The sequence below is a fragment of the Medicago truncatula genome, chromosome 7 (assembly GCF_003473485.1).
Source record: "Medicago truncatula cultivar Jemalong A17 chromosome 7, MtrunA17r5.0-ANR, whole genome shotgun sequence".
Classification (NCBI taxonomy): Eukaryota; Viridiplantae; Streptophyta; class Magnoliopsida; order Fabales; family Fabaceae; genus Medicago; species Medicago truncatula.
In genome coordinates, this window is record NC_053048.1 from 4,253,190 (window position 1) to 4,325,278 (window position 72,089).

Genomic DNA, 72,089 nt, shown 5'->3' on the forward strand with positions numbered 1-72,089 from the left:
AGTCCTTAAGATTTTGCAAGAATTTGTTCCATTTCGCTTTTGACTCACTAAACCTTTTTCTTTTGGCGTGTAAAAACACCTGAAGAGTCCTAGTTTGTTCGTTGTTCTTTGATTGTTGCTCATAATTTTATATTAGGAACATTACACGAAATCATCAATCAACTATAGTTTTTGGTTTTGTTAATATGAATGATTAGTAGTTGTATTATTTTAATTAAAAAGGCAGACACGTCTATTCCAATCGTGATTGTGAAATTTCAATTCAAAATCCATCTAGAGGTATAATATATAACTTTAAACAGAGGACTTTTGTACCTAATTGCAGTTTAAGAGTGAACACATAAATTAGTCCTCAAAATTATAAGAATTGATCAAAATTGTTTTTACTTTTGTGATTAGTAAATACATTTTTAAAATTGTAAAATGTCAATCAAATAGTATTTTTTATTTTTTTTACTTTTTAAGAATATGTCCATATATACATTAAGTGAATGTGTTCTTTTATGTCGATGTCACATCTTATAAAACTTAGAGGTCTCATACACTAATACCTTGTAAGTAATTAGTCTATGCATTATAAAAACAACAATTACTAACAAATTTCTCAATGAGATAACCTAAATCTAATAAGCAATTTTTTTTTTTTTAACAAGAAATCTAATAAGCAAATTAATCTCTAGTGAAGTGGTATTGATCTAGAATGAACATGGAATTTGACATTTATCGACGTAGTCTCCAATGATAAAAGTTAATAAAGGAATCATAATGAATGACATTTTACTATTTTGATGAACTTGCTAATTTGTAAAAATGATTAACAATTTTGGCTAATGTTTTTTTTGTCAAGTAGTTTAGTAGCTAGAAATTCACTTTTAAGATGAAATAGTGGGGAATCCAAAGTTTAAACTCAAACCCTTGAATATGTTATGTAATATCTCTACCAACCGAGTTAAGTTTACATAGATATTTTGACTTATACTTACGTTTCTGATATGGACTTTTAGACCGACTCAAGCCCAATACTACCTAATTAAGGTAAGAGAGTTTGCAGGTACTCCCCCACCGTCGGGGCGTCACGACCTCCATCCATTCCGGCCAAAACCTCACAGTGATCCATCTTACCTGATATATCTGAGTTTTTAAACAGAACACTTTCATTTATTATCCATTCACTCTTAAAATTTTAGTTGTTGTATTTTCAAAGCTCTCTTAGGAGGTATTTTCAAAGCTCTCTTTATAACAAATGAGGAAAATATATAAGATGAGAAGAAAAACATTTTTTTTCTTCACAATTAAGAATAAACACTTGCTCTTTTTAACTCCACCAATCCCTCTAACTTGTTAATTTGTTACAATGAAAAATGGCATAAAACCCTGGTTCAGAACAACAATAATTAATGACAACATAAACTAATTAGCACCTATTAGAATTTTTCACTTGTTTCCTTCTTTCTTTCCTTTTTTCCACCTTTCCCAATTAAATTCCTCTTCTTGTTTTCCTATTTTAGGACTTTTGGAAGAGGCTTTCCTGCAAGGAATGATTTGAATAATTGAAGGGCTGCCCTAGGCTTGAATAGTGGGACTTCATGTCCTGCTCCTCTCACTGTGGCAAATGTTAGCCCTTCATACACCTCGGTCCAACCTCCAACCTTCACAAAAAAAGAAAAAGGAAATTAGCTTAGTGTGTCTATACATGTAAAACTCAAATGAATCAATTTATATACTTTTAAGATAAGATGTGAAATAATTATTCATTTATATAAATTCTAGAATTTAGATTGGACCTAACTCAATCCGTACAAAATCGGCCCGTAGAGCGATGTCTTCTAACCTATGAAGCACGAACACTTTTTAGATTAGGCGTGTTCCGTGTCAGACACACGTCGGTGTCCGACACCAACACGACACTTATGATTACACTAAATTATATCGTTTTCTCAAATTATTATCCGTGTCGGCGTGTCGGTGTCCGTGTCGTGTCCAGTGTCTGTGCTTCATAGCTTCCAACTTATTTTCAGACCTAACCTCACAAAATGTGATTAAATAGATTTTGTATAAACATGTGCTGGACCTAATTCAACCTCTACAAAACTGACTTGTAGAGTGAGAGACGACTCTAACTTAAAACTCATTTTCAGACTTATCTCATTCAATATAGGACTAAACAATAAATGATCATTTTTTATAGACAAGTGTTGATAAGTTAATGTTTATGTTAGTCTTTAGTGTAATCATGAACTTCTTGCTTAAAACTTTTTCGATGTCCTTTAATTAACCCACCTAGTTAACTACTTAGGACATATAAATGTTCACTTAAATCCACATCATGTGCTACACTTTCAATTAAATCCACATGCTAAATCAAGTTTCCAACACAATTGTTTTAATGACATACGAAGGTTGGATAACTCAACTGGTTTGAACTATGAATTTAATGAACTAAAGATCCCGGATTCAAGTTTAAGTGAAGGTGAAAAAGAACTAATATAACAACTAATTACTAACATTCACCGTTTCAAACAAAAAAAATTGTTTTAATTGCAGAATATGGTAGGGGTTAGGGGAAGAGCAATATTGAATTGAACTCACCTGCTTTTTGACATACCAAGGATACCATGGTATTTTAGTTGCCAACTTAAGCTGTGCAAGGGCATATCTTGTTGCTGTAACTGGAACCACTGAGTCTACATCCCCACTGAATCAACACAAACATAATTAATATGTATAAGCCAATGGAGTACAATTTTATTTATAATTTTTCACATACATTAGAGAAGTTGAATTTTGAACCGATTTTTTATTTTTTGACACACGTTAAAGACCTTCTAACATCTTAATGCCCTTACTTAGGTCACAAGCTTCTGTTACCAAGCTTGGAAATTTCGGGCCGAAATTAGAATTCGAAAAAAATGAAATTTGCAAATTTAATTTCAATTTTATATTTTTCTGTTGCTAATTAATTTTTTTTCTAGTGTAGAGTACTTAAAGACAAAAAGAAGAAATTTATATATGCATTTGAAAACCAACCTGAAAACCCAAACTCTTACACCATGAGCTATCAACTCTCTATATAGTGGAAGAACAGATACATCTGTATCATTCCAGTTTCTATTCAAAACTTCACTGCATCAAATGAAAAGAAACTTATGATTAATTATTAACCAATCTTTAAATTGTACAATAAATAATCACTCATATAACTTGAATATATGTGTCATGAAAAGTTCACCTGCAAGCAGTCCACTTATAAGGAATGCCTGTTGTGTTTGCATGAAGTGCTTTTTGAACATCTGGCCTATTGTAGTAAACTTCTGCATATTTTTCTGTACATGGATCATAACCAGCCATTTGTCTAAAAGCCTAAGAAAAACAAAATATATTTCCATCAGATAAATTAATCAATATAATAAGACAACCTTGTACAAAATTATGTGACATATATTACACATGATTTTATAATGTTCTATACTAAATATTGTGCTAATCATTTTTCTCGAGGTGTAACTCAGTGATATGAGTATTTATAAGGAGGTTTATGATTCGATCCATAATGATTACATCTATTTGTAAGGTAAAATAAAGTTTTGATTAAAAAGCCCTTATTGTAGTACTAATTAATATAAGGTAGTATATAAGGTAAATGTCATACAAATAAATAAAGGTAAAATCAAGGTATTCCTGCTTATAACGGCAGAGACTAATAGTTTGAAGTAATTGAGATTTATTTAAGGTATAGACTTCTTCCAACATATATTTTTTATTCTACTTCACCATGTCGCTCCATTCAATATCTTTGAACAATTTAGCATTTTATATTATTTTCGTAAAAAAAAAAAAATGAGAATCAATAAAACAATTAATGAAAAAATAAAGGGTGATACAAATATGCATCAGCTAAATGTTTCCTAATTCTATTGCAAAATCCTTCAACTACTACCAAAGTTTTGGAACAGAGAGTGACAAAAACTGCAATTATATTTTAAAACGACAAATAATTCGAGACAAACAAATATAAGAATCGACAAACATAACATAATATGAGACAGAGAAAGTATACCACATGAGGAAGGTGGGGCAACCGAAGCGTGTGGCGGGTACCGGACGAGCTGCCGTCAGAATTGTTACATGGAGGAGCATAGATATTATACTGATCAATGTTACCGAATTCTTGATCCATAGCATAGCTATATAAAGATTCACATTCATTGGATTCTTTCTGGTGGTGAAAATCACAAGTACTAATAAGTTGTTTGTATGTTTGATCAGATATCATAGCATGGCTCCACCAGTACGTCACTGTGCCCAAGTTATCATAATAGTTGTCTGTCACTGCATTTCCAACCTGCATTTATTAAATTAACATAAGGTACATGACCATCATTATTGTTTATTTTTGCCCAATTTATATAACAAAGATTCTTAATAGTAGCATATCATTTTTTTTTTGACACAATAGTAGTAGCATATCATGAATTCACATAACATGTGAAATTAGTTTATAAAAAGTGATGCTAATGACCTTACAAGATGATTTAACATAAGTTGAGTTAAGCTCAACTCAAATTCTACGATAATATTATAGTCTCAATTCAGGGTCACCTATTATTTATATTTTATTTTATTTAAAAAAAAAATAATAACATGTGATCTAGGGCATGTGTTAAAGATTGTTATTAATAAAAATTATGTATCGGAAATTATGTCAATTTATTTTTCAAAAGATTGAACAATTTTTCTCAATAAATTCTCCATATCAATGGAATCTTTAACGTATATTTTAAGGACATGTCATATGTTAGTATTACCTTATATTGTCGCACCAAACTCAGTAGTGTTGCACGATGTGGGAGAGTGTATAGAAATAATATATGTATGAAATTGGTTTAAAAGGAGTGACTCCTTCACTTTATTATAAATTGGTTTTGTAAGAGTTGATTAATTTAAGACCAACCAAATTCTAAGACACATTTTCAACACATTGATAATCGCCAAATTAAGACTATAACTTAGTGACTAAAGTGAGAAAGTTAAAAAGCGAAGTGATGATAAAGATGTAAAATGTTTGATCACCATCCTCATCATAAAAACGAACAATATTAATATTTGTCGTTTAAAAATAATTATCAGACGGTTCATATTTAAAGTTCAATATTTAGGATTATGAAGAAAAAAATTAAAACTAAATTTTGTGGATTGAAGTCTTCTGATCACCACCAATACACTGAATGAGTGAAAACAAAGATATTCTAATTGTCATAATCAATTTCCATTTATATATAGATCAATCAATGGTAAAATAAAAAGTAGAATGTATATATATTTACCATTATTCCCTTGAGATTGATGCGTTGCTTGGCTTTTATGTTATAGGTCATAATTTCCTTTGCTAATTGAGGGACATAATGTCCTGCATAACTCTCTCCTGTGATATAAAGTTCCCTATTTTTGTAACGTGGGAATCTTTCTAGCCACTGGATTACAAATTCTAGAGAGTCCTTGGCTGAATAAAAAGTTAACAAATCAACAATTCATATATGCAAAAAAATGAAGGATTTCAACCATATGTATGTAGTTAAATACACAATTAAATTATATAATCTCTTTCATCTTTATAAAATTAGAATCATTCAAGTTTAGTCTAAAGAAAAAATTCATTACTGAATAATGTTGATGAAAATTAGAGACATCAAATGAAATTGATATGTAGTTTTAGTTTTTTTAACATTTAGCAATGAAATCAAAGATGTATCCAATTTTTGTCTCTAGTTTTTTTTTGCTTATATGAAACCTTTTATCTATATATGAAACCTTTTTGCTTATGAAATTCAATACTGTAAGAAACAATTTTTTTTTGTTAGGAGGTCTAAAGTAACGGCTTTAGTAGCCTTATCTTTGAATTGGTCTTGCACTTTTCTATCTGCGACTTGAATTTTTTCCAATAAATTTAACAAGAAAAATCTTTTATATGATTTTGATGTTTTACTGAGAAACCAAGACAAATGGATGCAAACAAAATTTTACTCTAGGGATTATTTTTCATAAGAATCAAGTTTCAGTTATGATCTTTTCCCATTTTCTTTGGTACTGATGTGAGTGCTACAAGTACAATATGTGTGGCTAGTGTGCACTTGCAACCCATTACTCGTATAGGTCAATACATAAATTATTATGTCACATAAACTTTGGACCACCAAAGTAATGGTCCATCGTTGTCACTTGTCAATTTGCAATTATGTTTAGGACACACATAACTAATACTCATAATAGTGTTACAAGTAGTTATTAAAATCTATGAACCTAGTCCAGTGAGATATACTCTTTTTTCTTTTCTTTCTTTTCAATCATAACAATTTAAAAGCTCGTCTACTGCGTGTGTGTTTGGTTTTGCGGTGTCGAAAATTGAGTTTGATACAGTTGATTTTCAGTAAAAATAAGTCAATTTAAACTGATTTATGTTTGGAGACATTCAAGTAAAATCGATTCTTATCAGTTTATGAACCGTGGATGATGATAGTAATTAATGTGAAAGGGAGTGGTGGTGGATCCTACCAGTACGGCGGTCGCCGGTGTCAAGGAGGTCTGAAGACCGGTTGCTGTAGGAGAAGCCGACGCCGGCGGGAGCTTCCAAGAATAAAAGGTTGGCCACTGTGTTCCATGCAAACTTGTTAATGTAAAGGCCAGAAGCTGTTTTGTTTAATCTAAATGGACCAATCTCTTCAGATGCTCCATATGCCACTGATGAACAACCTGGACCTAATTATCCACAAAATCACACACAAGTGAGTAGGAAATACATAAGAAATAAGTTTAATTAACACATTTTTAAACAAAGATGCATCATTCTTATATGTTGGATAAATTACACCCTCCTCTTCATCAAAAAAAGTTTTGATTGATGGTCTAACATATAAGCAAAACTTAATTAATTTAATCATATTTAATGCTATTATTTTAAGGGAAATGCTAAATATGCCTTTAAGGCCACATGTTAAAGTAATTGAGATAGAAATTATATATTAGAAATTGTGCCAATATAATTCACAAAAGATTGAAATTTAATTTTCTTCAATAAATACTTGTTTTTTTATGAAAACTTTATCATGTATCTTAAGCGCACATGTCACTATGACCTTTATTTAAAAAAAAAATACCCGATTACATTTAAAAAAGTTTCGGTGATAAAAAAAACATTTAACAAAATTCCTACAATGGACAATTTGAAAAATATAATTTTCTTTATTATATATTTTGAAATAATTAAAAAAGATTAACATTTTTTAAAGGAGGTAGCAGTTTAGGTGAATACTATTTTTTTAAGGGAATTTTGTTGAATACTATTGTATCTCGAGTTTTGTTGGGTACATACCCATCCATCAAATGATTTAACAAGATATTCTCTCATCCCGTCTATTCTACCTTAATCAGAGTCATTTATCCATATTCTCTCGTAACGTTTTCTATTTCTTTGTTAGTCAATCAATAGTTGAATTAGAAAAAAGATATAGTTAAACACAAAGTGCAATAGATGAATAGGGTCCCAATATTATTTTTTGTTTATACTAGTACTAGTGTAGGAGTATACTCCATTTAATGTACAAATGTATGTATATTGCCATTGCCATTAAATGTGTAACACAACAACAACTTCTTACCTGTACATATTTAAAACCGATTTTAACGATACGGTATAAAAAAGGAAAGATAAAATAGGATTCCAAATCAAAGTTCAATTAAATGCATAGTTAAGTCGTAACCATTTTAATGCCACTAGCTATGCTCCTAAATATAGGGTTGCATTAATTGTTCACCAATGCATGCTAGTATCTGACAAGTTGCATAACAAAACCTCAACCTCAAATAATGGCCCTATGAAGCTGATTAATAATTAATGTGGCTGGTTTTTAGTTGCTTTCAAGCATTAATAAGTGCCATGCGTGTATATGTAGGGTAAGTGCTACTAAATAGTGCACAAATGAGTTAGGTGTTATGTTATCCACAAATTTGCTTCCATCGTTGAATCAATAAATTTTATTATCAGATCAAATGAGATACGATAAGATTTATTACTCGAAGAACAACTTATGTGCGATATAACTCATGAACACGGATTCGGACACGACATAGACACCGACACAACTAATAATTTAAAAAAATGACATAATTTAATATAATTATAAGTATCGGCGTCGTATCGATGTCGGATACGACACATATCCGATAATAGGACATGTCTAATCTGAAGAGTGTATTTGCTTCATATGATATGATTATATTTTACTTGTTCATCATAAAATTGGCATGAAAAAATGACCATGAGAGAGAAAACAAAGACAAGAACGTTCACTATGGCTTTGTGTGTGTAAGTTGAGTTGCTTTGTACCATTCATCATTCATTCATTGCTACAAGTTTGGTCATCATTTCAAGCTATCCATTGCCAATGACAACCAACTCATGTGGGCTCTACTAACACTTTCTTTTGTTTTGGTTATTTTTAAATTTCAATAGTACAAACTATTCAATGCACTTCTTCACTCAATTTAATTTTTCATTATTTTCTTCCTTCAACAATAATGGTGTAATGACCCTCTCCCTCTAAAAAGTTTTATGACATAACTCCCTTTCTTCCTCAACAAAATATAGTAAAATTAATCACTTACACTTTATTTAGATAATTAGTTATTTACACATTTATCTTGTTCATCTTACTTAAAAAGTCCAACTTAATTAAGCTAAATCTCCCTTAATTGCTTAAAAAGAAGAATAATTACTCATGAATGGCATTTTCGGTATTAATATAATTAAATATAGTCTATGATCCATATACTTTCTTCCTATCCCCTTTTATTATAGGCAAAAGGTGCTTACATATAAGAACGGAAGAAGTAGATTTAAAGAAGCTAGTTTTAAAAAGCCTATAGTAGTAACAATAGTAAAAAGGAGTAAGTTCTTTCAACAACAAAACAAATAGTAAAAAGAGTAAGTAACAAGTAAAAGAATAAATGTTCTTGTTCATGCTTGATACTTCAAATCAAAAAAGTGTTATAGAAGGTAATAAAATCAAAAACGTCTCATCAAGGTTTCACTGACCAATATTGAAAAAAGGTCAAAGAAAATATATATTTCCACATTTTGTTGACTTGTTATGTCGGTAGCAAACTAGTAACAAATTTAATGCCTGCATTTTTTTTTCACCGTTTATTAATTAATTAGCTTAAGGCAATATACTAAGGAAAAAAAATCAAGGTTTAATATCCCAAATGAGGAAAAATCATACCACTAATAATAAATAATCAATATAACAGTGACTTTATAATATAGTAGTACTTTTATACATACATAACATATCACTCAAAAATTTTTAAGAGAATTCATAAAGCAAGAATTATGAGTTTGCATCACACTTTAAACTTTTATGTTTTTAGTAACTTTTAACTTTCCTGTTCCCTATGTGAAGAAAGGGACTTGATAAATAAAACTTTCAATTTTTTGCATGACATTTTCTTTCACTTAAACACTATGAAATTCAAATTGCTAAAATAAATTTGGTGTGTGTAAGAGAGAAATAAAAGAAAAGGGAGGGGGGGGGGGGTGTATTTAGTAAACTAAATTCTAACCTCCATTAAGCCAAATGACAAGTGGTTTATTGAGAGGATTTTGTTCAGCTTCAGTTAACCAATAAAAGAGAGCTCTACCAGCAACATGATTAACAGTAACATAGCCAGAAAATTGCTTAAACAAAACTTTAGGTTGACCAGGAAGCTTGAAAATCCTATCTTTCTCTTCTTCTCCATTTGCTTCAACATTACTTCCTCTAAGAAGAACCATGGCCAAAAAAATAACTACATGAACAAAGATATTTTTTCTTTGATCCATGACTTTAGGTTAAAATATGAAGAAAATTGGAATCTTTTTAAAGAAAGAAAGTAGTTTAGGAGAGGAAGGAAAATGTTTCTAACACAAACTTGCTAGTTGTCTATGAGAGTGATAGGAAGTTAGGCGTGTCTGCCCTTTAGGAAGGATTAAATAGGAGAGAGAATTTGTGAGATAGGAGTTATGAGTGTCATAAACAATTTCGGTACTTCACCTACATGCTAAATTTTCATTCAAAATCCTATTTTGACCTATTTTGTATAGATATACTAATTTTGGTTTATGTAATACCAAAGAATGTTGATATATATACTGTAGAGGAAGAAATTTGTCTTATCAAAGAAAGAAAAATATACTGTTGTTAATGAAGAAAATTACTGTTTGTGAAAAAGTTAACTTTTTGAAATGTACCTTATGGTCGAGGTAGTCCAATCTTTTTTAAATAAATATCATCTGCGTGCAACGACATAAATTATTTTGATGAGTTGGATAAGATTATAATGAATGACAAAACTTAAAAAAAAAAATAATCAGAAAATGGACCCGTGGTGATTCGAAGTCTTCACTTTTATGGTTGAATTCAAACATATGACTTCTAATTAAGTTGAAAGAGATCAATTATCATCTTATTCATATAATTTAAGGTATGACTTTATTTGAATTATTTTCATCCAATTAATTTTTTCCTTGCATTCTTTAGAACAAAACAAGTGTATTTGAGTAGTAAGTTTGTCAAAAAAAAGGTATTTCACTTAAAGATTAATAGAAATTGTTATGCAATGTCCTTTTCGCAGCAAAGTGGTTAGTTCTTCTTATATCGAGTTGAAGTATTTCTTATACTCCGTTAATTTCATTTTGCTTATTAGGAAAACAACATGAATGAACGAGAGTCGACTTCCTTAATTTAAGTCCTTTGCTCGTCAGTAGCTCAGTGGTAGAGTGGTCGACTATTAACTGATCGCTTGTAGGTTCAAATCTTACTTGAAGACAATAAGTAAAGAAAAACATGTAAAGAAAAACATATACCAAACTCACCTTTGTAATTTCAATTCCATATTACATGCATGCATGTTAGGAATTTGAATAGGTAAGTCTAAAATCTAATTAGTATAGGTATTCTTGTGGCAAAAGAATAGAGACATTATCAATAAATTGAACATGTGTTTTTGTTAAAAGTTGAAATTAAATAAGTAACTTTTTGATTAGGTAATTCACACTCATCCAAGAAGGTGATGATATTAAATGGCAACAAATTCAGGCGAGGATGATTTTGATGGGTGTCTTAAATTAAATCTGTATGCAATGCAACTGGCTCACATGGTCTTTGCATGACCATACAAACCTGTCACTTTGATCAACCATTAATTAAGCACAAGAACTTTGACTCACTTATTAATTTTTTATTTGACTATATCCATCACTGTTACTACTATACTTCCTCCGTTTCTAAATATAAGCAAAATTGAGTTTTTAGATTCATTCATTTAATGATGTATGTTGTCTATATTATGAATCATATACATCATTAAATGAATGAACCTAAAAATTCAATTTTGCTTATATTTAAAAACGGATGGAGTATATAAATGTATCAACATGATTTTCTATTTAGATCAACTAGAAATATCTAATTTGTCTTGTTCACTATAATGAAGAAATTATGACTTCTTTTTTTGTCATATTGTGTCATAGTAGTAGTATACAAACTTAATATAGTTTGAGATTATCTGGATTTCATAGTTTTGGTGTCTCGTCAACTAGAATCATAATTTTATAAAATAAAATAAAAAACAGAATCATTATTAAAAAATAAAATCAGCAAGAGATATTAGTGCAAGAAAAAATTATTTTCTTCGTAAGTTTCTTCTCATAGTAGTGACAAAATTAGAGAAGATCTCTTGAACAAAAAAAATTTAGAGAAGATTTGATGTTTTTTCTTTCAACTTTTTCTCTCTAATTTATGTTGTAGTAATAGTGAAAGTAAGAAAAATTTAGTTAAGAAAAATGTAAAATTTATTTCAATTTTCTCATTAGATTTTGTGGTAATAGAAGTAGCGTTTTCGGATACACGAATTAGTGTGTATTTAAAATACCAAAATTAAACCACGATAAAAAAATCACGTTGAACCAACAACTATACATTAAAGTTTCTAAAAAGTATTATAATGTTGTTTGATTCATATATGTGATTCTAATCAGTGGGATAAAACTTAATTGTTGTCAAAACCTATAATTTTTTTATTAATTTTATTTTTTGCAAGTTAAATCAAGAATTATCGATACATGTTATATACTACTTTTTTTTTTTTTTTTTTGGCAAAGTAGTCCTCTATCTCTTTTCTCTTTCCATCACAACTTTTCTTCTTCAAAATCTATCAAAGAGATGTGATTTAGGGTTAATTTTGACCCAAAATCACCCCGACTTATTTTTCTTTCTCTTTTAGTTAAATAAGTGATTTTTCATATATTTTAAGTTTTCTTTCATTGTTTTTGTGATTTTGTCATCTAACACGATTTCGTTTACTTTGATTTTCCGTCTTTGTGCGGTATGTTTTTTTATTTCTCATCTTATTGCTGTGTTTATTTGATTCAAGTTGAAAGATTAACTTTGATAAAGTGCAGCAATGACCTTGTTCAAAAAAAAAAAGTGCAGCAATGACTTTTGCGTTGTCAACGTTTACAAATCTAAAAACATAAATATTTTAGTGGCTTTAATATGTTATTAACATAGATATTGTGAGATTGTTTGCAAATTAATCCTTTTTATTTTTAACTATTTTAAATTTATATTGTATCAATATACTTTATTAATTTGAATAAATGAATACCGTTCATTCTCGTAAAATAAAAATAATGGCAAATATCATAAAAAAAAAAATTGGCAAAGACTCACTTATTATCGGATTTAAATGCCTTTACACTATTCTGCCTAGAACCTGTGTTGTGCTCAGAGGCCAGAACTGATGTAAAAGAACGTGATGTCATTTACAGTTTCTGAAATGAAAAGTGACTTCTCATTTTACCATTTTCATCAAACACCAACGTGATTCAGTGATTTTGAAAATTTAATGGATCTAATTCTATGGTCAAAATTAGATATTCATCAAACACTCATCATCAATTATTAGTTTGATTCTTGGTGGTAATGATCATTTCAAAGTGTGATTAAACATATTTATATTTTGTTTCATTCTTGAAGAGATTGACATTGATTAATTAATTAAATAATGGCTTTATCAAAGAACAAATATTCATCATGCAAACCCCTCGTGCATATTGTTGTGATTAAAATAAAATAAAAAACATCATTAATTAATAATATGCCATTTACTTTTAGAGTGATTTGATCAAAGATATTCTTTTGGGTGAACATTTAATCAAGGTTAGTATCTTTCTTCTTCAGTGTGTGCGTGTGTAATATCTTGCACTTTTGGTGTATATATTGTCTGTTCTGTTGAGTGTGAAAGTTAACTCCATGTACGTAAACAAAAATGTACTTTGCATGTGAAGAAGTGTATCAAGGCTTTTTGGAAAAGAAAAAAGTACCTCAATTATATTAAGCTTAAGTTTTTGTCCTTTTTTTTTTTTTTTTTTTTAAGAAACTAAATTATTTCGCCAAAATTGACATCACCATGAATCGAATATAAGATATTGAGAATGTGCATACTCTAACGTAAATATAATTATTCTTCTTTATCAAAAAAATTCAAAAACTCCAAAAAAAATCATCAAAAACTAAACAAACTCATAAACATATTCAAATCTTCATCATACAAACTTAAAAACTCACATTTCGTTGAAAAAATCTCATAAAAATGAAAAGATATTTGATGAGTCAATAATTAGTTATTTTAGTATAATATTTGGTTTCGTTTTATTTAAATTTAAGTTTATTTTATTTAAATATTATTTCCTTTTAGAGCCATTTTACTTCAATTGCATATTATTATATTTCAGGAAAGAATGTTTGATAGATTGAGTCTTGGAGCAAAAGGAAGAGGATTAGGAGCTGATTCGAGTGAAAAATACGAAGATTGAAGACGAAAATATATCCTCACCAAGTCAGAAGCTTGGCACGGCCAATGCGACCAGTTGGCACGACCGTGCCACCTCCCAGGGCCTCTTTTGCTGCTTTTGCTTCATGATCTAGCTGCCTGTTTTGATCGAAAAGTTCGTGGTTTCTTGTGGAACATTCTAGTGAATAGTTGCTTAGGTTTTAAGTCGACAATAAGACTATAAATAGAGTAGCTAGCTATCATTAACATTCATCTTTTGTTCTTGGAAATAATAAGTGACATTCATCTGTTCTTCTTCTTCTTCTTCTTCTTCTCTTCTATGTCTACAATGAACGTTAGTGAGTAGACTCTTCTTGTCTTGGGATTGTTGGATAAGTCTAGTGACATAATCCTAATCAAACCAAGCTTTAAACCCTAATTTTATGTAACCCTAATTTCTAATCTAAATTCATCGTTTTAACATGAATTAACCATTATCAAACTGTAGAAGCGAAAGTGGAGGGTTTGATAATTGTTCATCCATCATCTCAAATATCAATTCATAAAACGAAAGTGGAGTTTTGATATTCGAACAAGTGAATTTAGACAAGGATTGCAAAGGCAGCGAAATAGTCTTTGCAATCCTTGAGACATATAAGTTTCGAACTTCAAGGATTCTAATAGTAATCAAGTCACCAAAATAGGCTTGGTTGCTAAAGGAACCAAAATCTAATAGTAATCAAGTCAGCGAAATAGGCTTGATTTCTAGAGGAACATAAGAGAAACTTGTCTTTAGAAGTTAGGTCTAACATAAGGTTCTAGGTTTAATAGTTTGGTTTGTGAAGGGTTTGTCACCATGACGGACAATAATCTCATGGCTCTCTTTTATTATTATTTTCAACCGTTAAAACATCAAATCTTTTCCCATTCAAACCTTTTCTAATCATCAATTAAAGTTAATTGAATTGAACAACTCTCTTTCGGAACGATACGTTTTATTACTACATCGATAGAAACCGTGCACTTGGGATTTTATCCCATCAATATTGATATTTTATAACATAAAGGACTAAATGGAAACAAAAAAGATAAAGAACGAAAGGGTTACCTAAAATCAAATTAAAAGACAAATTGTGTAATTTTGTCAAACCACAGTTATGAGCTAACTTGAGTTGTCGTTATAACTATGTCCCGTGTTTTCATATAGTCATAACAACCGGTTTAAAAAATCAAAATGATTGTACCAATTTGAGTGAGGATTATGATGAAATTTAAATATTCTAATTACTATGCCCGTATTTTGATTTTGGGATATTAAGGTAGCAGCGGACGACTGCACATAAGCTTTGATTTTGGGATATGAGATTTGCTAAGCCTATGTGGTGTTGGAACAAAATTGGATTTGTATATATAATATCTCTAAAATTTTGATGATAATAAAGTATTAAAGAATAATTAGATGTGTTAATATATGTTCAAGTGTGCATGATCATATATTAAAATTTAACAAGGTTCAACCAGAAGTCAACACTTTGGATCAGAAAAAAAGAAGTCACCAGACGCGAGTGAATACCATACTGTAGACAATCAGTCTCTGAGTCACTCATACTCTGTAGCATCCAGACTATGAGGGATCCGGAAGTCTAGTCATCTTTGTCTTCTTCTGAGAAGGGTCACTTCAAGACAGTACAATTTATCTTCTTCTGAATCACGTGTTTAGTCAAATTCAAGGACAAAATGAATGAAACAAATAATTTTATTTGCAGCAATGGATTTCGAATGTCTCTTCAAAAGACATTAACCATATTGGACAACATTCCAAAGTCTTTAATTTGAAGCTTCTCAATGACTTTTAATCAATTAGCACTCTCTAACGTCTCTCAAATTTTTGCCTATATAATGTGCTGAAGACTTGAAGAATGACAACAAAACTCTGCAATTTTAACTTTGCTCTTACCCTATCAAATTCAGAAGCACATATAGCACTTAAGAATTTCTTACTAAGTTCATATCTTACAAATTCTAAGTCTTTAAAGTATATTCTATTTTGTAATTGTTTACACCTCTAATTGTATATCAAGTGTAAGAAAACACTTATATTTGTAAATTTTTAAAAGTCCCTTTCAATTGTGATTAAACATTTAGAAGTTTCTTGTTTGTGTGCTTGAGCATAAGAAGTCTTGTAATAAGTTATGATTATAGTGAATTTTTTTTGAAAGTGCAAGACGACTGGACTACTCTGAATTGTAGGAGGAACTAGTATATTTGCTCTGTGTCTGCTTTCTCTCGCTATCTTTATCTTTGTGCTTGATTTTATCTGCTGCACTCAGACCCTGAATTGCACTCAGACTATGAACTCCACTCAAACTCTGATTTGTGAAACACTTTGAAAAAATCAACATAATTCAACCTTCTTGTATTTTTTTTTTCACCTTCATGTGGAGCCCAAGCATACAACTAAATCAAATTAATCTCGGTATATGGTTGAATTCATGGTGACTTTGATGGAGAACCATCATGCACACTGTACATGTTTCTCGTCTGGTTATTAGTCATTTAAATACACAAAATGTTTAAACAACACGAAATTTTTCTCCTCCCATTTTCATGAAATCGAAGAATCAAGACTAACAAGATAAACAAGAAAAAGAAAAGGGTTATAACTTATACATTTGTCTTTACGTGCACACAAGATGCCATCTGAGAATATAAATGTTGTAGCATGGTGATGGCTAGCTCTTTGAACTTGTATGGTTAAGTAAGATGCCTGCAGGTTGTAAATGAGATTCACAAAATGGGCTACACACTTGAATCACTGACTTTTAATAAGTGCAAAGCTTACTTAGCACTTTTTTAGTAATGACATCACTTTCGAGTACCATGTACTCTAATGTACTCGTTTTTAATAATCTATTGCTTTTAAAAAATAGCATTTTATCTACTAATAAGAAATAATTTTGTGTATTAGTAGGTTTTCTAGTTTTAAAATAGAAAAAAAATAAATTTAATTAATAATAAATGTTTGCCTTTTTAGAGATTTTTTTTAGGGGTGAGATTGTTTTATTTGTTATTAATAAATATCTTTTCATATATAATATTAATAAATAACACTCAACTATCGATAAGAATATGTTTTTGTGTGATTAGTTTAAATAACAAAATGGAATTTAAAATTTTAAAAGATATGTTGAAAAATATATCAGTAAATATTATAAAGATCATACATACATAGTAAAGGGCTTATGTTCTCATATGTTGAAAGATATGTTCTTATCATCAAAACTTAAAAGCTTATGTTCTTTAATCAACTTTGCTTTAACATAGTAAAGGGCGGAAATTATAAGAGTTAGTTGACTATGTCACCGAAATGACCTCAAGAAGACAAGAATCTACTTGAAGGTGGAGGATATGCAACAATTCTTGACATTGGTAAAGGAAGTTATGATTAAAGTTTACTTACGTAGTAATTAGTACATGGTACTACAAAATGATGTCATTATACTAGAAAAGTGTTATTCTCTCCGTCCCTTATTAGATGATCTAGTTGACTCTGACACACATATCAATGCATATTTTTTATCTTTAATATATTTAATTATCTATTTAAAAAAATTATGAAAATTTAGTATTTTGAAAATATTCATCAAGACGAATCCAACATCTTATATAATATTATTTATCTTTGTATATTAGTATAAAAATACGGTCAAAGTACGTCAGGTCAAATATATACATTGTCAAACATGTCGTCTAATAAGGGACGGAATGAGTATAAAATAGTAACATATACCATGATATAGCATAACACCAAACCTGATGTGCTCTCCAAGCTACCCAACCTAGTGGATAATTGCATGTTTAAATCCGTCCAGAAACATATCAAATGTCTTTGCAACATTTTATTATTTAAGATGTACTTCAGTGACATGTAATTGTGTTTCTCTATCAATGGAATTTAGGCACCTATATATCAGATCTTTTTGTAACCTTTTATCATTTGAGATATTACGTGACACATAATTGTGTTTTTTTTATTAATGGTTAGAAAAACACAATTATATGTCACCGAAGTATAGGACCCAAAAATTCGTATGAGCTCAATCTTGCCTTTTGATTTGGGGAGGTCCTCTAGGAATCTTCAAAATTGGCCTTATATTTTTCAAACTATGGTACTTTTTTTTTTTTTTTTTGAAGGAATGGTACTTTGTTTCTTGTTCTTTTTATTTAAAACAAAACCGTTGTGTTCCAGAAAGAAAAACCCGTGTTTGTAGTTGTTTTCTTTAGAAATAAGAAAGATGTTAAAGAGTATATGAAAGATATGAATATTGCTCTTCACCTAGCAGATTTCCCTCGCACCTTGCAGCCATGTTCAAAATACCCCTACGCTAGTTAACTAGTGTAAGTGTAAACTTGTGTGCAAGTTAAGTAGCGTTGCGCATGTTAAGTGGCGCAAGTGTAAACTAGTGCGAACGTTAAGTGGCGCTTTGCGCCTACTTTTTATTTATTTATTTAATATGATTCAATAAATTATTTTAATTACTTTATTCAATATGGCACAAAGTCTAAAATATTTTATTTATTCTATATGATTCAATAAATTATTTTATTTAGTCAATATGGCGCAAAGTCTAAACATAAATTCTATTTTATTTATTTTATTCTAAATTATTTGGTCACTTTATTCTAATTTATTTATGCACTTAAAATAAATTCGATTTTATACTAATTCAATTTTCATCTAATTTATTTATTCATTAAATACAAAATTAAAAAATAAATTCCATTTTATTTATTCAATATTTATTTATTCAATACATAAGCATAAACATAAAATAAATGCAAAAATAAAAATTAATAAATATAACTCTCATTTTATTAATATGATTCAAACATTATAATATATAATACATATATTTTACCCTCTTCTGTATATGCCAATAGCTCTTGGGGAATATAGTGATCCGTCCTGTTGGGGAAAACGACATCAAGACCCTTTGAGTTAAATTTAAATTTAGTTCCTTTTATACCCCTTGATGATTCTTTTTACCCACGGTAAAAAGATTTTGGGAGTAAAAGGAAGCAAACCTAATTTTACCTCAAGGGATGATGTCTTTTACCCCAATCTAACGGACCACTACTTCCCCCAAAAGCCACCGGTATTTACCTAAAGGGACCCTAGAGACTACAGAAACAAAGAAGAAGAAAAAGAGAGTGGGGGAGAGAGTGGGAGGAGAAAATGTGAGGAAAAGAAGAAGTATGTGAGAGTTTTTATAGGTGGTATGTGGTATATGGCACTTAATGAGGTCCAAAAACGTGTGAAAAACTTAAGAAAAACGTGTAAAATCCAATCAAAACCATTGACTACCGTCTAAGAAACATTTGTGCTTCAGTTTTTACCACCGGCCAACTTGCGCAAGTTAACTCGCGCATAGGCTCAGTGGTGCGTGACTTAAGTCACGCAGGGATTGTGAGGTGCATGAGTTAAGTCTCGCTGCGTGACTTAACTCACGCAGGGTTATATTTGAAAAAAGTGTAGGGCGCGAGCAAAATGTGCAGGGTGAAGAGCAGAATTCGAAAGATATTGGTTAAACGACCAAAACAAATTTGTTTGGTTTAGCTTCTTGTTAGTCTAGAAGCAGTTATACACCCTCAAAAGTGAAAAAAAAGCAATTTCACACATGTTTGTTTTGGCTTTTTAAAAGCAATTCTCTTGTCCAAAAGCAATTTTCTTTGAAGCTAGGAATCCTAACTTTTGAGTTTGGTAGAATCAATTCTACAATTAATTTTATACTTTGGTTATTAGAGCTCATTACTTTTCAACATTGTCCTTCATCAATTCTTATTTCCTTCTTTTGCCTTTTACAAATTTTGTATTGCCCAACATGAATTTTTGATGTGTCTATAATTTTTGTTGGGCAGCCGTGTTGAATAAAACGAGTCGTATAGTCTAGCAGTATGAACACTAATTTTCTTGTGATTTTTTTTTCTTCTGGCCATTATTTAACCAGTGGTTTAATGATCATATTTATTATTTTTTAAATTAATATATAAAAAATTATTTATTAAACTAAATAATATATCCACATTACATTTAACTATGTCCATTTATTTATATTTAGCTATGTCTATTTTAGTAATTATACATTCAAAAGCAATTTTGATTAAAACTATCCAAACAACATTTAGTTTGTTTAATCAATTCTACATTATTGTATCCAAACATAAATCAATTCTCTCAAAATCAATTACGTTAGAATCAATTCTATCCAAAGTTGAACCAAACACACACTAAGTTTTTTTTTTTTTTTTAAATGGTGTAATTATTATTTGATCAAGAGTAAAAATTTATATTTTCAAGTTTTTTTAATGCTTCCCTTAACCAATACATTTGGGAGACGAGTTAGCGAGATTCCATAATTAGAGAAATAATTAATTGGACACAATTCTAAATCAATAGTATTTGGACACATATGAATTATAAAATTTAAAAAGGAAATAATTTAATCACATCATATCATTTCTCTTTTAAATTTTAAAAAAAATGCTAACAAGTGTCCTTAGAGTACTTGATATGAAGTTTAAAGTAAAAAAATTTATTTTGAGAGGTATGTATTCAACACATTCAAATATTAAAAAATATTTTTTTCTTCTTCTATTTGAAAGTTATAATTGTTTTTCATTTTTATAATTTATGTGTATATGTCTAATGAATCTTATTTAAGATTGTGACTATGTAAGTATTGTTCCCATGATTATACTTACTTTACGCTTATTTATATATATATTACAAATTTGGTCCCTAAAAAATATAACAAATTTGGTAGAAACAAAAATTTACCCTAGCTAGATCGAACTATTAACCTAAATTCAAAGGCATTGATTAAAAGACTAAGAAAGGTATTTGTCATTGTCACATCTGATTGGTCAATGGTCATCTTCTTCCTCAAGACCCGCATGAACAATCCTATTTCCAATTTATAAAATTCCATAATCCATATAATGATAACAATAATGTTTAAATAGATATAGTATCCTATGTCCCCTACGTGACATTATTGCATTGACATTTATCTTCAAATTATGACTTACTAATGCAAGAGAAATTCATAAGAACTCGTGAATACTATCTAAATTTCAGATATTTTTAGATTATTCACGTAGCTATAAATTCTCACTGAAATCATGCTGTTTATGTATATATTTGCATCACATATACTTTTTCTTGCTTCCTACGTTTTCTTTGAATGTTACTTTACCGAGTATCCACTCCAAATCCAAAGTGAGCAGTGAGTGAGGTAGTTCGATCTTGAAGAATTATTAGATTAATTGTCAGATCAACAGGTGCTACACGCATGCGTCCTTTTATTAAATTCATTCGTCATGTTGTACTTAGGCTTATAGGAGTAGATTGTTCACTCAATATGCAATTTAAAAAAAACATGTTCGGTCAAAACTCACATACGCACTCAAAAGCGTTTTGAGGAGATGACACAAATCTTTTCTAATTTAATCAAGGTTTTGAATTCGAATTTGCCCTTTAAGATGCAGCAACGTTAAAACTATCAAAAATATTTAGCACCCATTTTAGTCATACAAGACTCGAGGGATTAGTCTCTGCAAATTGCGGACGAATGATACCAAATTTACGTAAAAAAACTCATATACGTCAGATATATATCAAAAAGATTAAATGCGATTTAAAAAATCAAAACTCACATACATTAGATATCGAAAATATTAAAATTGCATGTTAGAATATGCATTCTAATATATTAAATGTCTATTTTGTCTTTCACTATTTAAACGTACTTGTGGGATAGGTGCAATTTTTTATTTTAAACAATGAAGAGAAATAAGGGTAAGAATAATCATAGTCGTTGTAATAAGATAAACTCCTCAACGTTTGCAGTGTTTTTTAAAAAAAAAAATGTTAATGAATGCTATAAAAACAACGTTAAATACATCTATGAAGTAATATATCATTGGAAGTTGTTTTCTTAATTATTATATTGAAAATAGTTATAATATTTAGGTCTTAATATCCGGGGTCTTAAGAGTATTGATTAAAGAATATATAAATAGAAGTTTTGTTTTAAAAATATAAGTCGTAACTTTTGACCAATTAATAATCACATTATTTTTTATAAAAACAAGAGCTTATTTGTTTTAGTTGATTAATCAATGTTCTTAGAACACTGTTTAATATTCTCTTTAATCTTTCTTTCAAAAAAAAAAAAAATTTCTCTTCAATCTTTTCAATGAATAACTATCTTATTTCTTTTTTCCAAACATAATCTTATTCAAGATGTGTCTGACACAAAAATGTTGATCTCTCTCTCAAATTTTAATTTCTTAATGATAGACAACACTTGATAGGCATAACTTTGTTTTGAAAAAAGTCTAACAAATACCCTTCCAACTTGGACCATCTCCTCCCATTTTCTCTAATTCCCTCTCTTTCTTGATTATGCTTTTATTTTATTTTTTAACGAAGAAAGAGCGTTAAATTAAGAGAAAGACAGGAGAGTTAGGAGAGGGAATGAGATAAAAGAGAATGGGAGAATCTATATCCATATCCATATCCAGGGGCGGATCTCTGTAGAGACCCACATGTGCCACTGCACCCACCAAATTTTATATAAATAGGCATGATATTTCATGTTAATGCTGTAGCGGTTACGTAGCCTCTAATCAATTGAAGGTCGCGTGTTCGATCCCACAAGTTAAAATCATGCAACTGCACCACTACACCAATTTACAATATCCTATATTGTTTGAAACTTTATAATATATATTCCAGAAATATCTGGCGCCCCCGAGAAATAAACTCAAGATCCGCCACTGTCCATACCCATTTTGTTAAGAAATCAAACGTAATAATAATAGTTTATTTGAAGTTTGTAGTTAATATTTTAAAGAAAAATGCTAACAACTGCCCCTAAAACAAAAAAACAAAATATAGTAAATTTATCTGAAAACTTATAATCAACCTTTTAAAAGTATAAAAAATGTTCTATTCAATAAAAAAAAAACAGTGAATACAATAATACTCACGAACTTCCGCTAGGTTAGTTTCCTTCATTCAATTATTTAATGTTAGTCATATTTTTATATTAATTCATTTTAATATAAATTCAAATGTTAAATAAATTTTTTCTATAGAGTATTGGCACCCCATTAAACTTCAAGGTACATAAAAAATTACTATAATCGTTTTTTAGTTTCTTTAACATGTTTCCCAAAAACATTAGTTAGCATGACTCTATTTTAAAAGTTTAAACAAGACTCATTTTATTTTAACTTCAAATTTCATTTTTTTAGTTCCTTAACAAATCCCTAACTCATTAGCATGACCCTTGTGTTTTTATGCTTTAGGAGTAGCTGTCATTAAATTCACTATGTTATACATGCTTGCAGGAGTAGCTTGTACGCTCAATGCAATTTATGCCATTTTTTCCTTAAGAATATGCACAACAAGCAACAATTATCTTACCTATGATGATGCGATGATTGTTCAATAGACTCTTCAAATAACTTATATTATTTTAAAAATTCAATTGAAAGTCAAGACTGATCGGAGTTTCCACACACAAGAAATTGATCAAAATTTCGATTCAATTACTTGAGGGGTTTGTGAGCAATTCAATAGGCTTATTGAGCAACCATCCAATAATACAACACAATGAAAGACCTATAAACAGCCCAAATTTTTTTTTTTGTGATTGAAGGCCCAAAAATTAGAGTCAAGTGTTGGTTCCTTTTTTTTTTTACATCATTGATGAGTTCATAAATGACTAAATATTTTTTTTACACCACAATAGTGCATGACGTAATTATGTAGTTCTTGACAAACTTGTAATAAACCTTAATTTTCTTCATAATTTCTTTTCTACCTTTGTTTAGAGATACCTTAAATTAGTTATCAAAAAATGAAAAGACTAAATACAAAAGAAAATGTATATCATGACCATATTTGCCAATTGAAAGCCCGTTTACAAAATGCAGCAAAAATTACCCAAAAATAAATTGTACTATTATTTTTTATAATTTCGTTTTCCATCTTCCATGCTTTCTGTGTGCCCTCCACATTTTTAATTTTACCTCTATACGGAGTTTATAATATGAAATATCTTATTGTAAAATCCAAAAACACCCAAAATGTAAGACACAACAGAAAATGCAAATGTAACAGAGGTATAATTATGCGAGTTTAACTGATATTCATAAAATGCAGGATTTGACTAATAAAAACATAGATAATTATATTAAAATATCAGTATATAATGTGTTTTGTTCCCTAATCATATACATTTGAATTAATCTTTGACAAGGTCTATGAATATCATTTTCGACACTTCAATACTTTAACAACATCTTCGACCTTCTTATTAGTTCAAACCTTCTTCCTTCTCAAGATTTTCGATTATTATCACATCATCATCTCTAGTTATCACATTACCCTTAACACAATTAAGTTCATCATAACAAACCATCCTATGCAAATATCTAGGCTACTAAAGCATACGAATAAGTTTGCTATTAAATAATGAAATATTATAAAAATCTAGTCACACAAATACACATGCTACTAAATAATTAAATAATATGAAGGCTTGGGTTTATAATTTTTTATTATAAAAATATCAATAATGAAATAAATATTATACATAAAAAGCTTAATAGGCTGAACCGACGGATTTAATAGATTTGTTTGTAAACATTTACCTCGCATATTCGATTAAATAAACTTTATAAAAAGTTTGAGCCTAACCTTCTTATCAAATGATGAGCTGGACCAAACTAGCTTTAAATCTTAACATTAAGGCAGTGTTTGGTTCAATGGAAAGAAACTGAGTGGATGGATCCACTTTTCACAGTTTGGAACCACCAACAAGAGGAGAGGAAATAATGTTTTGGACTGGGACCCACAACTAAAATCTTTCCTCGTTGGATTGGACGGAAAGGTGGAGAAGAGACCAATTTTGTCTGAAATGACACAAATAACCCTTTGAATCAACATGAATAATATTATGAGAAATATTAACTTGTGCCCTGAAGACACAAGTTAAGAAACTAAATAGTATAAAAACATTTTGTTGGAAATTGTGCATTCAATCAATATTCTAGAATTTTAAAATATTATCTTTTCAAGACAAAATTTATGATTTACTCCCTCCGTCTCTGAATAAGTGACCTATTTGTAAAAAATATTTGTCCCACAATACTTGACCTTCTCAGATTTCTAAGCAAAATTTGACGGATTTACCCCTTATAAATACTTGTTGTGGTCCCCATGTTAAAGTTTGTAGTGGAACAAAGAAAGTAATCATTACTTAAAAGTGAAAAAGTTTCAAAATAATGACAAGGACAACTCAGTAAAAGTATCACTCCCTTTCTTTCATCTTTACACTTTTCTTAATCTGTGTGAAATGGTCAAATATGTCACTTATTAAGGGACGGAGGGAGTAATTCCATTTTTAGATTCTTAACTTGTACCCCAAGAGTACAAGTTAACACTACCCTAATATTATATTATATTGTTTTTTTTTTACGATAATATATATTAAATAGTAGGCTGCCTAAACAGTATACCTATATGACATATCTACCATTAAAGATTAATTTTCATGTATATATTAACATATCAATTTTTATTTTCTAATATGTAAATATGAATATATTATATTAAATAAATAATAAATTCATAACTCATTTTACCATAAGGATAATTATGTCATTTTTTAAATATACATCTTTCTTTCCTTTCACTTTTTCACTTATTTCAAACAACTTAAAAATCATCTTACTTTCCCTTTACTTTCTATTCACTTTCATTCTTTAATCAATCTTTTCTTTACTTTCTTTCCTCTCACTATCCAAACATAAACATAGCTTAAAGTACTTGTTAGCAAGGGAAAAAAAAAAAAAAAAAGAAGCCAAGGGGTATGGATTGGATCTAGGCATGTGACTTGAGGATCATAAAGTATTGAGAGAATCTTTTATCCAACGTTCAAAAAGAAATGGCATCTTTTTTTTTTGACAAAAAAGGAAATTGCATCATGTCGACTAAGGAAATAAAGCAAAGTCAAAGAAGAACCAACGGGCAGAAACAAGAAATCACACATTGCGGAGGGGAAAATTTGAGTTCTATGAGAAAAAAAAATCTATGTTAACATTTAAAAAATAAATAAATAAATAAATAAAATATATATATATATAGTATCGATGACATTGTTCAATCATATGTTGTCATAAAAATATTATTATAGTCTATTTTAGAAAATAATAAACTCCAATATCAGTGCAATTTGGTTTAATATAGTAAAAAAATCCTTTATAAAATCCATACCTTGTTTAACTAGGAAATGCCAAAACTATTATCCCTTCAACCCAAAATATACTACCTTTTTCGTTAAATTTTGGGTTTCATTTTATAAAATCTCTAAAATTATCTTTTTTGTTTTTTGTCAGGTAGTCTAGCGACTAGAATTCACCTTATAAAATGAATAAGTTGGGTGTCCGAAGTTCGAACTCCGACCCCTGCATATAATAATGCATTATCCCACCAATTTATTTTATAAATGATAGTGGGACAAGTTTCAACTGGTAGAAAGAGATTAGAAGGTCTTATGGAATCAAAAAGAACATCACCGAATTAGTTACTTTTATGTGGATGTGCAGTGAGATTGCTCGGAGGCAACTCAAATTTGGCTCAAGTTAATCCATTCAAATCAAATTTCAAATTTATTTTCTTTGAATTGTTGGGACTGTATTTTCAAGAATATCAACTAACTACTTCACGGAACTCAAAATAAGGAGGGGAACTCAATTTTCCCGGTTGCATGCCAGCACTAGTAAGTTGTTTTTGATGAAGACTTTCATTGATCAATTGACATATTGTTCTAAAAATGACTAAAAACATTGATGTTAGACTAACAACCGTTTGATTTTGTCGGTGTTGGTTGAAAAATATACATGTCGAAAAAATATCACATTGCTTAGAATTATAAAGGAAGAGGTAGTACAAAATAATGAAGATTGTTTCTTGAAGTGTAAGATAAACAAGATAGTTCCTTCACTTGTTTACTTTGTTTGTCAATTTTTGTAGGCCACAAGGATGTTTCTTGAAGTGCAAGACAAGCAGAGCAATGTATACATGTATGCTCTATTTCTTTGTTGCAAGATGCACAAGTCAAAAACACTTTAAATTTATATTTGACTCTTTTCTTTTTTTTCTTATACTATTGTCTAAGAGTGTTGTGAGATGTAGTTAGGCATGCGTTTGGAGGGTATGAATGTATTGGGGGCCGGTGGGTGTTTGAAAGTAATTTATATGCTGTAACAATATTTACATGGTGTTATTCTCTGGTCGTTAGACAATGGTTGTGGTTTTTCTCTAGTTTTGGAGTTTCCATGTTATATTTTTGGGTTCCTTTATTTCTATATGTTAGTTTTTCCCAACGACTTTTTCATTAGTGAGAGACGATTTTGATTGATTGTAAAAGACTTCCAGAGGGTTGGACTAAGCTTAACTGTGATGGAGCTTTTTAGAAAAGACAATGGATTTGTCAAGTTGTGGTGGTCTAATGCGGAACTCAAATGGGATATATTTAATAAGATTTTTGTGCAAAGTTGTGACGTGCTTCATGCTAAAATGTGATGAACGAACTTGGATATGGAGTTGGTTTGGAGATAGACATAGATTCAAAAGTCTTCAGGTTGAGAGCTTTTCCAAAACTCTAATTGACTTGGTAACAAGGACCAATAAAATCAATAGAAATCCGTTCATCTTAATGCACGAGATACATAAGCTTTTATATTTGAATTGATTGACGCAATTCAACCATACATGGTAGGACTGCACTAAAAGCACAGATTGACTCACCAATTTTAGTTTTTCTTTGAGTTCTTTCCATATACATGTTCACAAAACTCTTTTTAGTGAGCTTATAAGTCTCATTTTTTATGACATATCCACATAACTTTGTAGTCCTTTTTCTTTTTGGATCTTAGCTCTCTTCTATTATCAAAAAACATAGTTTAGATCCTTTTTAATTTAGTAAAACGTGAAATTAATTTAGTCTTTTTCTTTTCAAGAGAAATACAGTTCGTTGATGTCCCATGATTTCTTTAGATATCTATAATTTTGAAGAAGGCTCCAATGAAAAGGTCCATCGGATCTAAAAGTCCTAAAAATACATGTATTTCCATCGTACATCCATAGTTAGAGTGTTTCTTTCATAAGCCTTCAATCTTCTATCACACTCTATCCAAATTATAAAATCAAAAAAATAGAGAATTTTGAGATAATTTTAAGGTGTGTTACGCTTTTTATGTTATATAATATGAAATTAGAAAGGAAAACATACACTCCCATATTTATTGCAATTTTTACCTTGGAAGAAATGAAGCAAGTTTTGGACCCAAAGAAAAAAACAAATGAAGCAGGTAAGGCTTCTTTCTTTAGAAGGGTTTTGCTTCTGTGAAAATAATTTATATCTAAATTATCATTCTCTTCTTTTTGATAAGGTTAAATTATCATTTTTTTTTTTTGAAAAAATAAGGTTAAATTATCATTCTCTCTTATATTTTACGAGTTTCTAATTATTATAATATTTTATTTGGTACAAACCGTAAAAAAACAAAAAAGAACAAAGTCCCTCAACTAGTTTTTAGTTCACCAAATTTGTATTTTTTTTTGTTTTAAAAAAGGAAGAAATAATTACCATAGTTGAGGACTAACATGTTATACAGAAAATAATTTTTTGTTCTCGCAAGCTTATCTCAATTTGTAGTGAAAACAACAATTTTTTATCCTCGTGAACTAACTCAGTTGATAGATACAATACATAATACATGCAAGATATGCAGTTTAAACCCCGACTACCAAAAAAAAAAAAACAGTTTTTTTTTTCTTTAAGAGGACTACTAGTTAGCGACTACTAGTATATTTATTTCTATAGTTTTTTGACAGGTATTTATTTCTATAGTTAATGACCAGTAAACACCAAATTAACGTTAATTCAAATTTTTATCGTTATATGTCTCGTGAGTTGTGATTTGGAGTATATGTATGTCACATGACTTAGGCTTTGCTTTTGAGGCCTCTTTGACCAAAAAGTACCCAAAGCATTATTTGAAATTTGAGAATTTCATTGGCTCATTTTTGTGTGTGAATTTGACATGTTCAAGATGCCAATGAGGAGCCTTCAAGCAGCCTATTTTTGAAATTCAATGATTGAAAAGAATGACAATTGGGTCATAACTATATGTCAATGCATTATATTTTACACCATCACCATGATCACAAAATCTTCTAGTACAAATGGAAAGTAGTATGGTAAACTTCAATTCCATCAAATCAATAAAAAAATGTCTCAATAATCAATTTTACACCATCACCATGATCACAAAATCTTATATTTTTCCTTTTTTAAATTAATTTTTGGAGCATGGTGGCAGAGGATGGAGGTGATTTTGGGGTATCAACCTAGTTGAAATGTCTTGTTCTTTTCTGATGTTTTCCATTGCTCGTGCTCGTGATTCAGCAAAAAAACAAAATCTTATATCAAATATAGAATTTCATAAACTACAATAAATGAAAAATATTGATAAATGATCAAATTGAAACATCAAATTGCAAATCTTTTATTGATTATTAAATTTTGCACAATTGCTCTTATACATCATTCTTCACCTACTATGAATCCACCATAACAAATTACTAAAAGAGTTTCCATCATCAAAACCTTTCAACATTCTAATATTCTTCAATGCATTCTTCTTATCATAAACACCTTGCAAAGCATAGGTAAACCCTTTCCAACCTTCAATATTAGTTTTGTTCTTGAAAGAAGGCACTGTCCATTCCACAAGCTCCTTAGCATAAACACCATCGTTGAACAAAGACTCAGTTATAGGCAACAAAGGCAAAACTTGTATACTAAGCCTACACTCTCTACATTCAGATGAAGCCCACCATAGTGCACTATCTCTTTTATTAGCCCACAAAATTCCCACTATTCTATTCTCTTTCGCAAAATCTCCACCATACAAATTATTTTCAGCTTTCACATGCCACCAAGTTTGCACGGCATTGACTTCCAACGCTAAAAGCGTTGATCCAGTGGCGACAAGATCTTTGTCGCCATATGCTAAACCAACCAATGCTACTGAATAGTACGCATTCACAGCTTCACTAGAACTTTCTTGATTTCTTCCATGTTCAAATTCGGTCAAACCCGAAGCCCAAGAATGCAACTTGTATGGATCAAAACACCTTAAAGTTGGATAATTTTTGTTATCCCTTTGGCCCAAGTTCATAAAATCTTTCACAAGTGAATAAACTTGTGGTTTATACTTTTGTCCCCAAGAAGGATCAATTTTTGCAAGAACTCCAATTCCATAAAGAAAATAACCTAAATGATAATGATGATCATTATACATTCCAAAACCAAAATCAGCACTTGAATCATTAATCCCTTGTTGAGTAACTAATCCACCCCAACTTTTTTCATAGAAAAAACCATTCCCTTTGAAATTTCCATCCAACCATGGCTCAATAGTTTCCTTCAAAAAATTCTTGATAATTGGAATCACTTTAGGGTAAGAAACTTCTTCAGCTATTAAAGCAAACCTTGCAGCTCTTCCAACAATCTTACCATAAAAATAAGATGAATTTGTTGTTATCGACGAAAAGTTTAGCTTCTTCACATCATTAACAAGAGCAGAAACAATTTCAGCATTTGATTCTTTTGCAACACCTTTATTTGAATGCCATGTTACATTAACAGAATCAGTTTTCAAATTCCATGAATTTCCAACAACACCAACAAGATCACCATCAACACTTTTATACTTAAAATCATTAAGAACAGTAACACCATGATTGTTACTTTTTGATAAAAGCTTAACATGAAGAGGGTGTGCTAGCATGAGTAAATCACCAGAATTTTTTCTTTGCCATTTATATACCAAACCAAATTTCTTCTTGATGTTTGCATCACCAGAGATAGGGTAACAAGAGCTAAATTTATCAAGAATTTTCTCACCATTGGAATCAGGAACAACCGCGATACGAATAATACCGGAAAATGGACCGGATTTAACCTCGGAACCATCATGGTTGAAGTTGATTGGTGAAGAAGTGTATATGATCCATGTCTGATTGTTATTGAGTTGAAGGGTATATTTGGTTTTTTTCTTATCAAATGGAGACAAAGAAATTATACTATGAATTGTTGTGATTGAAAGAGGTATTGGTTTTGTAACTGAAGCAGTTAAAAAAGGGCTTCCTCTAACCAAAAAGAATCTTAGGTTTGAAGAGGGAATATCAAGAGTCACACCAAGATCACTATAAGATGAAATAACATGGTTTTTTGGTATATTTGTGTGAGTTTTTTGTGAGGAAGATATTGTAAGATCTGGTGAAAAAACTTGGTACAACATTGCTGTTGAAAAGAGGAGAAGAGGGTATGAAACAGATAGGGAAGAGTTTGAGGATTTGACAAGGTAAGGGTGAATGTATTCATGTTGATCACCATTTTGTAGAACAAAATTTTGGAAGAATGAGTTTGTAGGGAGAGGTGTGGATAGTAAGTTTTGTGAGAAGAAATTTGAAGGGTTTGGAAGGACAGTTGAATGAGTTTGAGGAAATAGGAAAGGAACAGAAGACATTGTGATTTGGTTGATAAGAGTTGTTACAATGTTTGTGATGTGTGTGGTGTTTGTTTTTCCTTTGCTTTTATAAATAATAATTAGTATGAACTTAGGTGAGATTGTTGAGAATATGATCAAAGTTGACTTTAAAACAAAAGATATTTTTAAAATCATTGAGATATTAGTCTATAACTTATATCCGTTACGTTTGATGAAGTATATTGTTAGAATTTAAATTAGAGTCTTCCTCACAAGTTACTCTTTTAAATAATTTAATTTCTTAATGTGTAATAATTTAATTTCTTAATGTGTTTTAATATAATATTAAATGTTTATTAGTTAGTCCTCGTGAGCTTAGCTCAGTTGATAGGATAATGCATAATATATGCAAGGTTCAGGGTTTAAACCGCAGTAAAAAAAAAGTTTAATAATTTAATTTTTTTTACAACTTATAAGTTTGCTTTGAGAAAAACAAATTATAAGCAACTTTTTTTTTCTTTTCATATTTATTAAATAATTGATGTATTTGAACTATATTATAATTCAGATACATCTAATGTTTAATGAATCTGAAAAAGAAAAAATTGTTTATAAATGTAACAGAAGGAAGTAAGTCGTTTACGATATTAATAAAGTGTTAATATTAATTTTTTTTCTATAATACCCCATAACTATTTATTATTGTCTTTTCATTCAATTCTTCGTTTTATTTTTCCCATGCCATTAATGAGGAATAGTTTTGTAAAGGCTAAATTATAGAAGATGTTTTTAAGTTTGAGGTTTGTAATAGACTAATTCTTTAAGTTATTTTGGTCACACATAAGTTCTTTAAGTCTGAGGTTTGTAACATATTGGTCCTTTAAGTTATAATGGTCACATATAAATCCTTGAAGTTTGTAAACGTTTTCAATTTAGTCATTTTGTTAACCAAACATTACAAAAATGATGATGTGGTAGAAAGACTAAATCGAAAATGTTTACAAACTTAAAGGACTTATGTGTAACCAAAATAACTTAAATGATCAATCTGTTACAAATCTTAAACCTAAAAGATTTATGTGTCACCAAAATAACTTAAAAACCAATTTATTGCAAACTTCAATTTTAAAGACTAATTTATTGCAAATTTCAAACTTAAAAGACCTCTATTTCATAGTATTGTTTCCCCATTTACTAGTATTTTATTTTATTTCATTTGATATGTAAGACGACGTATTTGTGTTTTAAATTTACATTCTTTTTAGAGGTAAATTTACATTTTAAAGATGATTAAAATCATTTTAGAAAATACTTATTAAATAATAAATACTCTTATCATTCTAAAATACATGTCGTAGTCAACCATTATACACATAATATTAGACAACTTTGACCATTAATATCTTTAATTTTTCTTAATAAAAAATTGATATTTTGAAAACATTCATTGAAATAAATCAAACAACAACTTACAAGCTAGCATTTGTATTTATATATTAGTTAAAAAATATAGTAAAGTAAATTATTTGAATAATACATATTCTAAAATTACGATATATATTTTAAACGGAAGAAGTACCGTATGTATGAAGCGTTCAAATAGCCGTTGGAAAAGTGTTATAATCAACGATTGTTTTGCTTATGATATTTCCGATTTAGTCAACAATTGGTTGCTTTGCATAGTTTAGCTATAATATTTTTGATTTAGTTCTATCAAAAAAATATTATTCTGGATATCGAGAGATTGGGTTATATTTTTTTATAGATAATTTATTTTATTAAAAAGCATCTTATGCCAGGAAACCAGAGAGAGGCCATCGGTCCTATCTTAATCCAGATCGCATATGAAAAATTAACAAGTAGGACAAAATAGTTTTCCTAACATTCTGTTTGTCGTGTGAGTCATGAACAATGATGAAGAATTAAAATCAGGGTTATGCTAAGTGTTTGAGAAATATTTGACTGAGTTTTAAATCAAAAATATTTTTTTTTTTTACAAATATTTTTTTAATTTTAAAAAGTTGACTGCACAACTTCCAACACAATAATATTATATTTACTTATTTAACCGGTACTTCGAAAGCATAAGTTAACATTCCCCTTATATTTTTTTAATTGCAATACATTTTCATACTCTAAAAAAATTGCAATACTTATCGTAATAATAAATAATTCGTCATCTCTAAAAAAAAAAAAATCGTCAATTGCTCCAAAATGGAGTGCTAATGTATAATGTTTTTTCTTTTACAAAACTAATATTTAACATTAAAAGTTATAGTTTTTAATTTAGGTTTAACAGCAGTTTTAGCCCACTAACTTTTCTAAAGTTGCGATTTTGGCCCCTTAAGAAAAAAAAAACTACAAAACCGTTCCCTAAGTCTTTGCATCTGTGGCAGTTTTGACCCTCAAGGCCAATTTTGACTCGATCTACGCTGACGTGGCACCCTAAGTGAGGTGCCACGTGTTTTTTTTTTTTTTTTTTTTTTTTACCAAAAATTGGCCTTGGGGGGCCAAAACTGCTACAGTTGCAAACCTTAGGGGGCGGTTTTGTAGTTTTTTTCTTAGGGGGCCAAAATCACAACTTCGTGAAAGTTAAGGGGCGAAAACTGCTATTAAGCCTTTAATTTATAATAAATCATATTTTTCCCCAAAAAAATAATAATATAAATCATGTTTTATTTTAAAAATATTTTAAGCTTCTTTTTTTATATGAAATATATTCTTGGCATATTAATTAATGAAATCATATCAATGCACTATTTTTGTAAAGCATTTCAATGAGATGGTAAAAGATTTCTTTCTGCATAACCAGATCTCTTGGATTCAAATCCATCTTTGAAAATGCAATAATGTTAAATCTTGAAGATGATAGAAGATCTCTCAGCTTAACTAGATTTCTTTCACTAGTTCCTAGGAGGAGTCAATCAATATGATGGCATCAAAGTTGTACAACTATGAAGTCCTTGGGTGTTATGATTTATGTGAGAGCAAGGGAATCTTTAAGAGACGCATAAGCACACTTTGGAGTTGAAGAAGTTATGATAAAAACTTGTGGTAAAAGAGGTAAAAGAGGAAAAATTGTGAGACAACAAATGTAGTTGGAGGGAAGGGCAAATAGTAAGATGGTTGATGATTAAATTGACATCACCATCAGTTTAAAGTCTTCTGGGAAGTGTGCTGCTACCTGTTGTGTGAGGCATGGGGTATAGCTGCGAGAGGAAGTTCGTCTGGTATTGATGGGGTTGCGCAATTGCATACAAGAGGCCCATGTGCGCATCCAAATCTATAAATAGATAGTTTCAATACATTGTTTAATGAGAGGTGTGAAACAAACTATGGGTTATGAAATGGGAGAATTCTATGGAATTTACAGGCTAGGAATTCGGTACTTTTTGGGGTTATATTCTAGGGTTTGAAAACAATATAAACACATTAGCATGCGAAACCATTTTGTCTCATATACAAGGGTGATTTTTAGTTGTTATTGTTAAATGATAATTTCTTGTAATTTTTATATCTCATTGTTATAGTTTTTTTATAATCAATTGGAGAATTGCTATCTCCTTCAAACGTAGGTCAAATTGGACCAAAAGGGATATGCAAATATCATTGTGTTTTTTTTTTTCTCATTTATTATTTATTCTTTTTTATCACTTTGGTTGGTTGTTGTTAATTTTGCTCCACACATCAAATTATTGGAATGAGTTTTGTCTTGTTGAACCAAAATAGTATTGGTTGGTTGTTGTTAATTATAGTTAGAGGTCACGTGACAAAAGAAAGAGAGGAAATATGAGCTTAACTGATTGAAATATACTGATGGCCACATGAACAAGTTTTTTACTTTTGGGCCTTTATGTTGATGTTAATTCGTAAGAAAGAAACGAGGGAATTAGGTCTTCATGACTTCTCACACATAAAAGAGGCGGACACATGAGAACAAAGTAGATGCTACAACATCACATATTAACAAGACATATCAAAACAAATTAGTATTATAAAGTCGTGGAATGGCCACACGATCGCTGGAAGAGGAAACACAAAAATGTTAAAAGATGATATCGCAACTTGCAAGCATTTAATTGCTTTTGGATTTGGAATAAAATCATAAATCAAATTCAACTTTGACCTAAGAGAATAAAATTCAGCTTGAAATAAAGTTAGATTCATGTTAATGTATGCTCTTCTGATAAAAGTTACAGATCTAAAAATATAACTAAAATATAAGTTTTGAATGGAAAAATAAATTTTTAGACTTCAAAGATAATGAATGTACAAATTCTAAGATTATGTTTTTACATTTGAGTTCTTAACTTAGGATACAAGTTATCATTTTTCATAAAGTAATCAATCAAATTCAACTAAAATTCAATGATTGATGAAGTGAGATAAGCAAACACGACATAAAATTCAAATGCTGATTAAATACTCCCTCTAATATTATATATAACCAAAAGTTGAGTCAACAAAAGACGATGTATCTCATTGGATATATGTTAGAATTTCTATTAGGTTAGCCTTTTGAACCAGAACTGAGATATATTAGTTACTATGGTAGTTTTCCGAGAGATCGAGAATTCACCTTGGATTAACTTTCATAACGCACCTTAACATTTGTGAGAATATATGTCTACTACTAACTCTGAAGCAAATATTGCACGAAGGGGCCTTGAACCCTAACTAGAATAGATCTTACTTTGTTAGGTGTCATGAACATAAACATCAAATAGTAATTGGACCAAGAGCATATTCTACCTAACAAGGAGACAGAGGGATTCGAAAATCCTCATTACGTTCATCATTATGTTTCATGTTACTTTTATTTTCTATGAAAAACAACAACTTTTGAGAAATCCCGCCAATTTACCCTTTTTCATTAAGTTTAGGTAAATTGTCGAAACAAAAACAACAACTCTTATGAAGAAGAAAATTAGTACTTTATTATTTTGAAACAATTTGGCGCCTTTGTCGAATTCTTTGTCAAACACCAAATCCAGGGTCATAGATAATAGTTCAACATTTGTATCGTTTAAGGAGTAATGAATGTTAGATAGGTCAAAAAAGCATTAATGGTGGCCATAACAGTGATGGATCCGAATTTTATATTTTGTAAAAGAACATACCTAATATAGACAAAGAATCTACGGACGACAAAAATATGACTGAATCTAATTTTGAGTCAATGATTACACATGAGAATATGGCTATGAAGACAACAGGGATATGAACATGTGAGATTTGTTATACTATGTTTAGTTATCTTCATAAAGTATTATGACATGGAACTGCAAAGGCGTTGTTAATGCAACTGTTATACCCTGATTTTGGACCTAAAAATACTCGTCCAAATTTCTTTTCTAACACTGATATTTGTTAATTCGCTGTTGTTTTACTCTAAATCTTTACTCTCTTTTCATCTGCATATTTTACTGTCTCTGTCTCAGAGTACGTTCAAGCTCGATTTTCTTGCATAAAACTATTCAAAGTGTCTTTTCTTGCATTATAAGTCATTTAAGAACTCTCTGAAACACCACATTACTTTTCTTGCATTTTATTTCAAAAAATCATACAAAAGGGTATTTTGGTCATTTCCTGCAGTGGAACCCATTTTAGTCCCTGTGTTTGTCTCTGAGTCTTTTAAACTTGTCTGTACAAATCATTGTTGAATCTCTGTTTAAAATCATTTCAAAAATTGCATTTGAGTCAGTTTAGTCCCTAGGGGCATTTTGGTCTTTTCCTGTCAAAATTTCGACAGGGAGGTATTTTAAAATACCTCATGTCAGTATCTGGTTCGTTTTAGTCCTTTTGTTGATTTTATTTTTAGTTTCACTTTACTATTTGTCAAATTTACTTTTTTAGTCCAATTTTATTTTTAATTACATTTTAGCCCAAAACATTTAAAAATTTCATTTCAGTCCATTTTTTATTGCAGTCAAGTCCTTCAAGTTTATTATTTTGCAGAAAGATCCCAAGTGCTTTTTAGTTCAAAAATTCGATCCAATCCAGTCCAGAACAGGTGTCATTATTTCATTGGTCCCAAATACACATGGCAGGCTATAAATAACACACAGTGTCAGAAATTCCACACGGATCCATACATTTCAAGACACATCACCACAAACAGATTTTCAGTTTCTCTCTCCATTCAGTTACAGATCAAAACAGAAAATCACAGAAAAAATCACCAAGAACATTCATAGAACCCTAACTTTTCCAGAACCAGAATTCAACAATTTTCCTTTGATTTCTTTACAGTTCTCAGTGATTCATCACTGAATCATCATCATTGAACCATTTTCCTTCGCAATTCCAGTGCGAATTCATCACCATCAGTGACGAACTCAAGCACGATCACGAAGGATCTGAGAAGAGAAAACGGGAGAAGAAGAAATCAAACCGGTGAAGAAGAAGAACCGATTTATTTTCGGATTCACGCAGCAAAATCCACAAACAGAATCAAATCGAAGTTTTCTGAAGAACTCATTCGAAATCTCCAACCGAAAATCACAGGTAAAACTCAAACTTCATCTTTCTTTTCTCAAGAACATCAACAAAGACGAATCAAGTGTAGATCTATGAAATTCTAAAAGATTCCATTCGAAAAAGTAAAAAAAAACTTGAAAAAGTTCCTTTCAAAACCGCGAACAAGAAGCGTAGATCTACGTTGATTCGAGCTTTGCATGCAAAATCTAGTGCCGGATTCATGTTTAGAACGAAAAAGGATGTTTAAAAGTGTAAAAAAAATTTGAATCGGAGCAATTTTTTTTTCCAGCGGCGGCGTCGCCACCTTGAGGTGGTCGGCCACCGCGCCAGAAAACTTTTGCTCGCCGGAGAAGATGACCGGAATTCTAGAGAGAAGTGAGAGCTTCTCTCACTAGGATGAGAGAAGAGAGAGAAGGAAGAGGAAGAAATGAAAAAACCGGTCCATAAGCCTTTTTATAAACAACTGAACCGGTTCGGTTTATTTCTGGTTCTTTCCCTTCATTCTGAACCTTTAGATCTAGGGTTTGGCTTTCTGGATCAATCCAACGGTTCCTGTGCATCCAGATCCATGGGTTTTGGGCTTGGGTTTCTGTTTGTGGTTTTCTTTATTTTTTTTTCCTTATTTCCTGCTATTTGCACCCTGTTGCTTGCTATCTGAACCCCACGCTTGCTCAAATTTTCTCATAAAAATTCCTAAAAATTTCTGTGTTTCTTGATATGTTTCTGATACTTTTGTGATGTTTTTACATGTTAAAAAATAATAAAAATATAGGTGTTATTTTCTTGATTAATTTGTTCTTTTTGGCTTAATTTTGTGAATTTCTTGCCATATTTTTCTTCATAAATTTTGGCATATATTGTGAGTGATTGATATGCAATTTCATGTTGAATAAGCCTCTGATCATATGTGTATTTTGCTGTTTGTGGATGTGAATTTTCTTTTCTTTTTCTTGTTTGATAAATAATGTGTGTTTTTATCAAGAAATAAAGTGTAAAATATCTCTATGAATGTGTTATAATGCTTTGCTTGTGTGTGTTCTTGTGATCCTCACATTGTAGCTTAAAATCAAACCTCTTTTAAAAATGGCTATGATGAGGGAATTATAGGTCATGTGCATGTCCAAGTGTTATACCAAATTCTAAGTATATTTTGTCATTTTTAGTTCATTTCATTGTTCTTTTCTTTTTGCTATCCTATTTCAATATTGCTTTCTTTTTTCTTGCCATTTGATGCCTTATGATACTAATCATTTCATTTCATATTTCATCCATCTCATAGTTTAGGTATTATTTTTCTATTCATTTCTACATCAAATGGGTTTGTAATAATTTTAGGTAGATTAGCTTTCTTTTAATTACTCGCAAGACCATAGCATGTAAACTAGGGCAAAGTGTAAAGGACAATGGACTCTAATGATGTACACCGACACAAGCACCGACACGCACACACGTTGCATGTTTACCGTTTAGATGTATGCTTAGGAAACGCGATCTTTAGACAAATGCCAATTTTCCAAAAAATAAGCAAATTCCATCACTTGAAAATTTTTCCAAACAAACTTTGGAGTCAAAACTCCATTGATTTTTTCCCTTTATTTTCTTAATCAAACTCAAATGAACTCTAACTTCTACTTAGACATTTTCTTTTAAAAATCGAACCAACTCTTCACTACTCTTTTTTCTCATGCCTTTACGGCTTCTTTCTCTTCTTCAAAACCATTTTCCAACAAAAAACTAAAATCAACCAAACACACAAAAAAACATTTTTTGAAAGAGAACTACATGGAGTTTGATCCCTTAAATGGGTATGTAGGCATGAGGTCAAAACCTCTCCAAGTCCACTAAAATAAAACCTCAAACACTTTCTCCCCGCATTCTTAACATAAATAAATTTCTTTTTCCATAAATAGCATTAAAAATAAAGCGTACACATAAAACTAAGAAAACGGCTCCTATAGAGTACTATAGTCATCGCGGGTGCCTAACACCTTCCCGTAGTGAAAACGACCCCCGAACTTAGAATTTCTAAGGGTTTTCTCAATTTTACCCTTCCCAAGAAAAAATAAAAAATATCAAAGATTGAAAGGTTCAAGCCTAATTAATGACTTAATACCCCAAAATCGTGATAACAGCAACTTTTTAAAAAATTTTAAAACAATTTGTGAATTTGTAATCTACTCATCTGATGGTGATTACATAAACCATTACATATCCTACCAAGTTCTTATGTCTTGGTAAACATTCGAAGGGATTTTCAATTTGTTCATCTGAGACTAAGTCTGAATAGAAAATGCCATTTTTTTTAAAGTAGTTTACTAAACTCCTAAAGAGAATATGAAGATTAAGTGTTGGCTAGATATTTATTGTATTTCTAATAGCATGCAACAATACAAGCTTTTTGCATAAGATTTTTGTGGAATTTATATGTAAAATGAGAAAAGAAGGTCAAGAACGGTGAATCATAGGTGCACGTTATATTATAATATAATATAAATATGTGCATGCTGAGAAATGAGGGGTTGTCGACTGTATGTGACACTTTAAACCCAATGATGAAGTAATAATCTATCCCAAAAATAGTGATTATTCAAATCTTTACAACAACTTTCACTTAAGAATCTAGAATGACAATGATCATATCACATTCACAATACATTTGTAGTTAAATTCAAAGATACAAAAGTGGGTTGAAATTAGATTACATTAGTTATTCCTCTAATGTATCCTCTTGATAGATAATATACTTTTAGGTTTTCAATTATATCTTCACATGTCGCTCTTCATATGTTTAAAATCCCAACAAACGAAAAGAGATCTCTCGTACCAATTAACTTATGATTCCTCGCTTAATTAACCTATACGATAGCATTAAAATCAGACAGTGATTAATGACTGGAAATCTAACCCTATTTCTAGAACTAGCATCGACGGATGAATTATTCTAGATTTGTTATATAAAAGGTTTTTTTTTCAAGCACATAATAAATCAAAAGATCATTTTTGAAGTTGTCAATTTGAAAAGAAAAAAAAAAATTAAAACCAAGAATTAAACATAGATATTATGAAGAAAAAAATTATATATAAGAAGTTGGACCAAGAATTTACTAAACAAGAACAATGAATTACACCTAATCTCAACACTAAGAGAACATAGCTAATCATACTTCTTTTAGTTTTAGAGAGACGAATTGATGATAATTTAGAATCCAAGATGATGAATCTGACCTTGAGTGCAATCCACCTTGAGTACAAATCTCCCTGTAATTATCTCTTTGAAAACAATGTGTATATCCTTAGGTCACCAAAAACCGCCATGATTCGCTAAACAAATTGATAATCTCTCTTAGTGATTTAAAAAAGTTCAAAGTTTTGAATTGTTTCTCTAAGTCATTTTATTGCTTGCTTAGCAAATTTATCTTCCCTCTTTTACTTCTGGATATATGTTTTGATTCACTAAGCCATTTGTTGGCTTAGTTAGAGAATTATTCAATACTAAGAATCTTCAATCTTTCATTCTCTTTGAATTTCTTGATCTTTAGCACTACAATAAAAGTGGTAATAGGTCAAAATAACTATGATCATACTAAAAACCTAATTATCTAATAGGTATAATAAGTTGGGGTGTTTTCATAGATTTTCTTGCAAATCAAGTTAATAAGTCTCATGAATTATATAATGTAAACTACGGAAATTTGGAAATTATCAACAAACACGTTCAAGTAGTCACATATTAACATAATAACACATACTCATATTGGACTTCGGCCCTCTCTTGTACCAAAAAAAAAAAAAACACATACTCATATCATTCACATTTATTCACACAAACATCAAACACATTTAAGTTAATTCAATACACATTAACACATATTTCTCCTTTATACAAGACACATGAAGACACATGACGTACACAGTTTTTCTTAAACACTTTATAGGATACTTTATACCAAACTACTGCAAAACACTTAGGGGGTGTTTGTTTGGGAGATAAAAAATATATTCCTGGGAATAAGGGCATTAAATACGATATTTCTATGTTTGGTAGAAGGGAACAAAAATAATATACCTAGGCTTTGTTTGGAAGTTTGGAGGGGAAGGAAAGAAAAGACTTTGAGGGGTGCAAAATATGAGGAAAAATAGAGAAATCTTTCAAAAAATTTAAAAGAGTAGTTTTTTAGAGAATGATAAATTAATGCATATGATTACTTTATTTTTAATTTTAAAAATATTATAACAACATAAATTAAATTTGAAGAATTCTTCTTATTAACCCTCCAAAACCCTCATCCAATACAATTTTTTAGTTGCTCCAAACGAGGAGGGTTTTGTATTATGAAGAAAAGTTAACCCCCCAAAGCCCTCATCTTCCATTTTCCTCTATTTCTTCCACTTACTTATTTTTTTTTTCCCAAGTCTTCCCCTCCCTTCCCCTCCAAACTCGCAAACAAAGCCTTAGAGTGAAGAGGCAACACTATGCTCTCGTATAAGAGATACACATACAAGTTCTAATAAACTCACACAACTTATTCCAAGATCAATTTAGGTGACTAGTTAAGGCAGAAGCAGGTGACACAGTAACTTATAATAATAAACAATTATCCCTAAGTCAATTGGGAACTACCCCATTTGGACCTCTAAGGTCTAACAAGTAATTCTTCGCAGTCAATTTTTATTGCCATGTTCCCTAAAAGTGGGTTAATAAAGTCTAACACAATTTACTAATATGATATGCATGATGGTTCATGAACGTTAATTGTCGCCTTCATCCTTTTGTGGTTATAAGTCACTCATTCATGTAACTATTATCATTAACAGGTGTTGGGTTTATTCACAATCCAATTTTTTTTGCACATTACAACACTTTTTCATTGTTCACGTATTCATAACGCATTTCACAATTTTATCACCATCACATAACAAATTTGCAAAAATTCACATTAAGAATATTTCAAATATTCAATTAAAAGTACATAGAAATGATTCATATATCATACTATGTCAATCATTTCACTTAAGAAGCAAACAACAAATATTTCACTTAAGCACAATATAGTCAAGTATGAAAGTTATTATATGATATATCAACATGAAATTCAATCAATACATAACACGGCAGTTATGACCATATAATATAACTTAAAATCAAACAGTGTATATGTTTCTAACTCATTTTGCTACTATTTTCCCCGATAAAAGAGTTAATCCATTAATTTCACTCACTAAATCGAGCTTAAGCAATTGGTAAGCAAGAGTAAGGGTGGACAAAAACCTACAACCCGAGAAAATCTGCCCAACCCGGACTAAAAAAAGAGAAATTGTCAGTTTAAAACAGGTCCACGGGTCCAACAAACACGTTTACGGTTTAGATAGGATTTACACAGGCGGGTCCAGATGAAATTGAATCCCTCGATGCCCGAACCCGCCCGTTCCTATATGATGCAAAAGTGGGAATTTAGACATTCCTATTGTTCTACTCACCATTTCACCGTCTATTTATGATGCGACACAAAACACGGTTTTTTTTTTTAGATTTGGCTCACACGTGTGAACCCTCACAAGCTTACATGCGACGTGACTTAAAAACCATTTTTGTTGTATTAGCTCCCAAATGCAAATTATCCTTCTCTCATATCTATGTGATGAACTTGACTCTCAAAGAAGAATGTCAAAATCATACAATATTATTCTACTAGTTTTCACGCGAAATTGAAGAGAAGGGAAAACATTTATTACAAACAGATTGTATCACAAAAATACGTGGCACATTTTATTGGTGTAAATCAAATATTTTCTGCGCATGCAACTTCATAGACTAATCCCTCGAGTCTTGTGTGACCCAAATAAACGGAAAACTCTCTCTAAGAGTTTTAACGATGTTGCATGCTCAAGGCTGTATTCGAACTCAGACCTTGGTTAAACTAAAAGAGACATGTGTCATGTCATCTAAGCACTCATGGATAAATACGTAGCACATTTGAATCAATCCATCTATAAATAGTTCAATAAAAAATATTTAAAAAATCAAATAATTTTTCAACAAATTAAGAAATAACAAAAAATAGTAATACTTTGGTATTTTTTTTCCTCTTGGAGGAAGGCCCATTTCTAAATGCCATAAATCGCTGCTTTCAATCTCTCTACATATTGAGTCTAAAAAAATCCCTCCTTAATCAATATGTATTTATCTCGATGATATTTTGAGCAATTTAGATCAAAATTTTATAATTATACAATCAAATTGTTCATTACTCTTTCTTTTATCTTTATTTTTCTTGAAATATTTACTAATCAAATTCTAGGATGTTGATCAATTTGGGGTATGATTAGAGACGAGGTAGAGAATCTCATTGTGAGCTATGCAAATGCAAATATATGTTGGTGTTTGTTCTAGTTGTCAAAAACAAAATCGTTGTTACAAAACCAGCCTTGGATAGGGTTTTAAGGATTAATTAAGGTTGTGTTTGGTAACACAAAAAAGCTAGCTTATAGTTTGTTGGATTAGCTTATAAGCTCGTTAGATGAAAACGTGGCGTGTTTGGTAACAAGCTTTTTCCATGAGCTTATAGCGTTTTTTGAAAAGCTATTTCAAGTAGCTTTTTAGCTTATAGCTGGTAACTTTTTATATTTTCTTCCAACTTTAACCCTATTAATTTAAATTAACTATTTTTTTAATTAAACAACTACCTATGTTCATCTTTATAACCGTCCCATTTGTCCCTTAAAAAAATTGTCACGTTGTATTTTTTTTAAGGAGCACTATATATATATGTGTGTGTGTATTTTTTTAAGGAAATGTTTTATATTTTGCTATAACTAACATGCCGTACACCACACAAAAAATAACTAGCCTATTTTTCTTTTTATATATTCTAGCTCACATTTTGTTTCCACCTTTCTCGTATTTTTGGGATTCATGAAACAGAGATCAAAATTGTCGGTGATTTTTGTTTTAGGATTAAAGGTCGAAGAATTTTTTTATGGAGACTAAAACCAAAAGTTTGAATGTTTATGGGGACCAAAAACATATTTAACTATAATTAAAAATAAATACATTACAAAAAAAAAGTGTGTCAATACGTATATTAAAAAAAAAACTTAATTGCACTTTTGAACCCCTATCTTTTCAAAAGTTGCGGTTATGAACCCCTAACTGATTTAAATACAAAACAACCCCCTATGTTTTGATTCTTTGGCAGTTTTGACCCCCCAAGGCAAAATAAAAATAAAAAATTTGACACGTGGCACCTCACTTAGGGTGCCACGTCAGCGTTGACCAAGTCAACACTGGACTGGGGGTTCAAAACTGCCAAAGAATCAAAAAATAGGGGTTGTTTTGTATTTAAATTAGTTAGGGGTCCATAACCGCAACTTTTGGAAAGATAGGGGTCCAAAAATGCAATTAAGCCAAAAAAAAAAACATGTCCTTTTATGTCATTTTATACTTATCAGCCACTTCAACAGCTAATTTTACCAAACACATTATTTTTAATAAGCAAGCTTTTCAGCTATCAGTCATCATCTATCAGCTAGATTTTCAGCTATCAACTATCAGCTAGCTTATAGCTTATTTTTACCAAACAGAGCCTAAGTAGAGTGATTTACCGTAAATTCCTCTCAAAATAAAAGTAAATCACTAATTTTTCTATTCAAACCTTCATATCACACCTACAAACTCTTCAAAACTAATTGGAAATATGTTATCCAAATGATTTATAATAGGAAATGAGAATTTAATGATTTTGAATAAACTATTTTCCGGTGATGCTAGATTTATTTAGTTTGAAAATAAAGACTTAATTGAAAAAAAATTAAGACGGCTTATTTTTTTATTTTTGTAGTGGCCAGGGTTTGAACTCCAGACCTTTCATATTTTATGCATTGCTCCAACCAATTGAGCTAAGCTCACAAACACAAAGACGACTTGATTGTATAAAGTCTAAAGAATATCATAAAACCTAAAATTTAAAACTTTAGAAAATACAAGATAACAAATAAAGAGGAAAATAACAATCATTTCATTCCCTCAAAAAAAAAAATTCACAATCATTTCATCGAGTAAAATCAGCATTTCACATAATAAACTGAAATTTAATTAAACAATAGTTTTTTGATGAGATGGCTTAAAATATAAGTGATGATAAAATTTAATTATATTAAAAAGTTTTAAAACTAAATTTAATCAAAAAAAATAAATAATACTCATAATAGACTACTAATATAATTTACTTGCAGACAATTTACTCAAAAAATACTCAAGAGATATATAATAGAGACTACTAATATAATTTACTTATAGACAATTAACATAAAACTTTCTAGCAAGTACCATTTTTTTCCTCATAGAGGGTCCTAAAGTCATAAACATAAAAACAAAGGTAGAAATATACCTCAATAAGAAACATCAAATGAGATCCTCAACATCCATGGTTTCAAAGGCTAAGGGTGAACATAGGACTCAATAATAATAAATAAAAATATGATTACTCATATCATAGTTTTCTTTCTCATATAGCCTCAAATCAAATTAAGCTTGAGTTGACAACAATATGCTTCAAAGGGTTGGTCACATCACCTCCACCAGCATGCTTGACAAACTCAGCAGGGGTAAGAAAACTACCATGGCAAACACACAAAATTCTCACTTCCTCACCTTTCCCATACTTGTAAAGAAAACCTTCAACTTTCTTCCCATTAGGTCCCTCTCCTTTGGTAGTTACACTTGGCATGTCTTCAAACAAGTTCTTGAAGTCCTTGGTTTTGTTTTGAAGTTTAGCAACCTTGTCAGAGTTTTCGGTATCCATTGGTGTTGTTCCTGACAAATGAAGTAGGCGAAAATATGAAGTTTCGAAATATAGGAAATTAGAAGGTAACCGAATGTAATCACATATGTTAGGATCGTGTTGGTATCATACACTGACATGTGTCGGACACCAGACACACCTTTGATATGAAAGGTCAGATATAAAGTGACTGAATGTAATCACATATGTTAGGATTGTGTTAGTATTATACACTAACATGTGTCGGACATCAGACACGCCTTTGATATGAAAGGTCACATATAAAGCGACGTGTTACATAGGCGCATAATATCATGGTACAAGCAATTAATATGAAACTAGCTAGCTAAAATGATTTCACTCAATAGTGATACTAAATGGAAAGTTATTAAATAGGAGCAGTTATACCAAATGGAAAGTTATTCAAGTTTACTATATAAGGCAGCAAAAACAACACCTTTGAAACCAGATTATAAATATAACTATGAAAGCCAAATCTTGAGTTTTAGCATACTATTATTGACAGATCTTGAAAACATGTTCTGATATTATTCAAATATTTTTTATTCATGTAGAAATTAACATCCTATTCTTGCACAGAAACAAGACAAAAACCTACTACTAAACCATAAATTGGCAATAAATCTTCAATATTGAAAAGTTTTGCTACTCCAAACATTAGTATCATAAAATTCAAATTCATTTCAGGAATATGAAAAAATAAAAAAATATTAGATTTTTTTTCTTTTATAGCTCTCCCGGTAAAAATTAACTCACATTCGGATTTGGATACTCTCTTATGTTAAAATTCAACCTAATGAAGTTATGTGGAAAATCTGTCAATTAAAGTTCATCCAGTTCCACAATTTTAAAAATATGCAAATAGATTTTAATAATATGAGATCTTACACACACATATATCCTCTTTATATGAAATTCAACATAAAAGAGGATCTAATACACACATTCACAATTTAGTAAAAAAATCATACAATAATTTGCCAACCTGAACTACATTTGTTTTGTGCATCTAAAAAGTGTGATTTTGAATGGAATTTGGTTTTCTATGTCGTTGTTTTAAATGAGTTCAATGTGAAATGATTTGTGTGTGAATGTTTTCAAAGAGTAAAGTTTGTTACTTACCATACATTTTTTATTCAATACATAAATGAGTTCTATGGTTTGACAATGTTAACAATGTTTAAATATCCATTGTATTGTTAACAATATTTAAATATGTGATTAATTACGTTTAGTTTAGTGGATGAAAAATGAATACAACATTAATCATCAAGAAAACATAACTAATCACAAGTTTGAACATCATTAACCACAATTTTCATATGAATACTTGAACACGAATTGTTGTTGATGATTATATTCTATATTCAAAGATCTGAAAATAGGTAACATTGTCGGTTTTCATGAGGGTTGAGATCAAATATCAACCTCCTTATCACTTCATTCCCTTTCTTCACCCTCACCACCATGTATCCTTCAAAGTTTTAATGAACTATTTTTCGGTGGATGATTAATGATTTTTAACATGCAATCTTTACGGTGGATGATTTAATTAGTTTGGAAAGCATGAAAGTACACCATCATTGAAAAAACACAGAATCAGAAATTTTTATATTTTTTTCCAAAATCAAATTTTTTTTGCAAAAAAAAAACAAAAAAACATTTCAGAATTTTTGAGAGGCACGGACATGTTCTGATAAGACACGACAGTGCATGATCAACCTTGACAGTGAACTCCCCACCCCACCATGTGACAAGAAACACTATAATCCATTTACAAATCTTTCATCTTTTTATTCAAAAATATTATCAAGCACATACCTAGATCCACATCTTCCATACTCATTAGAATTAAGAAAAAAAATAGAGTAAGAAATAATTGTCAAAAGTTAACACTTTTGTGACTTGATTCATGACTACTAATACTATTATCCTTTAATTTAATAACCCAAAAAGCAAAAACAAATCAAATGCATCAACAATTAAAATAAGGAATTTCTCTTATCCTTAATCCTCAAAGAATCGAGTGTGATTTAATAAATAATCAATCGCATAATCAAATTTGTAAGTGGGGTAAAAATTAATTTGTGTGTACCACTGACAAATATAATCATGCATTGATATTTATCGATTGTTTAGTAAATTATCCACGATTCTTCAAGGATAACCTCGACCTGACCCAACTTAAAGAAACACTAATTCATCAACAACAACAACAAAAATTAAAGTAAATTATCCACGATTCTTCAAAAATAACCTAGACCTGACTCGACTTCAAAAAAACACTAATTTATCAACAACAAAAAGAAATCAAAATGAACACCATTAAATTGAAGCAATAGAAAAAGTAAAAAGTAAAAAAATCATTTACCTTGACCATGTTGTTGACCCTCAGATTCTGAAGTACCCGAAGAAGAACCAATTGAACCACCACCACCTTGTGGTGAAGGAGGAACAACTTGATCCAATTCCTTTTCACCATTCAAACCAAGTCCACCAACACGAGTAGTTAAAGAACTAGTTCTTATCAAACTTTCACCACCAACACCTTGCACAAAAACCTCCACTAGATTATTACTATTCCCACTCCCACTTTCACTACCCACACCCCCTTCTCCACCACTACCACCAAAACTTCTTTCTCTCATAGCCCTAGAATTTCTCTGCTTCTCATATCTCTTTTTCCTAGCTTCCATCCTCCTTTGTGATTGTAATTCCTTCCTCTTTCTCCATTCTTCTTCATTCTCCACCGGTAACGAACAAGTTCTCATCAAACCTCCACCACCACCAGAAGAACCACCACCTGAACCACCAGAGCTTGAACCACCACCTACAGTTACCGGAATCATAGATTCCGGTATGGAAGTTGTTCTTTTGATCTTTTTAGTATTTGGGTCAAACCCAAATCTACCATTCATTGAAAGTCCAAGACTTAGTTCAAAGTCTTCTTCATCCATTTCTTCAGCAGTATCAAACCGTTGGACAGGCTTCACCGTAGGTAAAGGTATGTTACAACGACGACGATGATTCTCCGCTGCCATGAACTTGTTAAAGAGATCTTTTGTGTAATTCTTGCTCATTGTGATTGATGATGATGTTGAAATATTTTGATCATGAGAATAAGAGTGAGAGTGAGTTTTATTATCTCTGTCTTCAACCACAGCCATGTGGGATAGGAAGGTATAGACAAAGAAAATTAGGGAGGTGAGAAAGAAAAAAACAAGAATTCAATCACACAAAAACATGAAATTAAGGTGAGGAAATTGTTGTGAGTATTGTAACTGAATAAGGTTCATGTTTTTATGTTGTGTTGTTGTTCATGCAAGTGAGAATCAAAATTGAATGCTTTTGTTTTGTGATCAGTTACACTTTTGTGGAACAGCTGGAATGAAGAAAATGACACTCAAATTTCTGAAAAAAGTTTGCAACTTGAATGAAAAAACTAAGATTTAGAGAGAGAAAGTTAATTGAGAAATTAAGAGGGAAAAAAGAGAACTAATGAAGAAGAAGGGTAAAAATGAGAACTAAAAAACCAACATGTGTGCCACAAGCGGATGCTTCATCTTTTGGGTCTATTTGGTCCTAGTTGATCTTGAGTCGGTGCGGGTAAAATCAACTTCTTAAATGAATTTCAATTATTTTAAGTTGTTATATATATTCCGATTATAATTATAAGTAAAAATTTATATTTTAAATTCGTTCCATTTATAATGTATTGTATATAGACTTTATTATAGATCACATGTATTATTTAATGAATAAATTTAAAATGTTATTCATCATAAAGTCATATTTTATTAATCACCTAATTAACATAATTTTACTCATCGTAAATGTAAGAGGTCATGTAATTATGTGAAGTTTATTAATCACTTAAGTTTTAAGTTCAATCGTGTGAGTCTTGTAATGAGGTGGAGCTCATGCAATCAATTGGTTATTTAACTTTACATGTTAATGCATCTATGTTAATTAATGTATATTAAAATATTCAATTAATTTAATATATAAAACAACACATTATCAAATAATTATATTTTTTGAATAATTAAATAATTATATTTTAACTAATGAAGTTAGCTCAGTTGATAAGGAGTTTACTCGTCTATAAGATTGTGGGTTTAACCGTTTAACTTCAGTTTTTGAAATTAAGACCTCTTTGATAGATAATTTATAATTAGGTTGGATCTAAATGTGATTTAAAAAATGTATAGGAAGATCAAAAAAACTTATTATAAAAGATTTAGAGATTAATGAGTTGAATCTAAATATAATTTATAATAAATCATTATAATGTAATTTGAGATTTATTGATAAATTTAATTTAAATATAATTTTTGATAGGATGTTATATGTAATTTGATCGATGTAACTGATATTATTTAATGGAATAAATTTTGATTGTTTTTTTTTTTTGAGAGCAAGAATAAATTTTGATTGTTGTTGATATATTTCTTTGTTACATTTCAATCATCTATTTAATCATGTCACACTATAATTAATAAAAATGTTTTAGTAAAACATATTTTTATCAAAAACAATTAAAACCACTAATCATTTTCTTAATAAGAATCAAAAACTAGATAAAGAATCAAATATAAAATGTTCATCTGGACCAAAAAAAGCTAAAAATAAATAAAAGAGTGAAGAGGAAGGCATGGTCCGCATGGAGAGAAGGAAAAAGACCAAGTGGGGGTGTCAAGTTAAATGACAAGAATAACCTTGATGGATAAGGGAAAGACACGTGGAGAGAAAAGGGAGGTATGAAAGTAAAGAAGCAAAACGTGGCGAGTTGATAGAGTGATGAGGTGTCACGTACGGTGTGTTCTGTTTTTATGTGCTGTTACCTTTGTGGTTTGTCTTTTTGTCTTTTAAGAAGAGGAACGGATAGTTTTGCTGTATTTAGGGGAAAAGAGAAGAGATTGAGAATTTGTTGTTGTTGTGAGTTACGATACTATCAACACACGTGTCGTTTTGGATGAAGTCAATGATAGAATACTTACACGTGATGGAATGAGAATGTGACACATGTTGGTTTAGATATTGGCTATATTAATCACAATTTACAATGTTTAGTGTTTGTTTGTTTTGTACGTGAGAAAATAATGGAAAAGTTAAGGAAAAGAAAGATTGGTCATGCTAATTACTCTATCGTTTTTGTACGTAGGATTGGGAATAGGCCATACCAAGTTTTGATAGGTTTGAGTCTGACCTACGAAATTTTTTTTAGACTTGAGCCTTACCTATGGCCTTTCATAGACCTATTATTTTGGTATGGCTTGGCCTATTTAAAAGTCTGGCCTGACCTGAAAGCCTATTTACAAACATACTTACTATTAAAGTCACTAAACATTCCATTTTATCTACTTTTAAATAGGCTTAATAGGTCTCAAAGCCTATTTCAGTGTAAGACTTGTCTATCACTACTATAAGGCCTTAAAAGTCTATTTCACTATAAAGCTTTAAAACCTATTTAAAAAGTCCACTATGAAGCCTAACATGTATAAACAGGCCGCCCTATTAGACTTCATAGACTTTTTTTGATAGCTTAAGCCTGACCTATTTATTTAAATAGGCTTTTTAAAAAGCCTAGCCTTTTTAATAAACAGGCCAGGCCATGCTTAAACAGGTCAGGCCATAGGCCCCTGTAGGCCGGCCTGGCCTATTCCCAACCCTATTTGTATGCAACTGCTCTGTATATTTTTCATATTTTTTTAAAAAAGTTGTTAATGCAATTAATATATCTATTTTGTATGTTAATATTATCAAATTATTCTTTGTTTGTATGTGTATTAGATTTAACCTTTTCATATCTTAAGATAAATTAGTAGTATGTAAAAAATAATAAATACATTTAATAACTTAAAAATGAGTTTATATTTAGAGACAAATTTTTAATCAAAAGAGTATTTAAATATAGGGATGGAGGGAGTAGTAACTAATGTTAATTATTTGCTATAGTACCATCTATAAGGGAAAATTGCCTCAACTGAAATGGATGTATTTAGTCAAATTTTAAATAAGTTGTATTTACTAAAGTCAAATTCATTTCTTTTAATTAAGTAGATTAGTAGCTAAAAATTTATCATTTTAAGGTGTATAAGTAGAATGTTAGGGTTCGTACTTCGTCATTTACATATATTATACAATATCTTTGTCAATTAAGTTAAGTTTACGGAAACAAGTCAAATTCATTTTAAAAGAGTAATAGTTTTCTTTCTTCTTAATCTTGTTTTTTTATTTTTAAAAAATAATCTTTTTCAAGATTTTTTTTGCATATTCTCATGAAATTAAATACAAATTACATTCAATTTTTCTCTTTCTTTTACTTGTCAAAAAAAAGTTTTCTCTTCCATTTTCTCCATAACCAATAACCAATGAAAATTCTTTTTACATCTTTCTATAAAACTTTTTTTTTTTGGTAGATAGGCGAAATGGCAAAGCCATTATAAACTCACACACACAAGTGGAGGTACCGGGGTTCGAACCCCGGTCATGGCATCCGGCCTAACAATTTCGGTATTTTGCCAGTTGAGTTAGGACTTCTGGATATCTTTTTATAAAACTTATTTCAAAAAAAACACAAAAAATTAGTATATCTCAAATTTTAATGTTTTAATTTTCTTGATAAGTGTGATCATGAGTTTCACAATTTTGGACGGATGAAGTACTTGATTATCACACTTGCAGTTTTTTTAAGAGGAACAAAAAAATAAAACACATTTCCATGAAATCCAAAACAAAGAAGAACACACTTGCATGCTCGACACATACTACCCCAGGTCAAAATTTGGGAGATATTTTTTTTCTTAATTGCAACAAAATGTAACAATTTTCGATATGTATTTATGGTTTAAAAGACTTTTCGACATCCATTTAAGTATTTGTCTTTTTAATAGTAATAGATAGATGTAATTATATTATATTTCACAATTTTCTATGATGAAATATTTTTAGGAAAAGGAAAAGATGACAAATATTCTAAGGAATCTGTTTAAAAAATAAAAGAAAATTAACTTTAACTAGAAAAATATATACTACCTCCGTATTTAATTATAGAACTTTTTTGAGAATATTTTTAGTCCCTTTTTATAAGATCCATTTGTTTTAACTCACTTTACTACTGGAATATAATTGGCTTAGTCAAAATTTGGATTTTGCATTGTTGTTGTTAAATATATATGAGGTGATTTTGCATTGTCGAGTCTTTGCTTGTATGTCCATGCATCATAGCCATATTGAGTTATATGTGTTGTAAAAGGGTGGTGAACTTTTACTTCGTTGAAATGTAAGACGGGTGTGAAATCTTACATATGATGTGCAGTTGGCATCATGGGGTGACGACCTAGACGTTGTTTGTAACACCCTGTTTTCCCAACTTAAAATATTTTGCAAAAAATCAGAGTAAACAACTAAAACAGAATGTCACACTACTTTCAAATATAAATATAGTAAAATTACTATTTATTTCAATCATCTCATGTCATCAATTTAAATTCCATTGCAGCGGAAAACATTAAATTAAACATCGTAATGGCACAACGGTCTCAACTTAAACAACTTATTAAAATTCAGTCTAGACAAATCTTCAACATAAAATCATAACAATTACGTAACACATGGAAAACAAGTAAGATCCCCATCCCGTTACGTATCAGAGCGACCCTAAGACGACGCGTGAGAGAGTCAACTCACTTCAACAACTATCCTTGGTTATATGCAAGTTACCCACGTAGAGGCAACATTCAAACAAAATGGGTGAGATTTCACATTCAATAATAATAAGCACATAATTCATCAAATGCATTTAACAACATAGACATCATCAATTAATAATAATAATTCTTCATATAGTACTTAATTAACATCTCTTTGATAAATGACAACTTAACAACAACGACAATGCGACATCAACGAGATAATGCAACTACAACATCTTAATCATGCATGTGGTACCAACCAGGGCATCAAGCCCTCAATCTATAGAGCATAAATATACTCACAGGGCATCAAACCCCCAACTTATAGAGCAAATAGGCTCACATGGCATCAAGCTCTCAACTTAATAGAGCAAATAGGCTCACAGGGCATCAAACCCTCAACATATATGAGTATGCATGGACTCAGCAACTTACAACTTAGACAACTTCAACAACTTATACGATTCCAATATCTTGGAACAACAACTTACAACTTTGCAACTTTGACCAACACTTGCAACTTAATGATATTAATAATCAACAACAACAAAGACAACAACATCAACAACTTGCAACATACAACAACTGATAATAACAACTTGAATGATAATGAACATCAATATCTCTATTCATACAATTTCCTCATAATATATGTATCTCAAATTAACCAACAACATTAATCATTTTAATTCAGACTCTCTGAAAGGCTATACCTTTATAAACAACTTTCATTCTCACCCCAAAGATCAACTCATAACATTACGTGCGACAAAGATCGCAAGAACTCTAAGTAAGGCTGACTGCCACCGAGTAACTCGCGAGGCGAGCCACTCTACTCGCTATGGCGAGTTCAACAAAAGGCTACTCGCTATGGCGAACAAGGTACTCGCCGTGGCGAGTTAAAACTGATGGCTCTCGGGAGTTTGACATTTTTCACTCAAAAATCCCATTTTTAACTTTCCTAAGCCCAAACTTAATCCAAAAACTTGCCTAATCATTTCTAAACATGTTAAGGCACTCAAAACCATCTAAAACTTGACCCCTCACATTAATTCACAAAATCATGTTTTTCTCACTGGGTAACTTGCTATGGCGAGCGACAACTGAGTTTACTCGCGAGGCGAGAAGGAATTGCTCACTAGGCGAACGATGAAGATGATCACTCGCGAGGCGAGGACAGCTACTCGCTATGGCGAGCGATGAATGTCAGCTCTACGGGCAGAGTGCAGTTTTTTCAAAAACTCACCTAATTCCATGATTCTAACCTTAAAATTGATTCCAATCATTGTTCTATGAATAATCTAAGGTCTGGACACTATTTCTACATCAATTCAACAGATTCCTACTCTTAATTAATCAATTTCCAACTTCTAAACCTAATTCTCAAATCCCCAAAACTACAACCTACAACTTGTTAAATCCAATTTTCAGAGTTATATCACTTAGAATTAGAGAAAGTTAGTCCCACCCTTACCTTAGGTTAATCGATCGAAAGCTTCTCCTCTTTGATTCTCCTCTTCTCTTGGTTTCTCCCTTTTTCTCCAAAAACATGGTTTCACGTGAAAAAAAAACTATCTGACATTAGTTTCTCCTATTTATTTCCTCAACCCTCTTTATCTTATTTCCACTTATTCCACTGAACTCTTTTAAATTCCAAAACAGCCCCTCAAATCTTATTCTGTTAAATAATAAAATAAGCCACTTAATAAAACAACAGCACACCACATAATCATTTAAATCTCATAAATCACATAACTAGACTCTAAACTCAATAAAATAATCAAATAATTCATTAGGGCGTTACATTGTTGGTGACGGTACCGTATGCATCTAGAAGAGTATAGAACATTGCATGCATTTCAATAGTTGATGAGTCATGTCATAATTGAAATGTGACTTGATGAATTTGTGCATTGGTGAAATTTGGTGAATGTTGTGATTATGTGGATTGGTGTATATGTGCATTGGTGGATTTTGTTGATGGTTGTGAATAGTTGAATCATCTTCTAATTGCATGTCTTACTTGCTTGTGCTTATACACTTGGGAATCTATTTGAGATAATTATTGTGGTAATAGTAATGAGGTGAGAATTGTGTGTGTATATATATATATATATATGTATGATGTGGTGATTCCTTTGATAATGATAATTGCTTGTTTATAACTTTGAAATGATGAATTGTACTTGTTAAGTTAATTATGCTAAATGAAGAATAAGGTGAGTAATCCTTTCATTGATTGATGTTGATAAATGATGAGCTTATGTCGATGACTTGATTAGAAATTGAATATGCTTGCTATGCTATGTTAGTAATGTGATAGCTTGAAGTGTATGGAATGAGGGATAATAATCATGTGATGTTAGTATTTTAGGAGGGATGGGTATGTATATGTGTTATGCATGAAACCCTTGAATGCTTATGTTGTTTATGTTGATTATGATTGATGTGAAGCTAACCCCTAGTGGTCTGTGGTGGACCGCCTACCTGTTTGTATGAATGGGTAGACGGCGTGCAGGAGTAGTTGTTGATTTCTTGGTGAGTGCTTGGATAGTGGGAGCTTTCTCCGTTATCGGTCTTTGGAGTCTTAGAGTAGGCTCTGATCTAGGATGTATGTCTTTATGATTATTTTAGATTGTCTATGCTGGATTTATGTTGAGATATTACCCATATATCGGGATTTGGAGATTTTATATGATGATGTATATTAATTTTATGCCATATATATTTTGATGATATATGACTTATATCCGTGCGACCGTTGAGAATTTTGTATATGTATGTTGTAATTTAATATCCAAAAAGCACATTTTTAATCTACATTGAATAAAGGCATGTTTCTGTCCAAATTTTATTAATATATTCTGTCCAAATTTTTATCAATATATGAAAATCTAATTAAAAATATTGAAGCAATATAAACCGTACACCATACTTCAAACAACTGGGAGAAAACTAGTCACAAAAGAAGCCAGCAAAGAAAGAGATAGAGTTCCACCCCATAACTATAATGGCATAAATATGTATACGTACTCCTCTATGATTTTTCAATAATATTTTTCTATCAAGTTGCTTGACAAAAAATAAGGCAACAAAAACGTAGACCGTACGCATCAAACATGATGATTGAGATCCAACGGTGGTGTTACTTGTTTTTCTTGAGTAAACAAACTACCACCAAATAAATCATTGACACTTTGTAGAACACTTTCATAGATTTATAAGATTATGAATATTTTCAAATGATTCTAGACTCTATTAGATCATCAAGTTGATCTTTATATTTAATCAGTAATCTACAATTATGTATTTATATTTCTAACAACTTACAATTAATTTGATCTTTAACTTGTTATCAAAAAGACCTTGTTGAAATGAGTAAAATTTAATAGAGTTGATGTATAGTATTTTGGTGTTAACTCTTCAATTTTGAAAAAAAGAGAGCCTTAATTATTCAAAGTTTAGTCGGGAGGTAAATAAAATCTAGTTAAGAATTCATCCTTTAGTAATACTTATTAACCACTCAATTGTTTTCCTATGTCAAGAATCTATTTAAATTGCCTTACAAACTAGAGACAAATTTGATGGATTATCTCCTTATGTGATGCTAACAAATATCCTTAAAACACTTGTTGAGAATTTAAAAGAGAAAATAATGTATAAGTTTTATATAAAAAAGTTTCTTTTAAAAGTTTGAAAGTGTAAAATACATAATTTATAATGAAAGAATTTAAAACGAAAGAATGATGCATCATATTTTCAAATTCAAATATAATTTGATGTGTGTTTGGTTTTCTGATAGAGGAATTGATTTTTGATAGAATCGATTCTTTAAAATTGATTTTGGTTAAAAGTGATTCAAACTAAAAATAATTTATGTTTGAATAAACTTATTTAAAAGTAAATTGAACTATAATTTTTTAGGTAAAAATCAATTCTTGAATCAAAAACTATAAATCAAGCAGAACTAATTCAATTTTGTAGACAAAATCAATGCTATCCAACAATATAAAAATAGGTCTGAATCAATTCTACACTTTTTGAATCAATTTTAAATCCAAAATAAACAATCAAACATATGTTAAGGGGACACATTCAGAACCTCTAAATTTAAGATGGATAAATTTGATAAATTATATATGTAGATTCTTATTTTTTATACATACATTCAACATCTTATTATATCATACAATCAATTTATCACATCTATTATTCTATTCTTTTTTTTTTTTTTTCTAACGGTAGATTAGATATTAAATGTTTAAAAATATTTTTATGTTAAAAAAAGTTTGATAAAATGAAAGATGTTATCAAACTTTTTTGGTTGCTTGTTGTTAAAAGAAGAGGGAGCTGACAAAACAACAAGGAATCTCCGGACAACACGGCAGTGTGTTGTGTAACACAGAAGATCAGAAGAAGATTATTAGAGGATCAACTAATGGGTCCCACATCAAAGGCCAAGTTGCATGCACATTTTATTTTAGTACTGTGGCTAATTAGGTATGTGACACGTGTTTGATAAAAATGAACAAGTTGCATAGAATGACGTGGCAGAACATGAATGTGGTGAAAAGTGTACGTCGTTTGTCAGATTGATTGTGACTGGTTGGGATCGGTAATGGTGTTGCAAGTTGCAAATAGACCTCGTTATTTGACACGTGTCAGTTTTATGTTGATCCTCTTTCTTTGCTAGTAGTTGCTTTGGTGTTTTTTTTTTTTTTTTTTCCTTTTTTTTATGTAAGAAGTGAAATTTGCCCACTCAAATTAACATTAGAGAGAATCAAACATGATATTTTGAAAAGGAACACGGCTCTAGATCTCAAGTCAATGCCATTAGGCCAATTCAAGTGGGTTTTGTTTTTATTTTTTAAGCAAATAATTAAACAATTTGATTATTCATTAAACTTAACTCAAGAAATATTGTATATTATATGCAGAGATTGAGGTTCAAACCCTAAACACTAATTTCTTTACATTTAAAATATGTGAGTTTTGATCACTTAAATACTTGATAAAAACATAAAAAAAATTAACAACTTGATTCGGAGTTCATAATCATCATTATTCAATTTACTAATCCCTTCATCTCACAATTATTGTATCTTCATCATTTTTTTTTTAAAAATAATTGTCACTTTACAATATCAATGCATCATTTTTCCCCCACTATTATACCCTTATTTTTTAAATTTTATTTAATTTAATTACCCAATTAACTACAACGAATGTTTTCGTAAATGCTGCTAATATGCTGCAAAATAAATTTAACGACTATTGTGTTATTTCAAAATTAAATGACTAATTTTAAATGAGATACAAGTTTATCAGCTAAGTTGTCTTTTTTTGGTTACTAGTATCAAATAAGTTGTCTATTCATTCCATATGGTATTTTGCTCGAATTGTGCTGGCTTAATTATGTGGCTGTAAGTGTTATAATAGTATTGATGTGGAAGGGGATTTAGGGGAGTCAATATATGGAACAAGTTGTTACTTTGTCTGGTTTGTCACTTGTGCTATAGTAGTAGTATTTATATATACTCTTTTATAAGCTGGTTTTGGAAGAAAAAATGATTCTCTTTAAATATATATATCATTGTACCTCAATCAAATTGTGCAACTCGTCGTCGTGATGGATGAATTATGTTGGCCCACGGTGCAACATCACATTGAAGCAAGCCTCTTTTCATTTTATGGATGTCCTTTTCTAATAAATGTTGACTTTAGTACATCTTATGCTATATTTCATCTTTCAATAATTTAATAAATAAATTATTTTACTATAAATGTAGTAGATTCTTTTGGTATGATGGTTTTTGTGGCTTTGGTGTTGGTCTAAGGTGGGGGGGTATGAAATTAAAGTAAGACACAACGTAGTATGATAATCAACAGCAGTAGCTAGATCGTAAATACTCATATGAGATGTTTAAATTAATAAAATTACTAGAAACTGAAAACTATGTTAAAAAAAAGTAAAAAATATTGCTAATAAAAGAATTTCATTTTCCGACAAAAAAAACAATAATCATTTTTGCCATAGATAGCTCAGTTGATAAGTTAAAGGACATTGAAGAAGTTTTTAAAAATGAGGTTTCGAGTTCAAGCTCTAAAAACTAACATAACCACCAAATTACTAAAATCTATCTGCAACAACAAAGTTAAACTTTATCTTCGTAAACGGGATCAAGTACATATGTCAAATGTCAAACAACACCGTATAACATAACAACTGTCTTTTTTTATTAGATGGTTTAATGGCTGGATTCATACACTTTAAATGTGGAAAAGTAAGATAAATCATCTGAGATTTAAACTTTGACGCTGCGTATTATTGTCCTTGTAATTTTTTTTTGAACAATAAAAAATGGAATATATAATAATCACCAAAAGCAAACTCCTCTAGCACAAGGTGTGCCAAAAGAATTACTTTAAAAACAAAGAGTCAGACAAGCATCCAAAACAAACCATTAAGTGATGCCCAAACATTGAAAGGGACTTGAACACCACTTATCTGTACCAAACCTAAAAACAACCTTTTTAGCTTTCAACCAGGCTAAAGACATATATTTAACTTTATTTAGCAACCTGGGAATAGAAGTTACAACATTTTTAAAGAGCCTGTTATTACGCTCATTCCATAAAACCCAAACACACAACAGCCAAATAAGCTGAAGGAAGGTGCGAGTTGCTTTGCCACCACCTGTCAAGTTCACAAACTGGAGAAAATGATCTGATAGAACGTTGGTATCCACACCTAAAATACCCAGCCAATGACGAGCAAGCGGCCATAATGATGAAAAGGTATCACAAGATAAAAATAAATGCCGCGCCGTTTCACAAAAGCCACAATCTGAAACACACATAGAAGCTTCGGTATCAATCATCCTTCTTTGGACCAAATTGTCTTTAGTAGGCAATCTATCACGAAGCAACCTCCAAGCAAAAATAGAAACCTTCAACGGCACCTGGTTATGCCAAATTAAAGATGCTGCATGATCCACAATAGGAATGTCCTTTGTAGTCAACAAGTGATAAGAACCGCGAACTGTATAGCCCTCAGCAGGGTCTAGCAACCACACCCACCTGTCTGACACAAAATCTTGCAAAGACACATCAAACAATAAAGCCCTACACTCCTCTAACTCCTCTTCCTCCCAAGCCCACAACCTCCTCCTCCACTTCCACGCCTCCCCACCCTGCTCAACACCAAGAGAGAACAAACACGCCACCGTAATGGATTTGTTCTCAGAAAGATCAAACAACCGAGGAAACCGCTCACAAAAAGGAACCGATCCTAACCACTTATCATACCAAAACAAGGTGTCTGAACCATCCCCCAACTGTTTCGACACACTCTCCCCAAACCAGCCACCACCAATATCACCTCCCCCATCTCTAATCTGACCCACCTCCCTCCACCAAGTAGAACAACTCCGGCCCCCAACCTCCCACCTACTTCGCCATAACGGGCGACTAAAACTCGATACTAAAAGCCACTCCTATCAACTAGCATCCTCCAACATCACTTTCCTAAGAAAGCCAAATTAAATTCCTTCAACTGTCTCACCCCCAAACCTCCAAACTCCTTGTGAAGGCACACATTATTCCACCCTATCCAAGATATTTTCCTATGGTCCTCACCCCCCACCCCCCCAAAAAAAAAAAAATTATTAAATAAAGATTCAAAAGAAGAGATTATACCTGATGGAGCTCTGAAGAAGGAAAGCGCATAGACAGGCAGAGAGGACAGATTTTAAAAGAATCAGACGGCCGCCAAAAGATAAAAAACGACTATTCCAACCAGACAACCTGGCTTTAATGCGATTCACAATAGGATCCCAAAAACTCAATCGCTGAGAATTCCCTCCAATAGGCATACCCAAATACATAAACTGTACCTTACCCACTTTGCAACTTAAAACGGGACGCCGTGTCATTTAACCAAGATGGGGCGATATTCACACCAACCAAAATACTCTTATGAAAATTCACCTTCAGACCGGACATAGCCTAAAAAATAACAAGAGCAGCCCTTAGAGCACGGACGTTTGCCCAACTTTTATTTCCTAACAACAAGGTGTCATCAGCAAATTGAAGATGAGAAACCACAACCGGGTTTGCCACCCTAAAACTATACCCAGTGAACAATTAAGCCTGAACCAAAGATTTCATCAAAACGTTAAGACCCTCTGCAGCCAACAAAAAGAGAAACGGTGACAGAGGATCACCTTGCCGTAATCCCTTTCGTAACGGAAACTCGTCTGTTGGACTACCATTCACAAGCACCGAAGCTGTAGCAGTTCCAATACACTCTTTAATCCACTCTCTCCAAAGAACCGGAAAAGACATACCACCCAGAACAGAATCCAGATAACCCCAATCGACAGAGTCATAAGCCTTTTCGAAATCCACCTTGAACAACAAAAGATCTTTCTTCAATTTCCCAGCCTCATCCACAGCCTCATTTGCTATAAGAATACCGTCAAGAATTTATCTGTTTTTAACAAACGCCGACTGAGCATCCGAAATAACAGAACCAATAACCACACGCAATCGATTAGCTAATAATTTGGCTAGAATTTTATACAAACTTCCCACCAAAGAAATAGGTCGAAACTCATTGAGACGCTGCGGGTTGTCAACCTTTGGAATAAGAGCAATGAAAGTAGTGTTAATACCTTTGGAAAGTTTCCATTGCGGTGAAATTCTGAGACAAAACGGAAAATCTCATCCTTTAATCCAGGCCAAAACTCCTTAATAAAACCAAAATTAATTTCATCAGGCCCCGGACTCTTAAAGCTATCACAATCCCAAACAGCAGCCTTAACTTCGTCAAACGAAAACGGTTTGATAAGACTCACACCCTCCTCAACGGACAAAGATTGAAACTATAAATTGGATAAACTGGGACGCTCCACTACCACAGACCGAAAGTGATTCTCAAAATGCATAAAGACAGCTTCACGAATAGGGTAAACACCTTCCACCAAGACCCCATCCACCTAGGTCTGTGTTATCACCTAGGTTATATGTAATTGACAAAATAACATCTATCTATAAAGAAGAAATACATTAGAAACGCTTAATCTCATCTCATATTCAAACAGATGACACAAATATATTAAACTAGGAGTTATGACATGTCAACATAAAAAATTATACAAATTGTTATAAAAATTATAGCAAAAATCTTATGAACTGTTTTTAGTACGGTTTTATAAGTTGTTTAAATGTTGATATTCAAATATCAATACTCTTAAACTAGTAGTTAACCTTGAGCTATTCCTAAATTTTACACACAAAAATTTATATAAATTAAATGAATAATAAACCTTTTAAAATAAACATCTCAATTTATAAATGTTTGTTCATAGAAACAAAAAATAAAAAATAACAAACAACAGTTAATCTAATAGTATCAAATACAGACATGTTATTTGTTTCCATCTTAAAAAAGAGTATATAACCTATTTCTGATCATTGCTAAACCACTGAGATCATGGCAAATAACAACTAGAAATACTACAACTGTGCAAATGCAGTGAAAGTAACATATGAGAAGTCTTTGAAGGGTGGCAAGAAAATTTTGAAGATTTCTTCAATGTTTGTATCCTACCAAAAAAGGCCTTAGAAAACTTCCGAAAAATCATTCGGTGGCAACGGGACTTTGTTTAAATACACTAGACCGGCCACCACCTCTTCCTCTCCCTTGGTGATAACTTTCTCCACGTCCACCGGGACCACGACCTCTAATAGGAAACTCACCTCGGTTTCCATGGTCGTTGTTTCGCCCAAATCCCCGACCACCACCGAAATTTCCACGACCTCTAAATGAATCATTTCGATATCCACTTCTTCCCGAAGGAAACCTAGGTCTTCCAATACCGCCGGAGCCACCGCCAACTGAAACAGAGCAACTAAAATTTTTAACTTTCATGGAACATCTTTGCCAACAAAAAAAGATTTGTTACCGATTATATAAAATAAAAGGTTATTTTAGTATCAATAATTTAGAAATTAAATTTTTGATATTTCTAAGGAAAACATATACTATTTTGTGTTTGTTTACCGTAATAAAATCACTTTTTCCAAAAAGAAAAACTTAAAAGATTTTTTTTTTCAAGAAAAGCTACTCAAAAACAGCTTTCTCATTACCTCGGGCAGTGGTTCTCTTAATCTCAACTACAGCTTGACGCCCCCCAATAGGAATAGGTGAAGCCTGAAGATTTTCACTTTAGATTAGAAGAAACAAAATGAGGAAAAAGATGATGGAAGTTTTACCAAACACAAATCATTCCTGGCAGAACATAGAACTGGCTATTATGAATAAATCACATATTTGAAGATGATGTAACTAGATGAGCATGCAATAATTATAAGCCACTTGCATATAAACTAGAACACACTAAAGAAAAAAAATGACACACCAACAGTTATGTTAGATAATTGTATCTATGTTCCCATCTCAAGATTATAGTCTGTCACTATGTTCCTGAATGTATAGAAATCAAAAAAAATATCTCCAAGTGTGGTGTCTTTTGTTAATAATTTTTTGGACCAAACTGACTAACAGAAGACACTTTTGACGATCAAACCAACTAACGAAAGACACGCTTGAAGATCAAACTGACTAACAAAAGACAACTTTAGGTATGTTTTTGTAGTTTGATAGATTAAGGGACTATTGTGACACCTCGTGCATTCAAGAACCAAAACGATTGTTTACTCGTTTTATTCCAAATAGAAGGATACCGCGTCCTTCTAAGTGCTTAGACATGTCGTTGGCACTTTTATTGAAGAGTAATGGAAAACAACTCTTGAGTTCTATTGTATATGTTAAGGGAAAAATCATTTTTAACAGGAACAGAAACACACACATATTTCAGCCAAAAAAGGATAAAATACACCAATTGTTCTTGAAAAACTAGCCAAAAAGCACCCAGTTGAAAGGATTTTATAGATGGATTACACACCTAGATAGATGTGTACTGTCCAACACTTGTCTAAAGGATAATACTAACTTTCTACGAAGGAGATCCACGAAAACAAAGAATTGCACTAATCTCCACCCAAGATGATATCCACCAAGACCAAAATTATGTCATTTTAATAATAAAAATAATAATCTGTAAATGCCACCTTCTCTCTATCGTGAAATTCGTTGTTTCAATCTTACATGTTAAATAGCATCATTGTTGTCTAAAATCTAATACAATCATCATTTTCTTTTTCTTTTATGACTCTTAAACAAAATATAAAAATGTCATGTTTCAGGCTTTATTTATTATCCACATATGATCCTTATACTTAAGAAAACATCATTTATATAATTTGAGAATTAACACACTCCCTAGAATAAGAAGAATACATGGAAGTTTTAAATAAGTTCTATAATATATAATTTTTATCATGCTATGTTACCATCCATTGGAAACAGTGGCAGATTCATGAATTATATAACTACATCCGATTTGAAATTAGCCTTCAAACTTAAATGCAGCTCCAACATAAAAATATATGTAACTTGCATGATTAACTACTAAAATTATAGGAATCTAAGGTATCCACTGATGAAGATCATACCTGAATTGCATTATTCATTGAATTTACTGATAGGTATTCAACAAAGCCAAAACAGTATCCCTGCTGCTGCAAAGACAGACACACATAATATCCAGAAAAAACTTTATTAGGATTGAAGAAACAACATAAAGGGTAATTTGAATAATTCATTGACATCATAATTACCTTATTATTTCTGACTTGGATGCATCCTGGCTTGATTGGTCCAAATTTCTGAAACTCTGTTTCCAACTGAGCAACCGTAACATTTAACGGCAAATTTCGAATGTAAATGGAGTGTCCCTCGACTGTTAAAAACAAAAGTAGACATATGTTATAGCAAAATATTTTGGTTTTTTTTTGCAAGTAACAATTTCAAAGACTTAAAAAATTTAAAAATGTGCTGCATTAAATTAATTTTGTTTTACTTTGAACAACAACCAAAGTGCCAACGTAGGTTGGTTCAGTTGGTAAGGAATTGACTAAGATCCCACAAGGACCTAGGTTTGAATCCTGATGCCGGTGTGAGAACCTTGCTTGTTAATAATATATAAGTACCTCTTTAAGCGCTCTCTGAGCCTTGCGGCTTTGCTTGGGCCTTGTGAACCCAGGAATCCAATTTACCTAAACTTTTCTAGATATAAAAACAAAGCACACAACTACATACCTTCCTCGTTACTATCATTACTTTCAGGGTTGCCAACATTATCCGGTGCTGCATCAGGCACTGCAGCAGGTTCTACCGACTCAACTACTTTGTTTTCAGTTCTGTTGGTCGCCTTCTTTACAGTATTAGTTGGCACATTCTTTACAGTTTTAGTTGGCACATACACTTTAGCCGGTACCAAATTTCCTTTTAGGACTTTAACCTGCAACAAACTAATAAGCTTCAAAGCTTAAACAAAAACAGGGCTTGGAAGTGAAGGATTTATGGCAATACTGACAATCGATGCGTAAGACTTCTTTGGAGCATCCTCTTGAGACAGAGAAGTGATTTCAGCTGCCTGAGAATCAACATTCTCATTTGACTGAAAATCAGGTTCTACAGTGTCTTCATTTTCGGCAACTATCTGCGTTTCAGGATGGTTAGAAGGCTCATAAGCATTATCAGCAACAATTTGGCGTTCTTTCACATGAGAATTCGCGGGGTCCGTTGGAGAAGGATCAGCAATGTGAATAGGTTCTGTAAAGAAACGTTATCGGCATAAATAAAACTCCTGAACAATTTCAGTCACGAAAGAAAAATTTATTTTGTAATAAACTTACCTGGTTCTGAGGTTACAGTAACAGCAATTGGCCCATCATCTCCATTAACTGGATGCGGTTCTGAAGGTTCAGGGTCTTCTACATACCTAAAAACATCATTCAGAACGAAAAAGCCGTTGTCTTGTGGAGCGAGGAAGAACGACTGTGCAAATTTTCTTCTCAAGTTATCCTTTCCAGTCAAGCATCCGGTCACAAGCACAGTGACTCCTTCCTTGTGCGATTTTTGAGCATCTGCGGTCTTAATCTCTGCTTTAAATTCCTTAAAATTTAGCGAAAGAATCTTCTCGTTAATGCCCTGCACCATAAAAAGACAGCGATTCCCCTTAGAATTACAGATGAATTCCCTAAATTTTTTAAAAAGATTTAGAGTCAACGGTTTTGAATAAGCAAACTTACTTTCATGGTTGTAACTGATGTCATCACACCATTGGAATCAGGCCGGCTTATCACACTAGATTCCTGATAAAACCGATAGACCAATTCTGGAGAATGGTGAAGAATATGGTAATACTGCTCAACAAATGCATTACCAACCATTTCAGGACTGGGAGTAGTTGGAGGAGCGGCTGTTTGCAACGCCATCTGTCAAAAACTAACTGATCAATCTTTGAAACTTGAGAACATTTAGATACACATAAAATTGTAGCAACTAGGTGCCTATTCAAAGACTTGGTTTTTGATAGAACACGCCACTTAATAGGAAAAGGATTTTGTTGTTCTTCTGGAGCAAATAAATTAATTTGGTTAATGAAACATAATCGGTCATACATTCTAAGTTCAAAAGGTATAAACAATAAATAAAACCACACTCAGCAAGAGATAACATCTTTACGATTACCACCATGTCAAGATATTCGAGACAACAAATAGAGATGTAGCCGAGATATGAATCATAATCCCGCACAGAAGGAATTGAATTGGTGTAAGAAAGCAAGAGAAAGAAGGGACAAATATTAGAAGAAGCCTAGCATAATAAATATCTGCAAACAACTATATGATTTGGGTATTAGAAACAGTGCTATCGTAAAACCTTTCAATTGATACATAGTTTGAGGGGAATCAATATGGTTACACTAGTAGCCAATCCTACACTTATTATGCATTAAGCAACTAACCCCTGATTATCAATATGTAATTTCATGGCCACCTGAGGAAATTAACATAAATAAAAAACGTTAGTTGGGTCCCGGGGCTCAACACGGCAAGGGAAAGCCCAAGGGCCAGTGCTTACAGATAGCTAATTACATATTACCCACCAAGATCCTCACATCGGTTATGAGATTTGAACACAGGTCCTTGTGGGATCTGAGTTGAATCCTTACTAACCTACGTTGGTACATTACATACGATCTGTAACCAGTTTTGCATACAAATTCAATGGAAGAAGAACATCATACACATATTGCAGACCCATCATATTGATGGACTATTAGTTAACTAAACATAAATTGATAATCCTGTAAAAAAAACATAAATTGATAATAATCTCACTCACGTAACTAAAAACAATTCAAAATATAATAAGAGGTATTTGATCGAGAAACTTAGGGAGAAACAATCTAAGTTGTCGAACACAAAAAAATAAAAACATCACAGAAAAAGACAACAAAGCAACGATCATTTTCATAATGATGTGAGATCACCCTAATTTTATCTTACATGAATCAACCAATACACACACTACAACAAAAACACAAAAATCAACATATCTATTTGTATCACGTCACCACACTAGTATCATGACAATACCTTAAGCCAATCTATGTTACAAATCAAACACCATTGATTTGACAAAAACTGAACCAAACAACATACTCAATGAAAAATTTCGAACATTGAAACAGAAAAGAAAAAAAAAAAAAAAAAAAAAAAACTTCAGAAACAAACACACTTCTATTAAGAAAAACTTCACAATTTTATGTTTAAGCAACTAATTGCTGATTATCAGCATGGTTACACTAGTTGTCATTCCTATATTTATTATGCTCAAGCAAATAGCCCCTGATTATCAATAATTAATTACATGGCCTCCTGTGAAAAGTAAGTGTTGTCAAATAGGGGCTATGGGAGTGCCATAGCCCTGTAGCGTAGCATAATTTGAACAAGGTGCTATTTCTTGTGATCAACGATTGACAACACTACATACAATCTTTAAACAATTTTTCATACAAATTCAATGGAAGAAGAGCACCACATACTTATTACAGTCCCATCTTATTGTTGCCCTATTTGTTAACTAAACATAATAATAATCTCACTTACATAACTAAAAAATTCAAAATAAAATAAAAAATCGCGGCCGCTCCTTCATGAGAGGAACTTTTTAGAGAAACTTAGGGAGAAACATGCTAAGTTATCTAACTCAAAAAATAAAAGAAATCAAAGAAAAAGACAACAATACCAAATTTCATATGAAACAATACCCACATTCCAACAAAAACACAAGATTCAAAAACCATATTTGTATCCCCGAACTACCCTCATTACATTACCCTAGATCCAAAAGGAAAACAAAAATCTCAATTCTAAACCTTAAACCGACCTAGGTATGAATCAAACAACACCCAATTGAGTTCACCACTCACATAAACAGAATCCATCAACACACATTGAAAAATTCAATCTTTGACAAAAAAAAAACCTTCAAGAAACAAATTAACAAACACACTTCACTTTAGCCACTACCTTACAATCACTAAACGGCCACAGAAACAATCCATAATGGCTGATAATTACTAAGCGAAAAAACCAATTTTTTGAACCATTAACGTAAAACGGGAATGGCCTATTCGTGAGATTCGAAGTCAGGTCCTCACATTGACGGTCTGTCTTAATAACCACAAATTGATAATCCTGTCAAAAAACATAATTTGATAATAATCTCACTCAAATAATTAAAAAAATGAAGAAAAAAAAAAAAAAACAAAAATCTCGTCTGCTCCCTCATGAGAGAAATTTAGTGGGAAATAATCTAAGGTATCTAACTCAGAAAAAAATAAAAAAGCATCACAGAAAAAGACAACAAAGCAACACTAATTCTCAAAATGAAATGAGATCACCTTAATTTTATCATATATGAATCAACCAATACCAACATTTCAACAAAAATACAAGAATCAAAAACTCTATTTATATCACCAAACTAGCCTCATTAAATTACATTACCCTAGATTCCAAAAATAAAAAAAAAAAAAAAATGCAAATCTAAAACCCTAAACCGACTTATTATACAAATCAAACCCATTTCACAGAAACTAAATCAATCAACATACACAATCAAAAATTCAAACTTCAAAATTAAAAAACAAAAACATCATATACAAATTTACAATCACACTTCACTTCAACCACTAAACTGTCACATAAACAATCCACAATAATGTCTGATCATTACTAACCGAAAAAACCAATTTTTTGAACAATTAAACCACTAAACTTCATATATGTGGGAATGACCCATTTATGAAAATTAATGAATTGGTCAAAAGGGTATAAGAAAAATAAAAATAAAAACAAAAATTTGATAAAAAAAAAAAATGAAGACCCAATTGAGAGAAAAGTGAGAAAATGAAAATGTGAAGTACCAGAGGAATGTGTTGATGTTGGTGAATTTGGTTGAAGGGTTGTTGTGATCGCGTTGGAAGAGTGAACAGTGAAGTGTGAAGAAGAAAGAGACCAAAGGGAACAGTTTCCGCACGGAAATAAGGGGAAGTGTGTGCGAAAGGTACTTGTGATTGTGATGAGTGAGTGAAGAGAACTTGATGGTGGGTCAGGTTTTTTTAGATACGGTTCGTTTGGTTCATTGCTTGTGAAAGTGCGTACGGTTCGGTTTAGATCGATTTTGAAACAAATGATTTCAGTGAAGTGTTTGTGGTTCGGTTTAGATCGATTTTACGACAAATGATTTCGATGAAGTTTATGTGGTTCGATTTAGATCGATTTTAAGACAAATGATTTTGATAAGATGTTAGAACTTGCATATGAGTAGAGTCTAACACAAAAGATTACATCTTCATGTCTCAATTATAAACAATTTTTCTTTTTTGATTTATTGAATAAATGATATATTTATTCTATATTAACCAGATCACATAAATCATTTGCTCACTCAACTTAAAAAGTAAAAAGTTATTTGTTATACTAAGAGTATATACATTTAGTTCGGTTGGTTCGATGGATTCTTTATTACTCCATCTGCCATTTATTATAAGAACATCAAACGGAGTTCATAGGTATTAAGAAAAATTAAAGAAATAAATTTTCCTGAAATTTGTATGACTATTACAAAATCATCCTTTGTATGTTTTTGCATTCAATGTCACTTTTAATATTTCAAGATAAATTGAGAGTATAATAAATAAATGTTATATTTTCCCTAAAAAAAATAAAAATAAATGGTATATTTAAAAAATAGGAAATGCTAACTGGTGTCTCAAACACTGGTTAAGCATACTAAAAAGGAAATTATATAGTAGTTAATGCATTGAAATAGTGTGATTAATTTATAAAGTTTCAAAAACAGTTTCTTTTATGGTAATAAAATTCCTTTTTTGGTATGTTTAACTAGTGTCTGGGAGCATCGGTTAACATGACCCTTAAAAAAAATTAAGAAATGCATCTAATTTTTCTTAGAAGGTCTTATATTTCAATACAAACAAATTTTTGTAAATTGTTTTATGATTAAAGATGGAGGGAATAATTAAATATAAATTTTTAAGATTTTAGAAAAGAACAAAAAATATATAAAAAAACATAACTTTTATGTTTTTTGTTTGACTTTTAC

At 31.0% G+C, this 72,089-nt stretch overlaps 4 protein-coding genes across 5 annotated transcripts; all 4 read right to left on the reverse strand.

Moving 5' to 3' along the window:
* Positions 1 to 1,255: 1,255 nt before the first annotated feature.
* Positions 1,256 to 10,042, reverse strand: LOC25497517 (serine carboxypeptidase-like 25). The gene is made up of 8 exons (XM_013592119.3): positions 9,616 to 10,042; positions 6,550 to 6,753; positions 5,325 to 5,500; positions 4,058 to 4,342; positions 3,230 to 3,360; positions 3,028 to 3,123; positions 2,590 to 2,695; positions 1,256 to 1,649 (listed from the first exon to the last, which is right to left on the reverse strand). Exons 1-8 carry the CDS (start codon positions 9,872 to 9,874, stop codon positions 1,500 to 1,502), a joined length of 1,407 nt encoding a protein of 468 aa, XP_013447573.1. The 5' UTR covers positions 9,875 to 10,042; the 3' UTR covers positions 1,256 to 1,499.
* A 19,448-nt stretch (positions 10,043 to 29,490) lies between these two features.
* LOC25497519 (probable endo-1,3(4)-beta-glucanase ARB_01444) lies at positions 29,491 to 31,600 on the reverse strand. The gene has a single exon (XM_013592120.3). The coding sequence runs from the start codon at positions 31,540 to 31,542 to the stop codon at positions 29,560 to 29,562; it is 1,983 nt and encodes a 660-aa protein (XP_013447574.1). The 5' UTR covers positions 31,543 to 31,600; the 3' UTR covers positions 29,491 to 29,559.
* A 14,643-nt stretch (positions 31,601 to 46,243) lies between these two features.
* Positions 46,244 to 50,339, reverse strand: LOC25497520 (ninja-family protein AFP3). The gene is made up of 2 exons (XM_013592121.3): positions 49,156 to 50,339; positions 46,244 to 46,795 (listed from the first exon to the last, which is right to left on the reverse strand). The coding sequence occupies exons 1-2, from the start codon at positions 49,949 to 49,951 to the stop codon at positions 46,503 to 46,505; spliced, it is 1,089 nt and encodes a 362-aa protein (XP_013447575.1). The 5' UTR covers positions 49,952 to 50,339; the 3' UTR covers positions 46,244 to 46,502.
* Positions 50,340 to 63,783: 13,444 nt separating this feature from the next.
* On the reverse strand, positions 63,784 to 71,065 carry LOC25497521 (nuclear transport factor 2). 2 transcript variants are annotated; one of them, XM_013592122.3, is made up of 9 exons: positions 70,891 to 71,065; positions 67,703 to 67,888; positions 67,307 to 67,601; positions 66,985 to 67,223; positions 66,708 to 66,909; positions 66,227 to 66,348; positions 66,062 to 66,124; positions 64,634 to 64,697; positions 63,784 to 64,381 (listed from the first exon to the last, which is right to left on the reverse strand). In XM_013592122.3, exons 2-9 carry the CDS (start codon positions 67,886 to 67,888, stop codon positions 64,125 to 64,127), a joined length of 1,428 nt encoding a protein of 475 aa, XP_013447576.1. In that variant the 5' UTR covers positions 70,891 to 71,065; the 3' UTR covers positions 63,784 to 64,124. The 2 variants fall into 2 exon arrangements, with proteins under 2 accessions (XP_013447576.1, XP_013447577.1); XM_013592123.3 differs by having other exon boundaries at positions 66,062 to 66,127; positions 70,891 to 71,064.
* Positions 71,066 to 72,089: the final 1,024 nt, after the last annotated feature.

Bases quoted from the DNA above. Each gene is read 5' to 3' on its own strand.
- LOC25497519 (XM_013592120.3), bottom strand. From the start codon at position 31,542: ATGTCTTCTGTTCCTTTCCTATTTCCTCAAACTCATTCAACTGTCCTT.
- LOC25497521 (XM_013592123.3), bottom strand. From the start codon at position 67,888: ATGGCGTTGCAAACAGCCGCTCCTCCAACTACTCCCAGTCCTGAAATG. The intron at 66,910-66,984 runs GTCAGTATTGCC...AGTTTGTTGCAG, and splicing joins AGAAGTCTTACGCATCGATT to GTTAAAGTCCTAAAAGGAAA. The intron at 66,128-66,226 runs GTAATTATGATG...CTGTCTTTGCAG, and splicing joins TCCAAGTCAGAAATAATAAG to CAGCAGGGATACTGTTTTGG.
- LOC25497517 (XM_013592119.3), bottom strand. From the start codon at position 9,874: ATGGATCAAAGAAAAAATATCTTTGTTCATGTAGTTATTTTTTTGGCC. The intron at 6,754-9,615 runs GTTAGAATTTAG...GTGGATAATTAG, and splicing joins TGTCATTTGGCTTAATGGAG to GTCCAGGTTGTTCATCAGTG. The intron at 3,361-4,057 runs GTATACTTTCTC...TGTTTTTCTTAG, and splicing joins TGCCCCACCTTCCTCATGTG to GCTTTTAGACAAATGGCTGG.
- LOC25497520 (XM_013592121.3), bottom strand. From the start codon at position 49,951: ATGGCTGTGGTTGAAGACAGAGATAATAAAACTCACTCTCACTCTTAT. The intron at 46,796-49,155 runs GTAAATGATTTT...TTCATTTGTCAG, and splicing joins GGGTCAACAACATGGTCAAG to GAACAACACCAATGGATACC.